Source organism: Fistularia commersonii, chromosome 4 (genome assembly GCF_037954325.1).
Source record: "Fistularia commersonii isolate RoL2024-O1a breed Wild chromosome 4, RoL_Fcom_v1.0, whole genome shotgun sequence".
Classification (NCBI taxonomy): domain Eukaryota; kingdom Metazoa; phylum Chordata; class Actinopteri; order Syngnathiformes; family Fistulariidae; genus Fistularia; species Fistularia commersonii.
The window spans coordinates 11,880,972-11,952,780 of record NC_141287.1 but is presented as its reverse complement, the minus strand read 5'-3'; the positions used below and the strand labels follow the sequence as shown (position 1 = coordinate 11,952,780).

At 44.5% G+C, this 71,809-nt stretch overlaps 3 protein-coding genes across 3 annotated transcripts in view; 2 read left to right on the top strand and 1 right to left on the bottom strand.

Moving 5' to 3' along the window:
- The window catches only part of LOC147234698 (transmembrane protein 163a-like), a 32,938-nt gene extending 31,055 nt beyond the window's left edge, over positions 1 to 1,883 (top strand). Inside the window, exon 8 of the mRNA XM_086145318.1 lies at positions 1 to 1,883. This exon is cut by the window's left edge and continues 505 nt beyond it. The gene's annotated coding sequence lies outside the window, so the exon portion shown is untranslated.
- A 15,116-nt stretch (positions 1,884 to 16,999) lies between these two features.
- On the top strand, positions 17,000 to 37,269 carry LOC147234697 (polycystin-1-like protein 2). Its single transcript, XM_086145310.1, has 27 exons — positions 17,000 to 17,135; positions 17,338 to 17,484; positions 19,387 to 19,507; positions 20,344 to 20,475; positions 20,587 to 20,700; positions 21,156 to 21,270; positions 22,243 to 22,433; positions 22,518 to 22,748; positions 23,123 to 23,224; positions 23,310 to 23,488; positions 23,898 to 24,044; positions 25,176 to 25,375; positions 25,945 to 26,153; positions 26,293 to 26,461; positions 29,516 to 29,771; positions 31,007 to 31,250; positions 31,317 to 31,413; positions 31,483 to 31,617; positions 32,029 to 32,214; positions 33,545 to 33,866; positions 34,260 to 34,393; positions 34,507 to 34,634; positions 35,172 to 35,332; positions 35,417 to 35,627; positions 35,726 to 35,827; positions 35,909 to 36,040; positions 37,154 to 37,269. Coding segments are annotated over exons 2-27 (4,104 nt in total). The 5' UTR covers positions 17,000 to 17,135; positions 17,338 to 17,482; the 3' UTR covers positions 37,238 to 37,269.
- Positions 37,261 to 62,065, bottom strand: pth2ra (parathyroid hormone 2 receptor a). The gene is made up of 13 exons (XM_086145309.1): positions 61,871 to 62,065; positions 56,334 to 56,439; positions 54,839 to 54,949; positions 52,406 to 52,527; positions 51,702 to 51,799; positions 45,607 to 45,793; positions 44,449 to 44,602; positions 44,284 to 44,344; positions 43,012 to 43,078; positions 40,513 to 40,607; positions 39,641 to 39,779; positions 39,340 to 39,381; positions 37,261 to 38,415 (listed from the first exon to the last, which is right to left on the bottom strand). The coding sequence occupies exons 1-13, from the start codon at positions 61,949 to 61,951 to the stop codon at positions 38,044 to 38,046; spliced, it is 1,635 nt and encodes a 544-aa protein (XP_086001435.1). The 5' UTR covers positions 61,952 to 62,065; the 3' UTR covers positions 37,261 to 38,043.
- Between the last annotated feature and the right edge of the window lie 9,744 nt (positions 62,066 to 71,809).

Sequence of the window (71,809 nt, the reverse complement as noted above, 5' to 3'; positions counted from 1 at the left end):
AAAAATATATTAAAAATGCTGAGTCAGAAACAGCTGGTACTAAAATTATATTATATTATTTAAGATGATATTAGTTTTTATTTCAATTGCTTCCTGGATCAATAAATGAAATACCATATTTCTCTTTTTAGTTTCAACGGGTACTTTTTTATTTTGAAGAGCAACCTTAAAGTTGCATATATATACATACATATATATATATATATATATATATATGTATATCTATGTATATATATTTATACATCTACACACGTGAATATTTTTATGTGTGTGTGTGTATATATACACATATTTGCATACATATACATCCATATATATATAATATTGAATAATGTAATAGTAGGTCATAGTAATAGTATAATTGTAGGCATAGTTTGTTCCCATTATTTCTAGAATTAGATAATTAAAAATGAAGACAAAAAAGGATTTCAGGTTTTTTTATTTATTTTTTTTCCTTCTTATTCTATTTATTTATTTATTGACTACCCCAACACACACTCCTTTACAAGCTTCTACTCCCTCTGATTCTTCATATATATATATATATATATATATATATATAAATAAATAAAATTGTGTTATTTTTACTTGAAAGTTGTTAAAGTGCGGTGAAAGTATTTCATGCCGTCATACACACACACAGAAGCACACACACCTCCAGCCTGAGATGAATGCATTTAAAAAAAATATATATAAATATAGTTTCTGACTGTTAATTCTCCGTTCAGTATTTTTTTTAGGGATGTTGGGAAAAGGAAGCACAATAATAACCCCCCAACACGCACACACACACACACACACACACACACACGGAGAGGGGGGGGCTGTGGATAGCACACATGATGTACCGTGTTTTCTGATTGGTCTGCATGTTCCCATCGTCCGCAATGAAAACCTGTAAATACCAAACACTGGGTTTGTTAATACCTTTATTACATTGTTATTACAAATACGGCCGAAACAAATCGGGCTTCCTTTTATTTTTCCAGAATATAAAGCTTGAAGTCCGAGTACCGGATGATCGTTGTCGCTTGTACAAAATGTTTACTATCTAGCACTTATACGCCTGTAAATACAGATACCGCACTGTTTACTGGCTGTTCAATGAAATTTGCAGTTGTGCTGCGACGTTTTGGCACAGGAGGATTGATCATCGCCAAGCTTGGGTCGACTTTTGGCTCGTCCACATAAAAAAAAAATTGCCAATAACCTGTGAGGATTTCAACATGAAACTGTGTTGACTGTGTTATTAAGCTGTTATTACCCTGTTATTACTCTGTAGTTATTTATTCTCAGTGAGACTAGGAGTGAATTCAGCGTGAAGTAACAATGTTTAATGAACTGTTTGAAACAAGGTGTTGACTTTTTGTCGAGAGCAACATTTCTGATTGTTGGTTTTTTTTTTCTCATTCAATTAAATCTCCCTCCCATCAGCTGTTTTTAATTTTTTGTCATAGCACGATACTATTCATGTATTTTTTTTTTAAAGACAGTTATTTATTTTATCAAAATATTTTGGATTAATCATCTGCTTGATTTATTTTCAATTTGAGTTCCAGAGTGTAATTCTGCTGACGACAAATGGGGCCAGAGATCTTCGCGACCTCTTGAACATTACTTTCTTTCTGATTTTATAAAATCATTTCCTGCCATTTTTCCCATTGTTAGGCATTTTAACTTTGTTTCTTACCATTCAAAAGTCATATTTTTGTTAAGTTACTGGGAATTTTGAAAATATTTTTCTTGGATTTCTGTATATGAATTAATGTTGTTGTCGACCGTTGCGATTCCTGCTCTGGCCACCAGGAGGCCGCAGACATTGCAAAATATTATAGCGATAAACATATTCCTGTCTAAAATCAATAAATTGACTGAATCAATCAGTTTTCAAGATATTTGTCCCTCCTTCACCTCCTTCCCTGTTTCATTTTTTACATTTTTGAATAAAATTATTTGTTTACATTTAAAAGACATTTTTGAGCATCAATCAGTCATATGTTTTCCTAAAATAAATGTGCAAGAAGTCTGAGTGAAAAAAAGTTTTTCTAAAGGATCATCTGACCTTTAGAATGACCAATCTGCAAGGATTTAAAATCAATCGACCCACCTGCTGCAGCCTCATTTCAATCCTCACAGACTAAACATTTTAAAAACCTCTGACGTGGATTTAAATTATTCTGTCATGAAAACGCAATAAATCAATTGATTTTTGTTTTCGAGCCTACAAACATACAGGGTGAATCCTGAGTGCTTGTGCGCCCTCTAGTGGTGATAGAGAGTATTGCAAGTGGAGTACTCAGTGAACCTGGGGAGGGCGAGTGGGAGTGGAAGGCTGGGGGTCTAAATTTAGCCCCGGTGAGGAAGAGTGCAAAGCCTCAGACTGTAATTTCGGCGGTAATTATTTCACCCTTTCGTCGCCGCAATGGACCAAATTAGCACGTTAGCATCTGAAAGTTCTAATCTGGTGGCGCGAAGGGGCCGACAGCACACTGGTTTGTGCAGTAGCCCTTACCGACCCGGACCTGATTACCCCCCCAATCCCTCCCCCCGATGTTTGGACAACAATCATCGAAGAAAACAACGTCCTTTTCTTTCTACCTCTCGCCATGGGTTTGCCCAGCCCCTTGCTGTTTGCCTCACGCCCAAACAAATCAATACAGGGTTGGACTTTCCGGTAATCCTGCGACGGCCCTGAGATGACAGGGGTTGTGTAGCCCGAACTGTGTGTGTGTGTCCGTGTGTGTGTGTGTGTGTTTGGCAAAGTGCCTGGTTTGTTCTGTTTTTTCGGTGATGAATTCAGTTGAAGTGTCTCTTGATTGGCCCTCGTTGCCATGGTAACGATCCTCATTGTACTTAAAGTTAATTTTTTTGTACGCTAAATCTGAAATTCAGATAAATCTGAAGTACAATCTTGTGAAGGCCAGTTGACTCTTCCTTCGTTTTCCTCAAATCATCCAAACCAATTTAACCTCCACCAGTCAAAATATTTACACTCGAAAAAAGCTGAAATATCAAACATGTCCGGATCAATTGTCCTGGAAATTAGACTCAAATAGAAAATATCTATATTCTAGATTGAATCATATTATTATTACTATTGTACTTTTTCTCTCAGTTTTGTTTCGTTTATTTGGAATTGATCCTTCTGATCTGAAAAATAAATCAAATTAAATTGTTGGGTTAAAATATTCTGGTTGAAATTCAAGAGAAATAAGTTTGAAGTGACCAGGATGCTGCTTTTTACAGGAATATTCATAATACATTATTTGACAGTTGGCAGTTCTCAATTTTGACCACACAGTGGCATCAAAAAACCATTGGGAAAAAGGAGGCTCCTTCACTCATTTTTAATTTAATTTATTTTCATTGATTTTTACGTTTTCATGTCATTTAGTTTACTATTTCTTTACATCCATATGATTCATTCATTCAATCATTAATATTATTCTTTTTTATTCTGTACTATTCTGTTTTTTATCATCTGCAATTATTTTTCATTTGACATGTGTAGTTTTACCATACTTTTACCACAGTTTGCCAACAGTTTGTAATGAGACAAAAGAAATGGACGCGAAATTATTGTAATAAAACAAATAAAAGGAATTTACATATGTATAGATAATTTCTTTCTCGTGGACAGTGTATGTGTGTTCATTGCAGGTCTGTCATAATAATAATAATAATAATAATAATAATACAATAACAATAACAATTCTTGCAAGAGTGACAGCGTATTCTTCTTCTTCTTATAATATTATTATTGATCTGTTATTTCCAAAACTTGAGATGATTTAAACATCTTATTGGAATGAATAGAAAAGATAAATCAACCTTTTCAATTTTGACTTAATGTTCTTTATTTTGTTTATTTTCCTTTTATTTCTTTATCACCTTTATTTATTTATTCATCTTTATTTATTGCATTTTAGTTTTAAAAGTTGGATGATTCCCGCTCGGCTATTTTTCTTGATTTACTTTGTTCGCAGAGAATGACAACCGGTTTTAAAATATGTTATCATTAGATATTTATTTGTCACACAAACCGACTCGTGTTAAAGGGGTTAAGATTTATTTAATTCATGAAAATAGTGAAAAAATCCAAATTTCACCCCTCTCCCATTTCTACTTGGCGAGTGGCGTCCTGGTGTGACGGAGGTGATTCCCCGTGGAGTTTCCGGAAGGAGGGACCTCTGACCAACCCTGGGTGAGTGGCAGAAAGATGGATGGAAAGATAGACTCATGTACAGACGGAAGAATGGATGGATGGATGGACTGATGAACGGAAGAATAGATGCATGGATGGACGGATGGACGGACTGAAATTAACGGATGGATAGAAAGATGAGCCGATGGCTCGACGGAAAGACGGACGGATATCCCCCCGGCCACTTTGACAACTTGCATTTCCGATTTTGTGTTGGGTGAGTGAAGGCACCGTCACAATAATAATCCGATAATAACAGTAATAACAGCATTTGCACTGTGTGACCATGGTTATGGAGGATTTCCTTTTTTCATTATGATCAGATGCAAATGTGACACTGATCATGTTTCCCCTTTTGATGTGCACACGAATTCTTGGATGTATTTTCATCAGTTATTTTGGTCTGCTGAGGCACTATGGAGTTGAGGAGGGGGAAGAAACAGGTCTTTCCAAAGCCCGTTGGCTGGGTTGTGGCACCGGCAGACAAAGCGGCAGGCGGCTCTTTCGTGCAGCATCTGAATGGATAAAATCCATTAAAACCCAACTCGGTGCAGGAAGAGGAGCGGCCGAGTTTTTGTGTGGCAGAGAAACAGAAGAGGAGGACAAAGGAGACCATGGAGGCCAGGGAAGGCCGAGGAAAAACAAATAGAGATTTATTCTAGGTTTACACAGGGTCATTACCCTTTGCGTGCAGCCTTTTGTGATAAGTCACTGGATTGATCCCAATCACCATCCATTGATTTTTTTTTTTACACTTTATTTTGGTGACTTTTTTTTTCCCCCCATGACAAATTTTTACACAACTTCTCTTATTTCCTTTTTTCTATTTTTTAGCTTTGATTTTCTTTTCCAGAAAGTCTGACAGAGAGATTTTTCCCCATGAGAGAATATAGCAAAATATATATATTTAATTCTCAGTATTTATTTATTTTTTTTGTATGACTTTTTATTCTTTATTTCTTATTATTTATTCTATTTTTATTGTTGATTCTTATTCTTGTCATTTACTTTTTTATTTATGTTCTACTTAACTTTTAATGCATAAATTCAATTTTTTTTCCTCAAGACAGATTTTAAGGTTATTTGGCACGTTGTACACTCTATATGTATTTCATTTTCAGTTATTTTTTTATTTTTTATCCATGGCTTGTTATTTTTTATTTCTTACTACTTATTCTATTTTTATTGTTGATTTCTTAGTTTTTTTTATTTACTTTTCTATTTATCTTTTATATTACTTTTAATGCATACATTTTTTTTTCTCAAGACAGATTAAAGGTCTTTTGACAGATATAAAAATATAATTTTTCTTCATTTTTTGTACCAGGATGACCAAAAGAATCAGAGGCTAATTTCATGCGTCCTCATTGGCTGGTTCCAGTGGCGGGGGCGGGGCTTAAGAAGGGCCGGGCCGTGTCAGAGATGGTATATAAAAACCCGCCAGTTGCTGCGAAGTCCCTGTGACCTTGCCGTCTGGAGGTCGAAGGAGGGAAGGATGCTTCTGGCCGCTCTAGCCCTGCTGGTCCTGAGCCCCGACCCAGGGGCCGCCCCGGACCGGGGGCCGCCCGCCACATCCTGTCCAGGAAATGGGACCGTTGGGGGGCTCCCGGTCCTCGTCGCCGTCGGGAACCCTCCACGCATCCTGCCAGGACGCCTCTGCCCAGGGGCGCCCATTGCTGGTGGAGCTCAACAGCGCGACATGAAGGCGCCAGGCAAGTGGAAGCGTGATCACACACAGATATTTAATCAATGAAATGGAGTTATTATCAATTCATGAATGAATTAATCGATATATGATATATCGCGGTAGATTGGCAGGTGAGTCAGGGACGTTTAATTTTGGACTCCTTTATGTGTGTGTGTGTGTGTGTTTGAATGTGTGAGTGTGTCCAAGTGTGAGAGTGAATAATCTTGTTCTACTGTCCCCATATAGGAAGAGTGTGTGTGTGTGTGTGTGTGTGTGCGTGTGTGAGTGTGTGCATTGAAAAGGGGCCATTAATAGACAGTAAATATTGACAGTGTGTGTTGGGCGTGTATCAAATTTTGCTGTTCTCGTGATGCAAGTGTGTGTCTTTGTGTCCGTCCTGATCATCCTTCAGTAAACGGTACTGAATATTTTCAGGATGTGTGTGTGTGTGTGACTGTATGTGTGTATTGAAAAGATTTTTGTCAGAAGCCCTTAGTAGACGGTAAATATTGACAGTGTGTGTTGGTTGTGTATAATATATTGCTGTTCTCGTGCACGAGTGTGTTCGTCTGTGTGCATGTGCCTGTGCATGAGTGCATTGAAAAGGTTTCTGTGAGTGACCCTCAATAGACAGTAAATATTGACTGTGTGTGCCGGGGAAGTCATCAAATACTGTTTGCCTCGTGCATGAGTATTTGTGTGTGTCTGTGTGTGTGTGTGTGTGTGTGTGTGTGTGTGCACTAGTGGCAGCAAAGCAAAAATACAACTAGCATTTAGTCAGCTAAATGCATAATGCATAGTTACCAGTTGAAGTCTTACGAGAAAGGTGTGTGTGTGTGTGTGTGTGTGTGTGTGTGTGTGTGTGTGTGTGCACTAGTGGTAGCAAAGTGAATATCAACTAGTTAGCTAAATGTCTAAAACTCAGTCATTAAGTTATCAATTCAATTGTTATGAGAAGTGTGTGTGTGTGTGTGTGTGTGTGTGTGTGTGTGTGTGTGTGTGTTTTGCAGATTCAATCCAAGGCCAAGTGTGTTTTTGTTCTGCCTGATGATTGACTGGCAGGTCAAGTGTGTTTAAGTATACTTCTGACAACATGCTAACGCTCGCCTCCCTTCCTCTGTCTGCAAGCGCCGTCTCCGCCAATGAGCATGGCGGCGATGGCGGCCATCTTTGATGACATCATCATCGCTGTCGAGCGGCTTTCCCATTGGCCCGAAGGAAAGGTCTGCTTCAGGCTGACCAACGGCGGCCCCCCTCAGCACCTCAGCCTGCTGGGGTAAACACTGGGTTCAGCAGCCCCTCCTACCACACACACACACACACACACACACACACACACACACACACTCACACACATATTGGCCGTGGAGCATCAATTCCTGCATTACTACGGTAATCGGAGGACCTGCGGAAATGACTCATCCTCCACTTGGTAATAACACATTCATTTTTGAGTCAGCCTCCAATAAGTCAAAATTAAAATTAAATACTGTCATATAAATGTAAGAAAGCTGAGAGTGTTATTTGTAGTTGTAATTAAAATCCCTGAAATCCAACAATTCTCCATTGGCAAAACGGTCACTCTCAATCTCATGAAAAAGAACCAACACAAAACTGCGATAATTGTAGTTTTTTTATCTTAAGACTACAATGAAGCTTTGTGTTTCGTTTTTTTTAATACAGCTATTACACAGTTACTACTATGTAATGCTTTCCACAGCCACGGTCTTGTTAGCTGGTTTGAGTGGCTGTTGCCGTGGTGATGGCCCATGACCGACGCTGACCCATAGTCTTAAAGAGACCAGTTGGCCCTGTTTATTGCAACGTCTGTATTGTAACCGTGACAACCGCCTGCAAAGCGATTCGGCGAGAACTCGAGTGGGAGTGCTGGAGCAGTGGTGGAAACATTGGGCGTGAGGAGGTGATGAAGATTGAGCTTCAAAAACAAACCAAATTAAAGAAATAAATTTTAAAAAATTAAACAGATTGCATCGGGGTCACTACGGTGATACAGAAATTGGTTGCATAATGAGTTGCCCATGTAAGTAAATGAATGAATGCATGAATGAAGGAAGGAATTATTGGATCATTATGTGAAGAAATATCTTGCTTTGAATCTGTGCTCGTTGCAGTTTGGAGGTCAGGGTGGCGGTCCGATGCCCCGGCAGCGACCTTGAGCCCCCCGCTGGGACCGTCGACGAGCCCGTCGATCGTCCATGTTGGATTCAACTCGAGGTCAAAGCTGGTGTGTGCGAAAGAAAAAAAATCAAACAATAAAAAACGAATAGGTTATGTAGTTTTCCTACATCACGGGTGAAGTAGAAACAGAATACATCGGCGTGTATCCGGTGTTTTAATTTGACTTTCAGGTCGGGTAATATTTCTCCGCAGGATTTCCCGTGACATCCGGGATGCTGCTGCTGCTCAGACGGCGGCGGCTTGTCCTGTTAGCATCCGGCGGGACGACGTTCCCCGACACGTGGAAAAGAGCTGAAGTAAAAATCGTCCTCAATCATGGGGTGGATTTTGATGATGCGTCGCTCTCCGTTTTGTTGTTTTTGTTATTCTCTAGCTGATTTTTGAATTTTAACATCTATGATCACCTAATGAAGAAGCTGATTCAAGCCTTCCAGTGATTGGCAAAATTAAATCTGACCTTCAACAAAAGCGCTGCGTGGCTTGACTGGCGCAATTAGTCGGACGCATCAATGTGCTGAATATCACCCGAATCAGCGTCCTGCCCTCAGGTCACAGCTTCATGCTCATTTTTTCGGTGGTTGTGTATACTTGCATTGCAGCTTTTATTATTATTTTCTATTTGTTTATTTTAAAATACAAATAAGCTCATGGGTTCAGGGTAATTTTTTTGTGTGCACTAGCATTCAATCATTTATTTATGTATTTATTTACACAAGTTTCGCGTGAGGCAGAACAAATCTGGTGGTTGGGGTCAGCGTTCCCAACAAAGAGTAGCCGATATTGTGAAAATACGCTTATATGCAGACGACACTGATATTGACCATGTGGTAAAGCTGGCTTCTGATCTCACTGCTGATGTTCGAATCGTGTGTATCTGGAAAACATCTCAGACCGAAGAGTTTCTGTTAATGCTGGAACTCTTTTATTTTTCTTCTTCTTCTCCCAAAACTTCCACTAGGAAAACTACCAAAGTGCATTTTTGGCTTTTGTTGCAAAAATCGCCTAGGCAGCCATAGCACCATCACTGCAGACAAACCTTGTTTTAACAAATGTTGGCGTAGTTATCGCCAATATTTAATGTTAAATTATGGGGGATTTTGTGGCAGACAAAAGGGGCAGAGGATCTATGAAAACAGTAGTCACAGAAATGGAAATGCCATTCTTTTTTTCTTTTTCCAAGCTGTAATTACAGATAAAAAAATTTGACCTCGTTCCTCGTGGTACTGCAGGTGTGTGTGCTGGAGAAGGTGGCGGACTTGCAGGCGTTGCCGGTGGTGGTGGACTTGGTCGACTCCCGGCACGTCGCCTACTGCGTTCCCCTCCAGCGAGGAGCGCTCTGGAGTTCCTCCCAGACTGGAGTCAGTGGTTTCTCCGCCCAGATCGGAGAAATGGCTGCCCGAAGGAAAACTTTCCAAATGGAGAATCCAGCCGGAGGTACGTATGCTCAGGTGGCTTCGCTAAGCAGACCAATCTGAGCCTATCCATTGCAACATGACATCCCGTCTAGCATTTGGACTTCTTTTCCACCCCATTTCCTGTTGGTACTGTCCATTTCATTCCAAAGAAACAGCTGACCACTGACCACAGCAGTGTTTAAAATGGCGCTCTGCTGTCTGCAAGTCGTATCGGGTGATGGGCGTAGCTTATTAGATCTACTAATCACATTAAGGACCTACAGTACATAATATGGGCCCAGGTTTGAGTCCCGGTCAGGGAACCACAACTTTCGGGCTTTCCCTCATTAAATTGAAAATATGAGTTCCTATGGTACCGTAAAAAGGCCCTGGCTCAGAGTGGGAGCTGAAATGGTTCTAGGAACTGGGTCCATGGTTCCTATGGTGCCCTAATGCATCAGAGACCAGACTAATTCCTGGAAAGGTTCCAGGAACTCCAAAAAGTGCTACCATGAACACAAAGATGAACCATTAAAATACAACCGTCACAGATCTTCGTGATATCTTACAACTCCAATGAACTTCTTGCTCTGGTCAAAGGGTGCAGGTCCTGAGATTTCTCTCTGGAATCTCTCCCTTCAGAATTTTTCCATTAGTTTCTTGGACACATCCAGGGGTTCAGCTGTGGCGTCATGAATATAAGCATCTGCTGGTTGGATGCTCTGGAGCTCCTGATTTATTTAAGAAAAAAAGGATGAAAGAAATCACTTGATTGCAATTAACCTTTCCAAACAACCTCAAGACAATCCCTTGAGTTTTAAAAACACTTTTTTTGATGCATCGGTATGCTTGCATCGGCATGCTTGAGGGGTCACCTTGCCCCCGCAGACCTTCTGTAACATGGACGAGGAGATAATTTTGGTTGTCGCTGCAGGTTCTTTGCGTCTCCAGGCATGGAACGCTTCCTCCGCCTCTTTGAAGGTGGATGTGATTAATAACGCCTGTCCTCCCGTCCTGGAACCAAGACCTCCCGATGACCGGTCTTCCAAGAAACAGGTCGATCATTGGAGTTGAGCTCCGGGGTTCCTCCGAGATCTTAAAAATCTTTTTGAGTATTGTCATAATTTTTGAACATAAAATTATCATCCTTTTTTTTTCTCTATCCAAGAGTGGGAAACGGGTTCGAGTCAAAAGATCTCCAATTAGCGTCAAAGCTGTTCCTTCGGCTTTTGCAACTTCCGGAGATGGAAGCATCACCCTTGTGGCGGAATACACAGTGACAGCCTCCAGCCCAGAGTTCCATTGGGACTGCTGTAAGGAACTCTTCTCCTCCTTTCTTTTTATTTCTAATCCCTTCGTTAAAGCCTTCGAAGAAAGTGTCCCCCAGGCTATGATCCCAGGATCCCAGCACTGATGCTAGGTGGGTCGCTATGAGTGAATTGCTGCCGTAGCGTCAGAATTACACCTTGCAACTTCCATGAATCAGACGAAATCTGGCCCGTTCCCGACCAATCCTCAATCTGGGTCAGGATCATCGATTTAAACATAGCAGAATATCTGGGGAAACAAAGTGAACAGGATTTGGGCCCTGATGCCATCTTCTCATCTGCCCGTCAATATGAAGTGTGAATGTGTGAGTGAGTCGCTGGTCATAATGGCTTGCATTATTTGACAGGTGGATGGAATGTTCATCTGAATATAAACAACAAAGATGAACATAGCACAGTAGGATCACAGCTCACCGATTTAATTTGTTCTTTGACTCGCAAACCGAATCCATTTTTCCCATTGAAGTATTTATAGATTGAATCGGGGTTGTTCGTAAGCCCAGGTTCTACTGAACGTTGGCTTTTTCCAAAACATGAATGAAACATGAGTCTGTAAATTATCGTTCAACATCAGAGCTGTGGCCGCCCATTCTTGCGTTGACTGCTCACTAGCATAGTTAGCATGCTTCATGGCAGAGCGACGGCTAACACTGTATTCTTTTAAAACCACAACAGTTTCTTGGTACATCAGGTATACAGCCAATGATGGAACTTCAGTGAAAAGATATTTCACTGTCCATTCCTTATTAAATGCTCAGCACTAACTGTCCACTTTTCTTGTCCGAGATCAACTAATTTTTACAGAAGGGTTCAAAGGCCAAAGCAAAAAGGTGACCTAGAGAGTAGTGCGCCACACTCCAGTGGGCCATCTATTGGGGGAACGTGGGTATTTCACGGAAAAGTGAAAATAAATCCGGTCTAATAATGAAATTTCAAGTTCAACAGGCCGGATCCAATAGCCCAACGGGCTGTTTTTGGCCCGCAGGCCGCAGTTTGCCTATGACTTTCACATAATGTACAGAAAAATGCAGCTATAGAATCTTTATCACGTGTAAATGAATGGTTGTAAATCTATATGTGTGGCTGTGCGATAGACTGGCAAGTGGTCCAGGGTGAACCCCTCTCACTGACTGCAGCTCTACTTAATGAATACATGGATAATTAACATTTAATCTTTCAACGGATAAAAAAAAAAATCCAATGAGGGATAACACGTCTTAACTTTCATTTTCATTTGCAGCGACGCCGTGCGACTGCCGAGGCCCTTGGAGGACTCTGAGCCATACGGTCAGCGGACACTGCCTGCCAGACCCGCTGCACTTCCACAAGTATACATTCAGCGTGGGGCAGGGCGAGGGGGCCGCCACGGCGTCCCAGTGCATCACCCTCAGCCCCGACAACAGCGACCCGCACTGGTTCAGGTACCGGGCCTTTATCTGAGAAGGACCAACGTCTAGAAGGTGTGAGGTCTATTTGGGAATGTAAGCATGTTTTTAGTAGCGACTGCACGTCAGGAAACCCTGAACCGCTTCTTGTTTTTGGCCGGAAAAGTCACGTCCCCTTTTTTGCCAAAACACAAGTCCAGTTTACAGAAGGGCGTCAAATTCTCAAAGATCGTGGCGGTTTCCTTGGAACAGTCCTGCAGCTGTTCTTAAATACAACAGGAATTCTGTTCCCACGGTGCAACACAACTTTTTTGCTGTAAGTCAGAACTGACATATTGTGTACTGGTACGTATGTAAATCACTTGTACTAGCCCAGTAGTAAACTCATAATTTAGGACATAAAAATATCGTGCAGTAAAAATAAAACCGAGATTGAAAAAGGACTGATGCTCGAGAACCTCATTGTAGAGCAAATAGTTTATAAGATCAAAAGTTGTTGTAGCAAAATCCAATACGAGGTAAAGCCACCGCCTGACGGTGTTTTCATGGCTCCGCTCACCAACTCGTTACTATTTGAAATTTGCGAAACATCGCTAACAGTGTACATTGGAATAATTGATCCGGATGTCTATGGAGGTTCCCTGTCATCCCCGTCATGGTGAATTCTTGTGGAAATCTTCTTGTTGCGGCAACTTGAATTTCCTCACTTGGAGACGTTTCACCTCTCATCATGAAATTCTACTTCCTGTTTGTGTTGAAGCCTCACCTGCATGGAAGGCTGCGACCTGAGCAGATGGCGGAACAAGGTGAGGATAAAGCTGCTGTGTCAAACATCCCGGTGTCCGGAGGTAGTGTGGTACATTGAGGACATCCGAAACCAGCGCTTCTGGGACGTGAGTCTCGAAGCCCCGCCTTTTTTTCCATCCAGGATGTAAATTACAGGTATTAATCGTACTTCCGTTGTGAACTGGTCTCCTCTGAGGCAGTGGAAGACGAGGAGCTGCTACCTGGAGACTGGGAAAAAGCCGCTGACGCAGAAGCAGAACGGTGGCGGTGAATATTTTGTTGGGAATCAGTATCTGCTCATCGCCAGAATGAAACGCACAAACATCACGGTGGTCGTGACCTCTGCTGCGCAAGCCGGTAAGTGGGCTGAAGTTTCAGTCCAACTGGTAAATGCTAGCTTAGTGCAAATGGCACAGTCATGTTGTCGTATTTTCTCTCATCCGCTTCTGACGGAAGGCTCATTTATGCTAATGATACGTATGTAAAGATGTTGCAATACATCCCCTCGATGGCAGTGCAGAGCTCAGTTCACTTCCAAGTTTGAAGTGGTGGCAGGAGTGGGGCAGCTGGTGATTATATGGCTTCCAAGTCAGAGGCAACAGAATCGTACTTGAGCATACTTGGCCCCACTGCCCCCCCATTATTTCGGGAGGTACTGCTCCGGGTTGCCATGTTTGGCCACAAATCCGCGAGCTCCCTGAAAATGTTAAGAAGGAAATGAAGATGGAGGAGTGACAGAAAGTTATGGATTTAACGTTGAGCACGAATGAGCCTCAAGGTGCTCCAGTCACACGGTTTCATCGAAAAATGTACCCTAGAGGGGTTTTTCTGAAGAATATATACTTGACTTTTGGTGTAGCTAAGATGCCGATTCCATGAGCTACAATACAAGCTAGCAAGAAGTGAAGAGTGAAGTTCTCTAATGCGCCTACAAAAACACGGAGGGCAACTGAAGTCTGGTCTTACCAGAGATGTGACAACGCTGGTGTTGTTTTCTCCCGTACCCTAGCTGCCGAGATGCCCTTTTACAAAACGTACAACATAGAAGTGACACCGTATCAAGAAGACACAGGTCCACCAACAGAGAGGACAGCAACTGCAGCAGAATCTGATGAGAACCAAGGGGATGTGATGACTGCATCACCTGTCACCTCGGCAACAGCAGTCATGACCTACCCGGCGTCCCTGAGGACCACCGACAGCTTTAATAGCTTCTCCTGCTCTATCTCACCAGCAAGTGGCACGGTACTTCAGGCTTTCAGTATCTCCTGTCGCACTGCCCTTCCCTGTCCTGATTGCCTGTACTGCTTTAAGACTGAGGGTAAGTTCTCATATAACGAGTATATGCTAGCATATTCTGGTAGCTCCAGAAGGGCTAACCTGACCCGCCTTGTTGTGTGAGCAGGTAAACACTTGCGTTTCAGTTCCAGCACTGACACAAAGTATTTGTACCTTCCCGGTGGTCGAAGAGGCTCTGACTATAACTTGGTCATCGTGGCGACGGCGCAAGCTAGCAGCTTTCGAGCTAGCACTACTGTATCGGCACAGGTGCGTCAGGCTAACAGATGTTTGAAAAGAAGAGAAACAAGGGGTAGAGGGCTATTTTCTTCCTCTCCATTGGTGCTGAGACACTTCTCTTCGTCTTTTTTCCCCTACAGGTGCTTGATTCTGATGGCAGCTCTAACTATTCTGTCGATGAACTTTTGGCAGCAGTACGAGAAGCCGCTGCTCAATTGAAGAGAGAAGGCCTTTTTTCAGGGGAAATTTTGGGGCAGCTCCTCAGCTCTGTTGCTGACAAACTCAAGTACCAAACCGATGAGGCGGAGAAAACGGCGAGGCAAGAGGTAAAGGCCCGCCTATCTGCCGGTAGAACAGAGAGGAAGAAAGACAAACCGGATATCAATGGATGTTGAGAAAGAGTCTGAAAAATTAGCCCCAACAAAGATGCAAACTTAAGACAGTTATGAATGTAGTGACCATGAGACAAAAATCATCATCAACACTTTCAATCATTCTGTTGTGGAATATTTTGGAGTCTTCTTTAACAAAGTTGGTGAATATCAAAGAATGGTCAGAATGGTCTTTGGATGTTTACTTTGAGGTCTCAAAAGGTACAAGTCATGCAGATCACAGAGTCGTCTGCAGGAGAGTACAAAAAACAAACGGCAGGGCTGGGTTTTTATAGAGAGGAGTTTCCATGTAGAAGGACAACATTCCATCAGTTAGGAGGCATGCTTGTGTGACTACCTGGTGTCTGTATGAGATGGAGAAAGACATGTTTTTTAGACAAGGACATATTATTTGGAAGGGAGACAGTTGATTACCCAAGGGCATCTTTGTTTCCGAGAGAACAGTAAAGTTACAATATAAAATAATTTCACAACACTCCCCCCTTTTGACACATTTGGCAAGGAGGGGGGGGGGGGATACCCCTCAAATAGGTTAATTAATAGCTGACTAAACAATTGTCAAAATCTACATAGTAGGTGTGTAGATGTGAGCAATGGGCGTCAAGATAAATGCAAAGATGTTAGCTACAGAAGGTACACGAGTGTTCACGAGTGAAACTCTCGACATGAGCCGTTCATTCACAGAAGAATGGGCAGTTTACTTTTAAATATCTCTGAATACAAGGAGAGAAATCTGTTTGTCCATTGATCACATGACGAAAGCACATATGTGCAAGCCTGTATGTATGTAATGACAAAAGAGAGTGTGTGTAAGGCCTCCAAGAATCCAACGCATTGAACTGCCTGTTTTTGATTGAGGATGAGAGAACTCAAGGTGATTTCAACTTGCCCGCTAATTGGATGTTACATTCAGAGGCAGCTAAAATGATCAGAACTGCTGTAACAGTGGTAGAATTCGATCTTCGAATTTCCTTTTCCCTCCCGGGACTGAAAGCATAGCATACTGTCGAGGATGACACACAAACTTTTAACCTTGGGCGGCGGAGCGGGAACAGAGGAGTTAGCGATAGCGAGAGAGAGGCTGTCATCTTTTGATAAAGTGGATTCAGTGCCAATGAGGAGAACCTTGGTTTTATTACCGCCAGGAGAGTGGTCAAGGTTTTATTGGTGAGGTAGAGCTAGGTGTTATCCACATAGCAGTGGAGTTGACTGTCGAATTTAATATTGCAGAGGAGGAAGGAGGTAGATAATGAAGAGAAGGGGCCCCAGGACAGAGCCTTGGGGTACACCTTTAGTGACGAGGGGGAAGGGATGGATTTAAAGCAGCGGTCTCCAATCTTTTTTGTACTAGGAACCATTTTTATGCATGAAAATGTTCCCACAGACCGGTTGGAGGCGGGGGGGCTTCCAATAATAAACAAACTTTTTCAGTTCACAGTATTTAATCTGAATACAAAAATTACACTCTCTCCTTGATCTTGCCCCCCCCCCGAGAAACCAAATGCATTTCACAATGAGACCCCAAATCTGTTTTTTTTACTGTCTTCCTTTGCTTATTCTTCTTCTTCTTTTCGACAATATCCTGTGCTTCGGTTTTGCCGTCACCATAGGGAGCATCAGCCAGCTCTAAAGTGTCCAGGGGCTTATTTTCCTCAGCGTGGTCGATCAATAACCTCCTCAAGAAATCAAAACCCAACTTCTTATCGCGGCGGCTCTTTTGAAACACCTACACACAAACACACATGTGTGGGGGATCCCCCCCTCCGCCCCTCCCCGTGGCTGCAGAGCTGTGTAATTGCATGGATAAAAAACAATGTTGGTGGTGGGCCAAGTATCGAGCAGTTGAAATCTGTGAAGATCTCACTCTGGGCTTAGAGAGCAGGAGAACACGTCAGGGGACTGACTGTAACTGCAGGCCTCCGGCTTATAGCGTGCACCCCTGTTCGTCAAAACAAAAAGGGAATTTATGTCCTAAAAGCAAAGTAGCGGGTATGACTCGGACCAGACAGAAGGCACTGCGAGCGATTCTGCATCTGCTTAGGGATGTTGCAGTACCCTACAGACATCAGAGATACTAAACAATGTATGTTTTGTTTTTTTTGAGCTTCGGGAGGAGATGCTGGATATATTGATCGAAGCGGCAGGAGCAGCGCCGGCGCAAACTCCGGAGGGTGTTCAGGTCTTAGCGAGGGGTCTCTGCTCGCTCATCCGGGACGGCTCCGAGCTCAGTGCCTCTGCTCAGGTACCATGAAGTACTCGCACGAGAACGTATGCGATGGGCAGTAAATATGACATTGTAGTACTTTCTCACTTTGACTGATCAGCCTTTTAGTATCTGAACGAAAATACAAACAAGATAAGCAATGCTATGCTAACGGGAATCAAATAAATTGGAATTCTGTGTGTGTGTGTGTGTGTGTGTGTGGCATTGATTCTCACCCCAGGAAGGCGCCTCCCTGTTGCTCGCCAACCTCAGTCAGACTCTCCTCCACATGATAGGGGACCAAAGCGCCGAGGCTTGGAGGCAAGTGAGGACTGCGGCGGGCTACGTGGTGGAGGGAGCGAGCAGCATCCTGGGTTTCTCCACCAATGTGAGTCCTCTCACCCCCAACAGGTGAAGTCACCTGACACCAGGAGCGCGTCAGCTAGCTTCTAACTTGGAGCGTTCCATTAGTTAGCATGAGAGGGTGAATGGTTGGATTTTTCTACATGTAGCCCTGTGACTGACAGGTGACTACTCATGGTTAAAACCCGCCTCTCGTGTAGTGACTGCTATGATTGGCTTCAGCTCATTTGGAGCAATGTTAGCATGATAAGCAACATTATAGATGAATGAATGAATTATATCCAGGATTTGTAGAAGTACGCCTACTGAGGACTCCATAGAGGTCTGGTCACAACAGCGTGACTGTTGGGTGTCCTCCCAAAACGGTACGCTCCTTCCTGTGACTGTAACGGCACCATCTGGCTAGTTGGGCCGGCCAAGAGCCCTCCATCGCAGAGACTGCCATCTCTCCAAAAGAGCAAATGGATATTTTGCCTCATCCTCGAGAACAGGCTTAGCAGTGTTATGTTTTGTACGGACCCAAATGCAACACAGGGAACCACACCAATGGACCAGGTTTGAAAAAGTTTACTGGTGGTCCAGCAGCAGAAGCAGAAGGCCAGGTAGGGGAGCATGGGCACCTGGAAGCGGGCGGGTGGCTCATCACTATGATGGAACGAGTCCGTCTCCTCTACCTCAAGGGACCGGCTTCAGCACGAGAGTCAGGTTCTTGATATCTGGACAGCACGACGGGAATGACCCAGACTGCGGTTCAAACTTGGGTGTCCGGTCACCGATTTCTGGTCTCCAGCATTTAGTTTCTGGCCTCTGGTCCGGTCGAAGGGCGTGGTGACGTTTCGCGTGCTAGCGAGCTGTCCGGTCAGTCGTTTGCAACGTTTACCTAAATTTCACACGGGAAATAGTCGGTGAGTGGAGAAGACGAAAACACCCTCGGGCGCTTTTGACAAGAACCTAATAAAAAACTACCCCTTTGAAAAAAGCGTCAAGACAGAAGGGCGCCCTTCATTGAGCGGAGATTTGTTCTGGGTTCCTGTCTGGTAAAAGATAGTGTTTCCATATTGTCTTTGCCAAGTGCTTGCCCGTGGGGGAAAGTTGGGTTTCTGTAATTCATTTTAATGAGTGCTGGCAAGACAGAAGTCTCATCATCTTAAAGCGTGTGGTCCAGACGTGGCTTCCATGGAAAGTGTCACGATTCGTGGTTCGTGATTTGGCGCGATATAGATAAAATCCGACTTGACTTGCTACCATCGTTTACAGAGGGACGTCTCAGAGTCCGTCCTCATCGCCCTGGGCAACACGCAGAGAGCGCTGCTGATGTTTCACCGAACCAACGACGATCCGACGATTATCCAAAGAGCGGATGTGTCTGTGTTTGTCAGACGGTGGGTCTCACAGCCACGAGGTGTCCCGAGAGGACTTGCTTATCTTAGCTTAGCATATCCCAGATAAAGCCCGTCATGGGCACAGCTGAAAGAGGCAGTCTTTTGCCAACTTATTTGAAGATTTTCTGACAACATAAGCAGCTGGTCCTGTGGGAAACACTTTCAGTAATTCCTCAGTAATTACAACTGTTCTATTTTCTTTTTAAATGGCTCAGAAAATGAGACATTTCAGCACCTAGACATATAAATTACAAATCATTCGTTCTATTTTTTCATTTCTCGGTCGTCAGTCAGTGACAGATTGGTGTGTTTACAAACGCTTTCAGATTTCACTAAAGGACAAAGTTGTGCACACATACACACACACACACACACACTCATTGGTGTACCCTGAAAAATGTGTCAACACAGTTTGATGTTTAACAGTATTTTGACATTTCTTGTTAGCCTTGTCGTCAGCCAGCATTTACCACAGACTTTTCATATTTTGTTTATCTTTTTTGTGGTTTGATAACATCGCTGGCATCTTGAATTTCATACCTCAGGGTGACACCACAAAACTTGCACTTGGAGCCCATCACCATCCCCAATTGCACCTGTGCTGCCTTTGGCTTCCCGCCCCTGCCCCTGAGCAAGAGTCACCCAGAGGCACCTGTGGACGTAAGGGTAGGTCATGCAATAAATAGATACATAAATAAATCTTTTTTTCTTTTCTCTTGCTCCATTTGGGGATCTCCACAGACAATCAACTGCTTCTCTCTAAAGCTTACACCAACTAATTTCGTGTCCAAAACTCCTCTCTGGTCCACCTCTCCTGGCTGATCCAACCTCAGCATCCTTCTACCATTCCTCCTCAGCAAAAGTTTAAACCATCTTTTTACCTCCAGAACCTCTAACGTGCTATCCTTCTGATGGATTCATTCCTGATCCTGCCCATCCTCCTCACTCCCAAAGAGACCCTCAACATTGTGACCTTTGTTACTTCTCAGTGTCTTGAAACTAAATTACATGGCTGCACTCGCCACCTTCTTCACTTTCCTCCACTCATTCCAATAACCTGACACTTGTTTCTTCACCTCTTCTCCACCCTCTCCATTGACCCTTGGTACCTAAAGTCCTCCAACTTCTCTATCTCTGCTTCACTGTCCAACTTGGGTCTTGCTATGGCTAACCTTCATCCCTCTACTTTCCTGGGTGTACCTCTGCCCCTCTAGATGTTCCTCCACTTGTGACCTGCATTCACTACAGATGACAATGTCACAGGCAAACATCATAATCCATGGCGATTCGTACCTAACCTCATCTATCAGCCTCTCTGTCACCATAGTGAACAGGAATGGGCTCAGAGCTGAACTCGGATGTAGTCCCACCTCTACCTATGTCTCACATTTCTCATACATGTCTTGCACCCCCTCCAACACCTCTCAGTCACACATATGTCTTGTGTCTTGCAGCCAAACATTAAACTCCATGGTAATGTAATACAATCAATAAATTCACAGATGCTGAGTTTAGGCACCAATCCGTTTTCCTGGAGCGGGAAGGGCAACATCAGCGGGCTGATCGGAGCCCTGTCCCTTGCGGCAGAAAACGGCTCTGCCATCCCTCTGCAGAACCTCAGCAAGGATATCGAGGTGTGCGAAGTGTCAAACCACCCTGCTCCAAAACCGGGAACATGTACTACCACAGATTATCTAGTTCTACTAACCCCCGTTACCTTTTTCTTGCAATGATCCTTCCTGTAGGTTCGGCTGCCGAGGCCAGGGAGCCAGCAGGTGAACATTTCTGTGCTGGACCTGAGGAACTTCAGCACCACTGTTCTGGACATTTCCTCGGCCGAAGACACGTTGGTTCTGAAGGTCCGCTTCCTCTGGGGGAAATGAAGATATACTGTCACCTCTACTTTCATAACAAAAAAACTACTGCTCAGTATATATCCATGTCACCATTAACGTTGAAGCAAAGTTAGTGGTGTGAGAGGTCTTTTAGAAGATGGAACAATTTTTGATGTCTTCAGGCTCACAGTATCAAATGTATGCCATTGTAGTCATTTAATCCCAAAATATTCATTCAAATCCTAAATGTACTGCTAAAGGATACTTCAAGACGTTAATAAGTCAAGTATTCTGTCATCCAGGAGGTATTTCCCCTGCTTGATTGCAAGAATTTTGACCAGATAGGAGGAAATGTTATGGCCTTTCCATCCGAAAATTCAGCCTTCCGGACTTAAGGGGCTGTTCTTTACTTTTGCCAAAGATTTCAAAGCATTCCAAGTGTGTAAAAAAGTGATACATGACATTCTTTTTCTCCAAAGATGATGCCCTCAGAGGACGGTCTCCCTTTCAAAGTGTTGCTGGGCCATCAGAGCTACCCGACCCAAGCACATCATGTCGCTGTGACCCAGATGCCTCACGAGGGAAACACGCTCGGTACAACATTCCTTTTAAATTTGAAATGCTATTTATTTAATTCTTAACTTAGAATACCAGGAGTGTGTACTAAAGGTAAAATATTTCCTCAAAGAATGTCGATAGAGAAGTAGGAGAATGTCAGAGGGAGCTTACAGGGCAGGACCAAAAACTATGATCATATGAGAAAGTCATGCCAGAGAAGTATGTTAGAATGGTGCAGGACATGTATGCTAACTGTGAGATAGTGGTGAGGTGTGCTACAGGTGTGATAGAGAAGTTCAAGGTGGAGTTGGGACTACATCAGGGATCAGCTCTGATCCCCTTCTTGTTTGCAGTGGTGATGGTCAGGCTGACAAATGAGGTTAGACAGGAATCTTCATGGATTATGATGTTTTTAGAGGACAATGTGAATCTGCAATGAGATCAGGGAGCAGGTAAAGGAAGATCTAGGGAGGTGGAGGTATGCTCTGGAAAGGACGGGGGTGAAGGTTGATCACAACAAGACAGAATACGTGTGAATGAGAGGGACCCAAGTTGAAGCATTGAGCCAAGGGGAGTGGAGATAAAGAAAGAAGAGGATTTTAAGTACCTAGGATCACCAGTCCAGAGTGGTGGAAAAGAGGGGAAGAAAAGTGATCAAGCAGGTTGGAATAGGTTGAGCAAAGTGTCCGGGACGATGTCAACGGATCAGGCAGAATGAAAGGAAAGATAAAGTGGATTGAGGTGAGACCAGCCATGTTGTCTGGTTCAGAGGTCCTCTTTGGGAGCGAGGAGAATGGATAGTATCAGAAATTAGTCCATCTGGGGACAGTGTATGTTACATGTTATAGAGATAATGTCAGACAGAGATGGTTTGGACATGTACATAGTGGGGCAAATGATCTGCAATTGCAACTCCTCAAGGGATAGGTCCAAAGGAAAAGAAGATTTTACCTTAAAAGGGTTGAAAGTGAGGCCTTCTCAGGGTTTGTATATTTGTGTGTGATGCAGATGAGCGGTACACATGGCTGCTAGACCCCAAGACTTTGAAAGGGAACACAGGGGTGCACTACCTTGTGGTGAGACCCATCCTGGGCCCGGGTGTCAAAGAGGTCAACGCCACTTTATCCATAAGATCATTCGCCACATCATGTCGCTTCTGGGACAAATTAGAATCAGAATGGAGGGACCGCGGATGCAGAGTAAGTACGGTACCTTAACCCACCTGTCCCTCACGCCCTGATATCCAAACCTTTAGTAGTCAGGTGGCCTTTCTGACCCCCAAGGTTGGAGCCAGGTCCTCGCCTTTGGTCGCCAGCTGCCTTTGCAACCACCTGACCTTCTTCGGCAGCTCCTTCTTTGTCACGCCCCATCTAGTGGACCCATCACGCAGCGCAGAGCTGTTCAGGACCTTCACCACGAATCCTGTGGTCGTTTGCTTCATTGGGAGCCTGTTCGCCGCCTACCTGCTGGTTGTGGTGTGGGCACGGCGAAGGGACGCCCAAGACACTGCCAAGGTGCGCGATGTCCACCAGGGTGGCATCTTTCATATCCAACCCTTCCTGTTGTTTCACTCAAAAAGGCCTCATTCACGGCATGTGCTTCAGGAGAGGTTTGCGCCACTGGCTTTGTAGCTGGACGTATGTGCACATTCGGGGGTGCCAGGGGTTTTTGTGGGCAAGCACGTGCACCGGCTGTCCTTCAAAGTAATGTATCCAGGGGCTTTGCTGGTTTTTCCATTACACAAAAATGCAAATGGTTTGATGTCTCCATAGGTGGCCCCTGTGAGTGTAAAGTCACCAGTCCAGGTTATGCCCTGCCTCTTGCCCAATGAAAGCTGGGATTGGCTACATTTGTTTAATCTTTTAGTTTTGTATTGGTGAATTATCAGGTGAAGGTGACTGTGCTGGAAGACAACGATCCCAGGGACGAGTACCGCTACCTGCTGAGCGTGAGCACCGGGTTTCGGAGGGGCGCTGCCACTTCCTCCCGGGTCGGTTTATAATCTTCTCTTCCGCTTTTAAATCCTTTTTATCTGTGTACCTCGGGCCTCCAATCCATGCAATTTTTTTTTTTAGGTAACCATCATTTTGCTGGGCGCGGAGGGGAGCAGCGAGCCGCATCACCTGATAGACAAGAAGAAGCGTCTGTTTGAGAGGGGGGCGGTGGATATATTCCTGCTGACCACCCCTTTCTCCCTGGGAGACCTACACAGTGTCAGACTGTGGCACAACAACGCTGGGAGCCACAGCGCCTGGTAGGCCTATGGGGGCAGTTGCACGTCTTGGATACCTTGTTGATCTTTTGGCCCGTTCTGATCTGAATCAGCTGAGGAGGCACACAATGTTGGCCTTGTAGCGATTAGCGATTGAATTAGCGATTAGCGATTGAATCTGAAACCTGGAACTTCATCCACAACCTGCGCCCCCTCCAACCAATGCTCATCCCACGAAAGGAGATTTGAATAAAACATATTTCATCCCTGGAAGTCAGTCAGCTCAGATTATGCATTAGTAGCGGTTAGCTTGACTGAGTTAGTTTAACCTCTGGGTTTCACAACAGACCTGAACACTGAATGTAGGCAGGCTATTTATCTTTTTTTTTCAAGCAGCAGATGCTTTTTTTTAACTTAACAAGATTTAACTTGTCTGTATTTTCCCCTCCAGGTATGTCAGTAGAGTTTTGGTCTGTGACCTGCAGACCAAGCAGAGGTGGCACTTCCTTTGCAACTCCTGGCTGGCCATCGACACGGACGACTGTTCCCTAGACAAAGTTTTCCCCGTATCCACGGAGGCGGACCTGAAAAAGTTCAGGTAAAGTGTCTGGGTTGTGAGTGGATGAAACAAGGCAGCTGAGCAATGTTTGTCCAAAAAAAACTAGCAGGCAGGTTTACTGAGAAATCTATTTCAAGTTTGGAAGCGGAGCTGGAACCACTGCTGGCCTTGTCATGGCTGGCAACATTTGAAATGACTTGGTGTCACATGTATTCATGGGATCTACAATAAAGATTTGCTGGATTCCAGGGAGAAGGGAATGACACAATTGAGTTTGGAACTGGAAGGGGGTCAACAACAAATAGTCAGGATCTTCCGGGATCTTTTAGTGTAAACTAGGTGATGAATTAAAGCGTGTACCAGTCAGGCAAGGGATGGTTGGAGGAAGCTGGGGTATTCCTGTATAAGGCCTCTGGAGACATGTTCTACCAACTGTCCAGGTCGAATTTGGTTCCAGGAACTACCCTCCTCCAGGGGTACCTTTTAGTTCTGCATCTGCAAAGTGCACCTCAAGAGGGAGAAGAGGGAAAAACAACAACATGGAGGTGTTCTGCAAGGCAAGAATAAGAACCATGGACCATCAGATGGGTTGAAGCAGGCCTGGCCAGCCTGTGGCTCCCGAGCTGCATGCGGCTCCTATGCTGGAGCATGGAGAAACGGCTAACTTCCGTAAAGGCTTTCAGAGCCACAAAAAGTTTCTACAATGTGAAAATGTCAGCAGCACACCTGTTCAACCTTCAAGGGTAGGAGAACATATCAATAGAACCCCTCCTCTCTCATTCAAAAGCCCAGAATCATTTACAAATATTCATTCCCCCAAAAAAACGTCCCTTTTGTCATTAATAATGTTGCTTCTATTGGCGCCAAAGGCTTCAAGGTGTCACTCCAGGCAAAATTTTGGACTACTGAAATTATTTAAAATGGTGATTCACCGGGTGTCACCATGTACTCCCCACTCCTGCCTGGGTTTTTGCCAGGTTCTCCGTTTAATTTCCATCATCCCAAAAAAAATCAGCAGGGTCATTGAAGACCATCTTAAACTATCTGTAGGTGTTAGAGGGTGAGTAGTTGGATTTCAGGATGTGCGACCCTGTGATTGACCTGTGAGCCGTTCATAAAGTTTCATTCATTCACTTCCCATTTTTCTCGCCACTTTTCTTTCTCTTCCAGCAATTTGTTCCTGGCCAAGACGACGAAGGACTTCAGTGACGGACACCTCTGGTACTCTGTAGTCGGTCGGCCGCCAAACAGCAACTTCACCCGCGTTCAGCGGGTGTCCTGCTGCTTCTCCCTGCTACTGTGCACCATGCTAACCGGCATCATGTTCTACGGCATCCCGGAGGACCCGTCGGAGCAGACCATGGACCTAGGTACCGCGCCCGAAGAGTTGGAGGATAGCGCCTTTCCGCTCATCTACTTCTTTGTACAAGCACACTGTGTTCAGTTGCATTGGATTATTCAAGTGACCCAAAGCAATCTGTGTTGACCGAGAGGGGCGATGTGGGCGAATACTGCCATTTTACATGAGTCAAACTAGCTCCATTTACTTGAAATAAACCCAGCAGGCACCTGTCTGTCTGCTATATTTGATTAAGGCCATGATGCAAAGCAACCCAAATTCCACAGAGTCCATTTATCAACCACCCTCCTTTCCATTCCCCGTCAGAGATAAGAGGTTGTGATACGCTCACGCTGGGGCAAATTTGATAGGGACCAGACTTAATGTGGTCGGGGGATCGGTTGGCGCCTGATGCGTCCGTGGGGTGAAATTAAACCGACCCCGGCTGCTTTCCACGGTTGTCACACCAGCCCATTATTTCTCCGATAATAAATTGAGGTCAGGGTTTATGAATCCCGGACCTTAAAAGCGGGTAAAAGATGACGCCGATCGGTCCAGTCCTTGATATACCCCCCCCCCCCCCCTCTTTCAATCCTCCAGGGCATTTCGAGTTCACCTGGCAACAGTTCATGATCGGGGTTCAGAGTTCGCTCATGATGTTTCCCATCAACATTCTCATTGTGGGAGTCTTCAGAAACGCCCGTCCGTGGGCGGCGTCGTGTTGCACACGCCGGACAGAGGGCGGGTCTGAAGAGGCGAATCCATCCAAAGACACCGTGGACAGCCTGACTTTAGATGGCGTCATCCAGGTAGGTGTCCTTCTACCGTCACATTAGCACTCACAGCCAAAAAAAGCTATCAACGCGGATCTCGTTCCTGTTTCCTCAAACGAATCAAGTTCCATTTTTTTTTTAAACGAGATAAATTCACGTGAATCCCCCCTCCCAGGACATCATGAGAATGGTGCGGTCGCTCTCTGGGACTGTAAGAAGCACCGCAGCGGATGCCAATGGTAAACTGGGACTTGCGCCACAGGTGGACATCGACGCCGCGCTCTCCGCATTGGACGATGTTGTCAGACAGAGCGAGGATACCTTCTCCCTGGCTCCGCCCCCAGGTTTGTCCTTCAGCAGATTCTGACTCACAGGTGCGAGAGCCAGGCTAACATTAAGTCAACAACAGGAAGCTGTATTGGGTCTAACACATGCTAGCGGCTACTCTGCTAATAGCAACCAGTGGAGACTATTAGCATTCGTATGGTATTTGAGGATCCCTGTTGGGGGCGGGGCTTGTTTTATGTTCTACCCTGTTACGCCATGACATCATAGGGGAAAAAGAGATACCATTGGTGCAAAATCCAGCAGAACTCAGTAGGTTAAACTCCTGTCTCCTAATTTGTCTCTTCTGGTTCTAAGATACAGAGCATCCCCAGCAGAACCCATTTAGCAGATCCCATTTAATTTTCCGAGAGTCTGTTCTCAGAGAGTGCAAGGGTTCTAAACCATGACAGACTGGATGTGCTGAAGAAGTTCACACTTTGTAAAGGTGCATGGCAGCGCGAGCCATTCTAATCTTTCAGGTAACTCATTATTATTAGTTTGATGTGTCGCAGGTGGGGACGGATTTCAACGCTGACAGCCATGCTAATGCTAATGAAGCCGGAAATATAAGGGTGTTGAAGACTGGGAGTCTTCTGTGCTATTTTGACGTGAAGGAAATTGGATTAGCCCCTAATGACCTCATTTCCCGAGACCAATGAGCCTGCGGGAGTTGGGTTTGAGAAAAGAAGTTCAACCTCGTTTTAGAGGTGGTGAGGAAACTCCGCCTTCACTGCTCAGCATGCAGAAGGCTGCTACGCTGCTCATTAAGGAGTATCGTATCATATTTTGTGTGCGTAGCGAGTGTGAGGCGCGGACCCGCTGAGACCAGAGTAGCGCAATCAGCTGCCAATGAAGCTCCATGCAAAGAAGAACTTGGAAAACTAACTTAGCAGTTAGTAATTCCCATTCCCAGTAGCGCTTCCAGCACCGTTGTTTACAGGAGACACTTATTTACTCTTAAACAACCTGCTTTTGCGCTCGTGATCGCCCCCTCCTGGTCGCTTGTTGCCGTTGGCGTTATTCCACTTTGCCCGAAACCCCGGTTTGTGCTATTTGACCCCGAATCACTTTTGTTTTTGTTCTAAATAAAACCAGGACGTCTGACCCTGACTGAGCACTTCCAAGCTCTCGTAGCAGTACATTTTGCTCTGTGCAGGAACTCTGGCCCTGAAACTGCTGTTCTGAAATGGATGAACCCAACACAAGATGACAATTTTTATCATGAATAGTCTAGATTATTATTAGTACTATAACTAGTAATTGCCAAGATACTTCAAGGATGCAAGAGCACAACCTTGTAGTACAACAGATGGTAGTACAACGTACACAATACCTGTACTCGGCGCAGTAGAGCAGTCGGAGCTGAAGGAAAGGGGGTATTTGGCAGTGCCATGTCACTGACAGTGAAGAAGAAGAAGAACTTTTAGAGTTTTAGAGTTTAAAAAATGCCCAACACAGGGATTTGACAGGAATACATTCAACAAGAACATGTAAAGATATAGTATAGCTCAGTGGCAGGGGGTCAACATAGAAAGACGACATCAACTCGCCACGGTTGTTCACAGAGCATAAAACGCTTCCTCCAAAAAAAAAATCCCCCAAGTTACGAGTTAAAGAAAAGAAATTAAATTCCACTTTTAGATAAGTCTTAATCAGTGCTTTTGAGAGCATTAGTGGATTCTCGTTCCCTTGATTGTGGGGTATCTTTTTCCGCGTCAGCCAGATGGCAATACTTTGGACCCAAAATAAATGAATGGAAAGTAAAGATAACCCTCCAACCATGGAATAAACCATTTAAGAAACAAAACAGTGGAAGTATCCTGTGCATTCAATAAACTAATGAGGCAATGCTTCAGAGGGTGAACAAAACAAACCGTCTCCGTGGCGCCGTGCACAAACGTCCACTGGAGGTCACCTGCCCGCTTTTTGAGAGGCGGCTCGTACCAGGCTCGCCAGCTCCTCTTCGGAGAGGTGTCTGGTCCGAAGAAATTTCGCCGCTTGGATTCTTTCACTTGTGATCGGGGGCACGGATTACATAGAGGGCTTTTTTTTGTCTGTAGCCTTAAACGCCTTCGAGCTTCGAAGGTCAGTAACGGGTCATCTTTGTCCAACCCGCTCTCCAACCCGCGTCAGGATGGTCAGCGAGGGGAACCTGTGGTCAATGTTCACGTTCCATAACTCGTGGCGGGAGTGATCCGGCACAAAGCACTTCAGGCGGGGAGGGAGAGCATCACAGATTTCCATAGTAACGCCGGTGATCTGCCTGGCAGAGGTGGTGCATTTAGAATCCGTCAGATTCCCCAATTGGTACGCAAATCCCCTGATTTATACACATAAATACAACATGTAATCCTATCCATGTACTTGTCAAAACACATGTATGTACGTTACATATATTTTTACATACCTTTAACTTTATCTTTATTATTTCTTTTTTTATCTTTATTGTTTTTTATTTTATTTTCATTATTCTTGATTTATTCTTTATTTTTTAGATACTTCTATTTTGAACTGTACTTTATTCTTTGAGCCGGAGCCGTTTTGAACAAAAAAGCAATTTCCCCTTTGGGAATCAATAAAGAATTCTGATTATGGGTATCCGTACTCCGTGCCGGAGAGACGGAGGGGGAACGCCGTGTCTCCGGTAAGCAGGCACCGCCGGGAAGGCACGTGGGCGCATCTCCTTGCCAAAACAATCAAAAACAGCAATCAAAAAATTACAAGTGTGAACAGAAAAAAAGAAACCAAAAAAAAAAAAAAAAAAGTACATCTACGGGAAAAGGCGAGTGGAAAAGTGGCCCAAATGGTACAAAAAGACATATTCGATCTCCGCCTCCCTTTCGCGCTTGAAGAAGAACAAGAAAAAGAAGAAGTAGAAGCACGCATCCTCTGGATCCTTGCCCACTGTGACAATGTATACATGCCTGATGGTTTTCACTTTTTGTCTTGGAATATAGAGAAACAGAAGCTGGGAAAATATGGAAACTAATGTGTGTGTGTGTGTAGGATTGCACCCAGTCCTGCAGTCAAGCCACGTGCACCTTATTATACTGAAATTCTGATGTTCCCAGGGAGCGGTCGCGGTGGCACGGCCCTGGGGAGCGATGGCGGCGCAGAAACCCAGGCGACGAGAAGCAGCAAAGCCTGGCGCCTCCTCCGTCGGCTGCACCTCCTGGAGAAGGACCTGGGACTCCTGGAGGCCTCCGCGTTCCCCGAGCCAGACGCCCACAGCCGGGCTCTGCTGCAGCTCCGGGCCACGATGGGCCTGGTGGAGGGTCGGCTCCGGGTGTCCCGCGGCGACGACCTCCGGGGACCCGCCCAGGCAAGGTGAGGGGGGAACTTACCCCGAGACAGGGAGTAGAAAAACATGGAGGAGGTTCACTGGAGACAATAAACTTCCCAGGCATGTGAATGAAAGGGTGAATCGGTCTCTACATGATGTGCATGAGAGGGTGAATGTTGTATTTCTCCATCTGGTGAATTGTTGTATGTCTTAACGTGATGTATGCATGGTGAGTGAATGGTTGTCTATGTGATGTGAATGATTGGGTGAATGGATTAATGTCTTGATAATATTTGATGAGAGGGTGAATGTTTGTATGTCTCCATTTGACATATGAATGAGAGGGTAAATGTTGTATTTATCCATCTGACGTGGAAATGAATGAGTGAATTCTTGGATGAGAGGGTGAGTGCTTGCACGTCCCGATGATATTTGACGAGTGGGCGAATGTCATATTTCTCCATCTGATGAATGACCAAGTGAATAGTTGGATGTCACTATATGACGTGAATGAGAGGGTGAAAGTCGTATTTCCCCATCTGATGTATGAATGAGGGAGTGAATCGTTGTCTATATGGCATGACTGACTGAGTGAATGGTTGCCTGTCTCTATGTGACGTGAATAGGAGGGTGAATGGACGTATGTCTTGATGATATTTAATGAATGGGTGAATGACTGAGTGAATGGTTGCATGTTTCTACATGACATGAATGAGAGGGTGAATGTTGTATTTCTCCAGCTGAGTCATGAATGAGTGAGTGAATTGTTCTACGTCTCAATGGGATGTATGGATGAGTGAGTGAATCGTTGTCAACATGACATGAATGACAGGGTGAATTGTTGTTCGTCTGTATATGTGGCCTTGCGATCGGTCCAGAGTGAGGCTCCCCCAGGCCTAGTCAGCTCTACATGGAGTAAGGCTAATGAGTGAATGAATGAATGAATGGATGAATGGCTGAATAAATTCAGATGTTGCATTTTCATACAGCATGTCTGTCATCAGTCTGTATCTGCATGCACTTTATACCTCATAGTGTAATGTTCACAGTTTAAGGTAACCGTGCACTTTCCATTGCTAATTTGCACTCTATAATTATTATTGTTTTGATCATTTCACAACATCGTGGGATTGTGAGAAACGTCTTCTCCATCCCTCTGGATGTCCAGGACATGCTAATTTTGATATTTGCCTTTGTAATATTAAAAAAAATAAATAAAATGACTGGGTGGACAACAAAGATGGGCGGCAGGTGTGATATCCATGACAACGCATTGCAGGTCGAGCCACGGCGGCGGCAAAGAAAGCGGGGATGCTTGGTTGCCGTGGCGACAGTGTCGCTCTGCCCTCCTCCCCTGGTGGTTCGTCTTCGTCGGTTGGGTGCTGGTGGCGGCCACCGCCGGCGCGTCGGCGTACTTCACCATGCTCTACGGCCTCAAGTTCGGGAAGGAGCGCTCGGTGAGCTGGCTGGTTTCCATGGCGATCTCCTTCCTCCAGAGCCTGGTCATCATCCAGCCGTTAAAGGTGAGGCCGCACGGCTGACGACGCCCGCGAAACGGCGTCCACCGTCACTCATTCTGTTCACCGCAGGTGCTGCTCCTCGCCACTTTCTTCGCATTGGTGGTCAAAAAGGTCGAGGGCGAAGATTTTGAGAATGCCGCGCTCACGGGAAGTCACGGAAAAACGGGTGAGGGTTCAAATACGGAGTCTTTTAACGCTTTTTTTAAACTTTCATTCATCTAATCTGCATCCGCAGATGAAGTCGGCGGGCGTGCGGCGGCGCCGAGGGATTGCAGCCAGTACGAGCCTCCGCGCGCCGCCGACGTGGAAGAGATGAGGAGGAGGAAGAGGAAAGAGGAAAAAGCCTTTGCCTTCATCGTAGAGATTCTGAGTATGCTTTCAAAACTAATCCTCTTCTCCCTTTTAATTCATCATTTGCACTCTATTCATGTGTGAAAGTTAAGTTCTGACAAAATCAGATTAAAAAAGAAGACGAAGGCGAACGGCCGCCGGAGACACCTCGGGCAAAGACGGGCCACGAGATAAAGATCAGAATTTATCAGAAAAGTGAAATCCAATCTGAGTTGTCAAAATTGAACATCAGCAGATGAAATCGCTCTTAATTGGAAGCGCCTGAAGACAAACCTTTGATATTACAGGGTAATACTGTGTTATTACATGTAATGGATTGTGTTATTACACAGTAATAAAAGTGGCGACTGTCACCATGACAGCGGTTGATGATATTTCTAGGTGTATTAATTCTTAGAACTGTGCACGTGTGTGTGTGTGTGTTATGCAGTCTACGGGGGGTTCATGTGGACGCTGCTGCTGGTGGCGCACGGCCAGAGGGACCAGAACGCCTTCCTCCTCCACCGCCACCTGCAGCGCAGCTTCGTCGACGCGATGCCGGACAGCATGAGCCTGGACGGCGTGCTGGCCTGGGCCAACGCCACGTTGCTCGGCAACCTCTTCGGCGCGTATCCAGGTAAAATCACCCCTCAGACGTCGTCGCTGTGATTGACAGGTCACCGGGGGGAGGGTTATTCTGTTCATTTCATGACCTTTGACCTTCAGAGGTCGTTGAGGATGCTCGAGCTCTCCTCCCCGCTGCATTATTAAACCACCTCCGGCTCAGTGCCGTCGGGATCAAGGATGTGATTTCTGTAAGTCTGCCGCGTTTAAGGGTTTAATTGGATTTTTGAAAAGTTAGCGAGGTAATCTGCGATGAGCATAATCAGGAAGCTGAATTTTAATTGAAATGAATGAGCTTGTGTGTGTGTGTGTGTGTGTGTGTGTGTGTGTTTTTTAAGTGTCATCGCTCAGTTCACCTACACACCCAAAGGTCAAACTAGCATCTTCTGCTCACACTAAAAGTACCCACTCCTGCACCTCCCTGCTTATTATTGTGTAATATCATGGAATAGCTCCAGCGGTGGTTCACATGCTCGTGAGAGTTGAACTATCACATTCCTCCTCCCTTGAATGTTCTTGCAGCGGCCGCGTCTCAATCCCATGTTAACTACTTTTACCCTCCTGAGAACCTCACCATGTTCATCTCTGCGACCTCTCGTCTCCTCTTCAACTCCACTTTCTCCGAACCATTCAGCGTCGCTGGTCTCACCAGCGTTTTCTACACCGTTCCTTTCATTCTTGCTGATACTCTTTAATCAAACATCACCCCTGACACTTTTCTCCACCTGTTCCAACCTGCTTGAACCTGTTTCTTTACCTCTTTTCCGCACTCTCCATTGCTCTGGACTATACCACCTTCTTTATCTCCACTCCCTGTAGCCTCACCGCTCTTCTTGTTTACCTCTCATTCACACACATATATTCTGTCTTGCTGTTGCTGACCTTCATGTCTCTCCTTTCCACAGCATACCTCCACCTCTTTAAATGTTTCTCCACCGGTTCCCTCCTCTCACTACAGATCACAATGTCATCTGCAAACATCATGGTCCATGCAGATTCCTGTTTAACCTCGTTTGTTATCATTAGCAAACAACAGAGCTGATCCCTGATGTGTTCCCACCTCCACCTTGAACTTCTCTGCTACCCCAACAGCACACCTCACACCCGTCTCACAGCTAGCATACATGTCCTGCACCAGTCTAACATACTTCTCTGCCACTCCATACTTTCTCATACAATACCATAGTTCTTCCCTCTGCACCCCGTCATATGCTCTTTCTAGGTCGACAAAGCCACAATACAGCTCCCACTCCCAATATTCTCAAAGCAAATACTGCATCTGTAGTACTCTTTCTAGGCATGAAGCCATACTGCTGTTCACAAATGCTTACGTCCGCTCTTAGGGTTCATCACAGACGGGAACTCCAAATTGGTGGGCGCTGCCCGCCTCCGTCAGGTTAGGGTGAGGACCAACTCGTGTCAGATCGCCGCCTCGATGTTGGGCTCGGTACCGGCGTGCAATGCACCGTACTCATGGGAGGCAGAGGACACGGGTTCCTACTGGCCCGGCTGGGATGGCCCCGCGAGCAGCCTGCAAGCAGTTGACCCCTGGAGGTACCGGACGGGGGCCCAAATCCGAGCACGACCCTTCTGGGGAAAGATAGCGCTCTACAGGGGCGGGGGCTTTGTCGCAGAGCTCGGGCCAGACCTGCAAAACGCAAGCAGGTGAGAACAGGAGGTTGGTGTTCCAGGATCTCCATCTGCCTGGGTCCTTTCGGGGTTCTCCATTTGCCCAGGTCCTCTCCAAGTTCTCCATCTTCCAGCTTGCTCTCCTGGTTCTCCTTCTGCCTTGGTCTATTTTAGTTCCTTCATCTACCTGGGTTCTCAACCTGCATGGGTTCTTTCTGGGTTAAACGTCTCCCTCTATTGGTCCATTGAAGACAAAATTGTCCACGAATGGTTGGATGTCCATTTGTGGCCCTGTGATTGACAGGTGATCCATTCAGATCAAACTCCTGCCCCCTGTCCAATCACAGCTGTGATTGGCTACAACCCGTCAGCCTGTACTTCCCGTTTTACCCATTTTACGTATGCTTGATCTGTGTGCTTCGCTGGCAGCACCCTGGAGTATCTGTCCAGCAGAGGGTGGTTGGACGCCAACACCAGGGCGGTCTTTGCGGAGTTCACCATCTACAACGCCAACGTCAACCTGTTCTGCGCCGTCACACTCTCCCTGGAGACCACCGGTGTCGGTATGTCCTTGCCCGTTGGCGCCGTCTTTCTTTTTTCACTTTTTTTGGTGACAGTTTGAACTGGTTAGCATGCAGTGCGCTAACTCAAAACATGGGATTGTTCCTTGCCAAAGGAACCTTTCAGCTCCATAATGAGCTATGGACGGTCCGCCTCTACCAGAGCCCAGGTGGCTTCCACATTTTCGTCATGGCGGCGGAAATCGTGTACCTGCTCTTCATCCTCTACTACATGTTTCTCCAGGTCAGTAAGGGGCGCTCTATTCTGGCCGCTGGACTTTTAGCTTTAGCCAAAATGCCGACGTCAAGTCAAGTCAAACTGCTGAAGTCAAGCCGTCCAATGTCCCGAACGGCCTGATTTCGGCTTTTTTTTTTTTTTTTTTTTGCAAACCAAACCCAATCCTCTGACTGTAATGGTTTTACCCAACGCCCCCCCGCTCCTCACATTTTAATGATCTTTTGTGAAACCCTTCTCCTCCACCTTCTTTTTTTCTACTCTCTCTAATTAGAGGTAATTACAGCCTCTCCTCAGTTGCTATGGGGATGAGCTCCCCCCCCCCCCCCCCCCCCCAAGTCCTGAGGGAAAATAAAATAATCCCAGATCTAGTCAGGATCTGGGATTACTTCCTAGGCTGCGGTCGTGTACCACTGATTTTGCCTAAGCTGCGCTATTACTGCATTGCTACCGTTTTATTAATGTGTAATTACATCATGGATCCCACGGCACTAACAAATCACATCGAAGGAGTCTTAACAGTCCTTTCTAAATGTCCCGATACAGGGGAAGTTGATGAAGCGACAGCGGTGGATGTACTTCAGGAGCACGTGGAACCTCTTGGAGCTGAGCGTCATCCTGCTAAGCTGGGCCGCCGTGGGGGTCTTCATCCTGAGGAGCCTCCTCGGGAACCGCGACGTTGCCAACTTAAAAGAAAGCGGTGGCCAGTGAGAGCAAGTTCCTCAAAAGATCTTCAAGAATAACGCACCCCATTACCCACTGAGCTCCTTCTCTCTTGTTAAACTTGATAGAATCGCGAGTTTCCAGGAGACGGCGGCGGCGGATTCGGCGCTGGGGTACCTGACGGCGTTCCTGGTGTTCCTCGCCACCGTCAAACTGTGGCGCCTGCTGAGGCTGCATCCCACCGTCAGCACCATCGCAGCCGCTCTGCACCGCGGCTGGAGCGACATGACAGGGTTCCTCGTGGTCATCGGCGTCCTACTGCTGGCATACTCCACCCTGGTGGGACACTTACTCCAAGTTCATCATTATATTTTAATATTTCACTTTGCCCTCTGCTTCCTGTGCAGCTTCAGTGCTTTTCTTTTCTGAACCCTCAGTGCAACCTGGCCTACGGCTGGAAGCTGTCGTCCTACAGGACGCTGGCCGACGCCTTGCTGACCATCATCAGCATGCAGGTGGGCATCTTTAACTACCAAGAGGTGAGTCCACACACACACACACACACACACACACACACATGTTTACACACTGGTAGTATTTGAAGAAGTGTCGGTCACCAGGTCCTGGATCAGAGCCCTCTGTTAGGACCTCTGCTCCTCGGCTCCTGCATTGTGGTCCTGACTTTTGTGATCCTCAACCTCTTCATCTCCGTCATCCTCTCCGCCTTCAGCCAGGAGCAGATGCACCATGCGGTAATATTTGAAGTGTGTGTGTGTGTGTGTTTGTGGAAAGGAAACCAGACCACCAGAAGAGCCGATGCCCCAGGTCAACTCTGGACTGGGAACACAACAGCGTCATTTGGAAAAATTGACACCAATGGCACCTACATATATATAATATAATATATAAAAATAGATTAAATTAATACTAGTGGTATATATGTATATGTATAGATAGATAGATAGATAGATAGATAGATAGATAGATAGATAGATAACATATTTTTATATTTCATAACAGCTTCATGTACAATATTTTTTCATACTCTTGTGCACTCCTTATCTTTCACTTGTTACTTTATAGTGTTCTTTAGAGTGTTCTATTTATGGTGTTTATATTGTTCACTTGTTACTCAAGACACTTTATAGTTTATTTGTATTTGTGTGTATTTGTATGTGTATTTGTATTTGTACTTTTTTTTTTCTTTTTTTTTACTGTTTATACAATTTTCTACTATTATTTATTATTGTTATATTTTTCTTGTAGTTCTGGCACAACAATTTCCTTCGGGAAAAAAAAAGTTGTTCTTATTCTTAGATAGATAGATAGATAGATAGATAGATAGATAGATAGATAGATAGATAGATAGATAGATAGATTACATATTTTTATTTTATGATTTAATATGTAAAGCTTTACGACCCTGCCCACAATCTCCTTAATCTTTCTTATCTTCTTGTAAACACTTGCTATATAATTCGCACAAACACAACAGCACACTACGGTCGCTGAGCCAATCATAGCACAGGATACAGAACACCATGCTCTCATTGGTCGTCTCCCATCCACCAGCCAATAGAGTGTCACATTCAATCTTGCGTGGGTAAAATGGTGCAAGTGTAAATGGGCCGCATCTGTGTTTTCTACGCACAACCGTATATGTGCAGCATTTTATTTTTGGCCCAATGCTTACATTTTCCTTTTTTTTTCACATTTTTGATTTGATTTTTGTCTAGATAATGCATATTTAACCATTTCAATAATTTAAATGAAAAACATGTACAAATACGTTTATTCATTCAAAGTTTTTTGCTCCCGATTCAAAGTTGATTTAATTTAATTTTTTTTTTTTTCCTTTCGTCCAGCCATCAGAGGAAGAGGAGATCCTCGACCTGCTGTGGGAGAAGACCTGTGGCCTTTTCGGCGTTGGACGCAAGGAAACGCCGTGACGGCAAAGGGGAACATTTTGTATATTTGGTGACACTGTTTACTTTGCAAGACGGCACTTATCATCTCCGTGAAGTTCCTTCCACTGAAAAGAAAAATCAGTTTCCCCTGTTACTGGGTTATCACTTTCAAATAACCGTGTTATTATTCAGGCACGACGTGACACACAGATAATAACAAGTATCACCTGTTCTGGAAACCGTATTTTTCCGAAAGGGGATGAGCCGCCGCCGGCTCAGCTCGACCCCCGTGCTACGTAACCAAGGCAACATATTATAAACCCGCGCCGTCTTCGGAGGAACGGACAATGGAGAAACAAGAGCGAATTTTGTTTTTTAATGATGTCATAAAGTGTTGAGTTGAGTTGAGTTTCTAAGTAAACAAGCTGAAAAAAACGAGCAAGGACACAGGGAGTACCGACAAGAACGGATAGCACAGAACACTTTTTCGGGTTTGTTTTTTTTTTCTTTTAAAGTTCCTGCCTTTTTTTTTTTTTGTTCACGAGCGGGGAACAGCAAAAACACGATCATGGATGGGAGGATCCTGAAGGATCTCTGGGGGGGAGCCGCCGTGTAGCTTCATCTATCCTCCCTTGTAATGTAACGGCGGCCATCTTTCTTTGGGGCAATGAAGCCGCGCCCATTAGGAGAGGATTCGTTTTTATTTCAAAAACATGCGCTGAAGTTTCTCCACGTTCTCCCGTCTTGGTTCTCCGTCAGCCTCGGTTCTCCGCCCCCCAACTCCGCTAAATGTCCGTGAGTGGTTGCGCGTCTCAACGCGTAGCTCCGGCGATCGACAGGGCTAAACCCTACATTGCTTCGTCTTCGTCCTCCGCTGTCGCGCTGGTGTTGAGCACCGGCACGTTCTCCTTCAGCGAGATGCTGTCCACCCGCTTGGGCCCGGCGTCGTCCAGCTCCTCGGGGAGGGACGGCTCCGAGCCGCTGATGACGTAGCCGGGGAGGGAGGCGTGGGTGATCATGGCCGTGCCGGTGCTGTGATACACCCGGCTGGACACCAGCGTGGTGGAACGGGTGGACGGGCCGCCCCCGGCCAGGTGGGACTGGCTGCCGCTGTTGTTGTTCAGGCTCACCACCACTGAGCCGTATCCGTAGCGACCGCAGAGCGCTGGCCCGTCCCACTCGTTCCAGCGCGTCCAGGTTTTCTTGATCTCTGCCTGAACCTGCAGGAAGGGGACGGGGGGGTATTATTATTTGAGAGGGTGGCATTTCTAAAACACATGATGGCCAGCTAAAGACATGGCACAGCAATATGAGAACGTCAATAACGATGTAATAATCATGCCACAAAAATCACGTCACTGTCACATAACAAATCACATAACACAATTGTGTAATAACACAGTTATTACACAATTGCGTTAAAACAGTTATAAACATCCTAAATTCAAAGGAGGCAAAATCTCGGAATACGGTGTCCTGTTCTTGTGCGTCTCACAATGTGCTGAGAGCACAGACAAAGGCAAAGTAAAAATAATGTCCTTTTTTGATTACAGGTGAAGGTTGGCTGAAGATCGGGAAAAAAAAATCGGAGGCAGAAATTGAAATATGGACATGCAAATTAATAACCAGGTCAAGAAAATTGCAAATCATGCTAAAAGGGAATGACTGTGTAATAATAATGTGTAATAACACTGTTATAAACATGTAATCTAAATTATGTAAAAAAAAAAAAAAAACTAGAGTTGCAGTTTTTTCTCATTGTGCACATGGATGTTCTCATACATGCTGAGCAAATTGAAAGAGTCTGAATAAAAATCAAGTGATGGACAGTGATAGGTGTGATACAGCCGAAAAAAAAAAAAATTGAAATGAGGAACGCAATGAAAAAAATCACCATCAAGAAAAATGTGCACCATGCTATGAGCATATGACTGCGTAATAACAATGTGTAATAAGGTGTAATAACACTATTATAAACATGAAATTGTCTAAATTAAGAAAAAAAAATCTGGAATGCAATCCCTGGAAAACATCTCTGTGAAAGGGTGATCTTGTGTCATCAGTTTCGCTTCCCGGAATCCGGCATGCTTTCTGATGATGGACGGAGGCATGTAAAAAAAAACAAAAAAAAACATCTCCCTCACCTCTCCATTGCAGTAGCAGTAGATAATGGAAACAAAGAAACCCTGCAATGAGAGATACATGCATATTTATGGATTTTTTATTTTTTTTTTATTTTTACGTTGTTAAATGTTCCAATAACGCGTCATTACTCCAACGTTGCTCTTTCATTGCATACGGGAAAAACCTTTTATTTTTTGTCACGCCCGCCAACGCAAGCCGATTAGCAAGCGAGGGCAAAGGCGTCTTTAATTTAGCGAAACGGGATTTGGCGACGACGAACCCGCGCCAGGATCTCGGCGGGCCTGGACGTCCAGGAGATACCTGGAAGGAGTTGAAGAACAGCTCGCAGTACATGCGGACCTCCCAGCTCAGGCCATCGAAGGTGTGAGGAATACCCACAAACACGATGTACTGCACGCCGAAGACCAGCACCAGCACCAGGGTGGACTTGGCAAGTTTCCTGCGCCGTAACACACACACACCAACACACACACACACACACACTTTCGTGTTTATTAGGTTGTAATAAAATGTGCAACAGCACGGTGGAATATCAATGGGAAATAGCCCGCGGGGAAGGTCGTCCGTGGGTGTTTTTTCTTTTCGAATGTGAGACGGAGAGGAAGCTCCGTGCAAGAGAAATATAAACACACGTACGGAAAGTAAGTGCAAACATCTATAACGAGGTAATTACATATGAATAAATACTCTTCCCACCGAGGGCAGGGTTTTTTTTTTTGTGTGTGTGTTTCTTCCTGCCCTTGGGCGTTTTTTTGTGAATGATGGCTCAGGGTTCTGATGACAATGGTCTGTATACACACACACACACACACACACACACCTCCGCTCACTGGTCTATGTGTGTGTGTGAATGCACAGGCAAAAAGGCTCATTGCCACGTCAATATGATAATGACATGGGATTTTTATTTACCCCGATTTTATGCGTGTGTGTGTGTGTTTGTCAGTGTGTGTGTGTGTGTGTGTGTGTGTGTGAGAGAGGTGGGGTTCACTCTTAACCAATCACAGTGCCACATATAGAGAAGTGCAATTATTCACCCTCTCATTAATATTTCTGGGCATATTTGAATCTGCTTTTGGAAAGTAGATGGAACCTGCAGAATCTAAAGGAATCCCACATAGACATGGAGAAAATGAAGAAGAAGATGAAGGAGAGAGAAACGGCGAGCGCACCTGTACTGCTTCCTGGTGTCGTACCTCCCGGCGTTCGTTTCCCGAATCTTGGTGGCCAGAACCCGCACGATGTTGACGAACAGCACGAAGTTGAGCTGAAACAGAACGGAGGGAGGAGAGGAGTCCACGGTGGGAACCGTTAGCACTTAGCCCTTAGCGTTGGAATCACAGTTTTCATTAGTTTCTGTCTTATATTGCCAATTTCACAGCGATGGTTCTTGAATATTTTGCATCGATGGCTCGTCGGAGAGTTGAGAAAAAGTAACGGCGTAAAATTAAAGCATTTCGGGGCATGTTCTAGGAGATGTATTTTGAAATTTTGGTTATGAGGATGCTCAAGAAAGGTTTGGTTTCCAAATACATATAAATCAGTGACGTGCGGTGAGGTTCATGGCTGGTGAGGCACTGACTTCATCACGATCAGATTTACAAACAAATGAACCCTACAGAGTAGCTCAGTCACCATCTGTTTGGCAGACGTTAACAGGTTATGTTTGAAATCCAATATCAGCTTTCCACACACACACAAACTCGGGCGCACATAAAAGCATATTCAATAAAAAAAAAAAAAATGTTATTATGTTCTTACCTTTACTTATAAATGAAGTCCACACGCTGCTCCTTCTGAGAAAACGCATTAATAACTTATATCATAGGAGCTGTCCTCCAGTTAAAGAAAGATACCTTTATCAGTGTAAATCACTGATAAATATAACCAGTTAATTTTCCTTTATTTTTCTTTCCAAGATTGGCAAGTGAGGCACGGCCTCTTCTGCCTCCCCTGACTGCACGTCACTGACATATATATATATTAAAATATGTAAAAATAGTTATACGTATGTAAATATACGTGTGTGCATATGTACACATTTATGTTTACATACACTCACTGGCCACTTTATTAGGTACACCATGCTAGTAACGGGTTGGACCCCCTTTTGCCTTCAGAGATGCCTCAATTCTTCGTGGTATAGATGCAACAAGGTGCTGGAAGCATTCCTCAGAGAGTTTGGTCCATATTGACATGATGGCATCACACAGTTGGCGCAGATTTGTCGGCTGCACATCCATGATGCCAATCTCCCGTTCCACCACATCCCAAAGATGCTCTATTGGATTGAGATCTGGTGACCGTGGAGGCCATTTGAGTCCAGTGAATTCATTGTCATGTTCAAGAAACCAGTCTGAGATGATTCCAGCTTTATGACATGGAGCATTATCCTGCTGAAAGTAGCCATCAGAAGTTGGGTACATTGTGGTCATAAAGGGATGGACAGTCAGCAACAATACTCAGGTAGGCTGTGGAGTTGCAACGATGCTCAATTGGTACCAAGGGGCCCAAAGAGTGCCAAGAAAATATTCCCCACAAAATTACACCACCACCAGCAGCCTGAACCGTTGATACAAGGCAGGATGGATCCATGCTTTCATGTTGTTGACGCCAAATTCTGACCCTAACATCCGAATGTCGCAGCAGAAATCGAGACTCATCAGACCAGGCGACGTTTTTCCAATCTTCTACTGTCCAATTTCGATGAGCTTGTGCAAATTGTAGCCTCAGTTTCCTGTTCTTAGCTGAAAGGAGTGGCACCCGGCGTGGTCTTCTGCTGCTGCAGCCCATCTGCCTGAAAGTTGGACGTACTGTGCGTTCAGAGATGCTCTTCTGCCCACCTTGGTTGTGACGGGTGGTTATTTGAGTCACTGTTGCCTTTCTATCAGCTTGAACCAGTCTGGCCATTCTCCTCTGACCTCTGGCATCAACAAGGCATTTCCGCCCACAGAACTGCCGCTCACTGGATATTTTTTCTTTTTCGGACCATTCTCTGTAAACCCTAGAGATGGTTGTGCGTGAAAATCCCAGTAGATCAGCAGTTTCTGAAATACTCAGACCAGCCCTTCTGGCACCAACAACCATGCCACGTTCAAAGTCACTCAAATCACCTTTCTTCCCCATACTGATGCTCGGTTTGAACTGCAGGAGATTGTCTTGACCATGTCTACATGCCTAAATGCACTGAGTTGCCGCCATGTGATTGGCTGATTGGAAATTAAGTGTTAACGAGCAGTTGGACCGGTGTACCTAATAAAGTGTCCGGTGAGTGTATATATATAGGCCTATGTGTGAGTGTGTGTGTGTGTGTGGTGGCGACATTTCAAGAAACCCAGAGATTCATCCATCTTGGGTTTCACAGTCTCCCTTGGCAACAGATGCTATTGCTTGAGGCCCCCCGCTCCAGGCGCCTTACAAGGCTGCACACATGTGTGATAACACTATAGAAGACCATGAAAGCCCCATCAAGGTGACAAATACGCCCCCCCCCCGAGCGCGCACGCCCGTCACCCTACGACACCGGCGCAAAAAATTGTGGCGACCGATGAAAGGATGACGGATGAAAGATGAACATTTCATATTATAAGGGCTAGTTTAGATTTGGGGGGGGGGATTATTGTGACTTTTGGAGGCGTGGCCAGAGCCGGGGTCGACATTCACGCTCTTACCCCGATGGCGGTCAGGATTGGAACCTGGTAGATCCACCTGATGTTCCCGGCGTTTAGTTCCCAGCACCTGCAGGAGGTCGGAGAGGAAGAGTTGGGGTTCTAGAAGCGGGCGGGGGAAGAAGCCTGAGTTTGCTTCGACGGTGTATTTTCTATTGCCATGCCGACCATCGCTCGGGGACAGAGGCCGTCTGATGCGGCGGCAACGGAGAAGGAAAACAACTGCATTATCTGATCCGGTTAAAGCAAACCTGAATTGATGAACAATCCCGAATTATGCGCTCTTGATTTTATAATCCGTCTTAATTTGCCGATGGCCATGAATTGAAGTAAAGTCGACGGCGGGTGGTTGTCATGGCAACCTTCACAATCCGCTAACCGGATTATGGGATGCGTATCCATATGTGGTGAAATGTTATCTTCCCGTTCAATGCATAGACGCATCCCCGCTGAGATCAAAGATTGTCACACAACCAATCAGGAAGCTGCAGGAAGTGGGAGTCGGGGGGGAGGTTCCACTTCCTGCGGGGTAGAGCTTCTTCAACTCCGTCCAGCTGGGACCTCTACATTCATCTACTCCGCTTCTTATATCCTTTAAGGCCTTTGTGTTCAAGGATCGCAGATTGCCTGCTTCCGTGCAGTGCTAAGCTAACTGGCATTAGCCTCATTAGGGCCGGATAGAGAGACAGAAAGAAAGAAAGAAAGAAAGAAAGAAAGAAAGAAAGAAAGAAAGAAAGAAAGAAAGAAAGAAAGAAAGATAATTATTGAATGAATGAATATATAGTTAAATGGATGAATGATTACATACAGTAGATGATCATAGATTTTATAGATGAATTAATAAATACATGGAAAGAAAAAAAAATAGATTGATAGATAGATAGATACATAGAATGGATGAATGGAAATTGAATGACTTAATGAATATATTAAATAATGACGATATTGCTAAATATATACACGAATTGATGGATGGATGGATGGATGGATGGATGGATGGATGGATAGGTAGGTAGGTAGGTAGGTAGGTAGGTAGGTAGGTAGGTAGGTAGGTAGGTAGGTAGGTAGGTAGGTAGGTAGATAGATAGATAGATAGATAGATAGTTAGATAGATAGATAGCTAGATAGATAGATAGATAGATAGATAGATAGATAGATAGATAGATAGATAGATAGATAGATAGATAGATAGGTTGCACCCCAGATAGCAATTATACCTGCGACACACTTTCCCCTCTGCTGGGCAAACAACAAGATGGCAGTGTAACTGCTCACCTGGCGTCGGCCAGCGTGGCCCTGGCGATCCCCCACACGGCCACGAAGAGAGCGGGAACGCCTGCAGATCACACAGGATGCACATGTCGCTAGATCGCCTGCGTGTTCGATTTTTTTTTCCCGTGATGAATTCTTAAAAGCATGGAGGCGCTCGGCCTCGCTCACCCCAGCCAATGAGCGTGAGGCCCCACAGGTATTTGGAGTCGGACCGGAAGGCCATGAAGATGAGGCTGTGCAGGTAGAGCCCTTCCACCAGGATCCAGTAGTAGTTGGTGGACAGGAAGTAGATGAAGAGCAGCACCGTCACCTTGCAGCCGACCTGTCGAGAACGCAATAATGACTCTTAACCGCTCAGGCTTGGAGGCACCAAATGGACGAGCGCTCCGAGCCTGGCCTTTGTATTTTTATGTCTTTTAAAATCACGTCTCTACTGTTTCTTCAGAAAAAAAACATCCATTCACCCTCTTATTCAATCATCTTATAGAGACATCCAATCATTCATCCTCTCATCCATTATCATATAGCAGGGGTGTCATTTTGGTCCGGGGGCCACATATAATTTGATGTCAAGGGGGCCGGACCAGTAAAATCATTACCTAGAAGTAACACTAAGTCCAAATTTTTCCTTTGTTTTAGTGTAAAGGAGGTAAACAAGTAAATTATGAAAATCTTTATATGTAATGAACTGTTCCTCCAAAAAATAAAACACAATAACAAATTAATATTAAAACTAAACTCCAAAAAGGAATTGATAAAATGACACCCTGAAAATATTGTTGAATTAAGAGAAAATCTTGTCATTGTGGGAAAATTTGCCACTAGAATTTATTAGAAGATGGATTGGTAGCATGCAAAAAAGGGTATAATGTTTACAAATCAATGTTTTTAATTTTGCCTATTTTTTTGTGGTTTTTATAGAAATAAGAAAAGAAAACAATATGACTAGACTTTTTTTCATCAATAAACCATTTTTTTTTTTCAAATTTTGAATCAAGAAGTACATTGCAAAGTTGCTTTTTCATTTTTTCCTTACACGTTTATTTTTTCCAAAAACCCCCAAATGCATGTGAGAAAAAAACTCGCAGGCCACACTAACACAAAATTTTGATTTCAGGCTCCCATATGGAGACAGACAACCATTCACCCTCTCATTTAAGAAGCAAATAACTACTTATAAAACTTTTAAAACACAGCTCCTAACAGCTGAAACTTGGAATTGGACGCTCAAATGGTTGATCGTTGTATTTTTCTTCAGAATACGTTTCCTTTGGAAAGTGGGAGGCGGCACCTTCGAACATCTGGGGAATTTTAAACGGTACTCACATATTGGGAGCTGTCCAACGGTGCCGCCGACACACTCTTCAGGTTGTCCAGCAAGCTGGCGTCGAAATCCTGCAGCTGGCCGACGTTGGCGTGGACCACCTTGTCCTTGACGAAGATACTGACGGCGCGCAGCATGAAGGAGACGAAGAGGTGCATGTGGATGTAGTTCCTGGTGCAGTGAAGACGCCTGGAGGGCGAGGATGGAGGCTCCGATCGGCTGTTTTTTTTTATTTTTACACCCCTTACATTTGTTTCTGTCCGTTCGTCACATCTTATTAAGTCTTTCTCTGGACCGTTCGAGAGATAGATCGGTGTTTCCTGACCACTGTGCCGTGGAAAAATGCCCACTTTCACCGGATCGGTCCGAAAATATTCATTCAACGCAAATGTGTCTTTGTACGTCTATCTATGTGGGCAGCATGCAGTGACAGAAGAGCAATAACCATATAATCCAGCATATAAGCAATACAGCTAATTTATGGGGTTTTTATAGGGTAATTACAGTAACACCGTCACAGTGGACAGTGAAGTTGTTTCGGCAAACCCGCTCGTATTTATGATGATTCTTCAAATCAGCCATTTAGTTCAGCATCTGTTCTGGAAAAAAAGCATTTGCGTTATGTGCCGGTCGTTGTTACCGTCATTTATTTAATTATTTTTTCCCAAAAAATCATTCGTGTAACATCTTGCTGCGTTATATATGCGCAATTTATATCTCTTAGAAAAATTTGTGTGGAATTTATGGTAAATGTTCTTCACGGTTCAAAGCAAATTTAAACGCCATTTCCAAACTAAACATCCTTCACTTCGAGATAAGAAATCGGACTATTTGGTTCATCTGTATTACCGGACTGAGAAACAGTGCTGTTTGAGAAATAGTCCCACATTAAGTAAATTGAGACAACAGTTTCATTCTCTTTCATTGAAAACATATTTGACATGTTTATTTAGGTGATGTGCCGTGTGATTTTCTAACGTAAAATACATGCAGTGGCTAAAAAAAGGTTGGGAAACACTGGTATAGATATACAACCATTCACTCTCACCCATTCATCCTCTCATTCAAACATCATATATATATATATTCACTCTGTAATATATATATAGATATATATTCACTGTGTTATATATAAATTCACTCTATTCACTCTGTGGTCCCTCTAATTTCTACATCATATAGCTGTACAACCTATATAACTCACTCTAACCAGTTACGGTGCTACTTCAGTTTGTGACTTTGCTCATTATTTATTCTTGTTCATTCGTAAATATGGAGAGACTTTTTTTTTAGGTTATACTTTACACTTTTACACTTCGGAGTTTATTCATTTTTATGTGTATTTCCCACACATGGGGATGATAAAAATACATCTCATCTCAACCACTCAACACCTCACACCCGGTGAAGAGAGCCCAGCGACGGATCTGGACGCAGAAAAAGGCCATAAACATTTTAACGGATGCCACCCACCCAGGCAACAGTCTGTGCCGCTCACATCAGGAAGGCAATACAGGACAATCGAAAAACCCCACACCTCTCGGCTGAAAAGCAACTTCTATCCAAGAGCTGTAAAAGCAAACTCTCGCCCCCTTGCAAGCTACCGCACACCCCATCCTCTGGCAGAGCGCTCACACACACACACACACACACACACACACACACACACACAGACGCACTAACACAAGGCCCCCCCCTGCTGACAACCACTCCATCCTCCACCCCCACAGAGACAATCTCACACATAACACCTGCTTGCACTAAGCTGCACTTTAAACCATAGTTCATATCACCCATCTTGCTGCTAAATGTATTTACCATGTCCTTCTTTACATACAAGGGGTGTCAAATTCATTTTCACCGAGATCCACATGCAACGGTAAGAGTATAAATGTAACTAAAAGTAACCAAATGTAATGTAAAATAAATGTAACTACTCCTTCATGTTAAATAACTAATAATTTATGACTCATTCAAATTCAAAATGTGGCATATGCATTTGCATTGATGTAAAAAAAAAATTACCAGTTTACTTGTTGCTCTGTTACAACAAAAATCCTTTTATATTGTCAGGTTATGAAACCCACATTACTCCATCAATCAATGATCAATCTATCCAAGTGATTAAAGAAAAATATTATTTTATATCAATATCAATTTGTTGTTTTTCTGGAGGGGTGACCGACACTGCTTCATAACGCAAAAGGCATGTTTGTTTGTTTTTTCTCCTTGAAGCACAAACAATTATTGGCCTTCCCATCTTTCTTAAAACTTCCATCTGCATCAACATTTCTCTTCTTGGACATTTGGGAATCGTTATATTTATTAATTCCACTTGTTGAAAATCGCATTGATGTGGATGCACTGCAATCTAATGGCAGGATGCCATCACTTTAGCATGTAGCATGATCGGGGAGCATTGTGGGAAATGTAGTTTATGCTCAATGCATGCATTTATTTTAAGATGTTGTCGCGGACCGCTTAAAAGGACGTGGCGGGCCACATTTGGCCTGCGGGCCTTGAGTTTGACACTTATGGTCTAAACTATTCTCACGCCCTCGCACTATGTATATATCAAGCCTGTCTATTCTGAATCCTGCCGGAAGCTCTCACTGCAAAATTTCACTGTGCCTGCACAATGATGATTAAAAATCTTGAATTCACTCTCACTCAATCATCAAAATACAAGCATTCACTCTTTTATTCACATGTCATTTTGGAGACAGACAATCATTTTCCCTCTCATTCACACATCATATAGATATGAAACCATTCACCCTGTCTTTGACACAGAATATGGAGAAAAACAATCATTCACATGTCCAAAGAAGCCATTGTATGTTTTTGGACGGTGGGAGGAAATCTAGGAACCCATGGATCCCATACAGGAAGGCTCCCCGAGCCATTTCCTGCATGCCTTCACACACACACACACACACAAACGCACAGACACATGTGCACGGGTCCCGCCTGAATTCTGATTTACGAAAAAAAATTGAAAGAAAACCGAGCGGGAAATGAAATCAATGAGCGTACGTCTCAGTCAGTTCCACCGAGACCCACTGATTCATTCATTCACTCATTCATTCACTCGACTGAACTCTCCTCCTAATAGTTTGGGAGATTTAATTACTTAAACAGGCCGACTACGATTACACGGAGCAGCGAAGGCCTTCTATTACAGTCAACGTCCAAATGCCGCGCAGGACTTAGCAGAACATCGCTTCAAATTAAAGGATTTCTTGAGCCGCGTTGCATAATACAAACAAGCGGAGGGGGGAATTATCGACTAATCACCGAAAGATTTCAGTCTCTGGGGGGGCAGAGATCGACCTTTAGCGTTTCCATGCTAACTAATCACCCCGGTTTGAATTATGCGGTAAAATGCATTCGTAAGACAAATGTTTAATCAGATCGGGAGGACGGGGGGGTTCTTTCACAACTTTTACACAAGCAGTGACGTTCTGTGAGGTTCATGGCTGGTGAGGCTCTGACTTCATCACAATCAGATTCGCAAACATATGAACCCTACAGAGTAGCTTATTCATCCATTTGATTGGCAGCAGATGATGGATAATGTTTAAAATGTCATATCAGCTTCACTGCTACAAACCGTAGCATACAAAAAAAGCGCATTTAATTTAAAAATCAAAGTTTTTATGATCTAACCTTTACTTATATATCACATCCATGCGCTACTACTTCTGAACAAAAGCAGCGATGACTAGTCTTTGACAAAGTTGTCTTTGACGTCTTTCAATTAAAAAATACCTTTATGGTGCAAATCACTGATAAAAATAACAATTTAATTTTTTTTTTCATTATACATTTTTTTTCATTTTTCACAGCCTCTCCTGCCTCCCATGACTGCACGTCACTGATCTATATATGTTAAAATATGTAAATATGCATATGTATGTAAATATACAGTATGTGTGTGTACATATGTATGTATGTATGTATGTATATATGCATATACATATATGTATACACACCTTGGCCTTCACACATACAAACTGTGGCACACAAAAAAAAAAACACATTTATGTAACCAGGTGGTAAATAGTAAAAATGCAATTAACAAAAAAAAACACTGAACTGTCTTAGAATCCCTATTTTTGTTGCGCCTGCTGCATTTATTTTATGTTGGACAGCGGGGGGGGGGGGTATTAGCGATGGTGTGATCATGCAGTTACAGTATTTCATGGTTAGCGTGAAAAGTCAAGAAGATCTGGCAAGCCTTGCTCAGACGATAGCGAAGAACAGAGATGGATTGCTGAGGGTTAAAAACTGCCTGTATGTCACCAGAGCTAAGCGTCCATATGCTAAGTGCACCGCCGTATGGTTCTTTTTTTGTTTCGTTGTTCCACATTGTTTCATTTCGGGACATAAAGAACGCCCAAAATTGAAGTTTTGGTGTATGCTTTTCCCCGGCTTTATTTAATTAAAAAAAAAGTAACTATGGTCTTATGTTTACTTACAAATTAAGTCTTTGCAGTCCAATTTCGAAAATTGGCGAAGTTGGGATATGTAATCCTCCATTTTGATAGTGAGAAGAGGAAATAATAAATGGATGGCTGCAGTTGATTTCTTAACTCTCGCTTGCTGTCTCTGTATTCTGCAGGTGAGGAGTCGCAAGAAGAATTCCTAGAATCACGAGCGCCCCCTAACATGAGGCAGGAGAACTGCGTGCCTCACTCAGTGGCTCCTGCCAGACGTTCTCTGATTGCTCAGTACAAGAATCTTGTAACGCATATACAGTTGTTGACTGTATATGCCGTAAAAAACACTGTACATTGGAAATGTAGTTCATGTAGCAAAATTGTTTAAACATTGTAATAGCGACATGCAGGGACAGCAATACAGCCAGCAGTAAGCCGTCACTGCAATCTACGATGAGGCTCAATAGTCTGCAGCCTCACCGCATGTCTCTTTCTCTGTTGTTGAACAGCAAATGTTAAAATCCAGCAGTTTTGAATAAAAAACAATCTAGAACTGGTGAAGTTAAATGAAAATAACCTTTATAGTGCAAATCACATCTATAATTTATTTTTTTCATTAAAATTTTTTTCTTTCCAAGATTGCCTCCCCTGACTGCACGTCACTGGGTAGAAAGCCTCCCCCCTTCGCTCAAACGCTGAGCTGCCGTGCAACTAGCCAACTGGGGCAACTGGGAGCAATAGGAGGAGGTCCAGTGTCTTGCCTACGAAGATACAGGCATCGGACAGGGTCCTGGTTCAACCCAGCGGCTTGGCAGCATTAGCTAGACAGTCTGGTAAAAATGCAAAAAAATGCTTCTAAGAACTTTCTGTTCAAGAGGAACAAGCCTTCTCCTCCTCCTGAGGTAACCTTTTAGCTTTGCATTTAGGCAGGTTGCAAGGGACCCAAAAGGGACTCAGGGACACTCATAGACAGACTGCCATGAAGAAGAAGAGGAAGGTGACACGGACAACATGTAGAGCGAAATTGCTGTGGTATTCATGCTCTGCATGGCAGGAGAATAATCGAAGAAATCTGCTGTTAGCTAACCGCGTACATAGCAGGCCAGAGGAGCTCGGACCTCTTCCTTGGTCCATTCCTTGCCGACTCTGACCTTTTCGTCAGTAGTGATCACAATCGGTTTTAAAATGGCGGCCCGTAGTCCACAAGAGGTATTTGGGAAATTTGGCGGGGCTTTTGAGTTCCACATGGAGGTTTAGAACCTGAGATATAGGTCATGTGAAGAGGGGAAAGAATCATCCATGAGGAACAGGTGGAGACAATCCATGCAACGAACATTCAGCAGGAGGAGGTGAAGGATTGAACAACCAACCATACAACTGGGGGCGATAAACTCAAGGGCTTTACCTTCCTGGGTATTTTCAAATTCTAAAGATATTCCAAGGACTTCAGTGGTTAGTGCTTCTATTTCATAGTTAAAAGGTCCCTGGTTTGATTCTGACAGGAAGCCTTTTTGTGTGGCGCTTCCACGTCCTGAAATTACCTCCCTGGCCTGCAAGAGGCCCAAAGATGCCACGGAACAGCCACGTTACCCGGACCACCGACACCAACTTGCCAATCGGTGATCAATTGCAAATATTGCTGGGTCAGCTCTCACCTGAAGTATGCGATGATGAGGATGGCCACCAGCAGAGAGCCAAAGGACATGGAGTAGCCCACAGTGTACATGAGGTACAGCCGCTCGAAGAAGTCTTGCTGTCAACACAAACACAGACAATTTGAACACACACACAGCTAAGGTTGCTTTTTGTTCCAATATTCGGCCGCCACGAGAACAAGTTGTTGTTGTCATAGAGGTCTAATTATTTTGCATTGCAATGGCGCAGATGGAAAAATGGGCACCTTGAAGCTTACAGTGGGGAAGTGTCCGGGAGGCATCCTTGCCAGATGCCCGAGGCCACCTCATCAGGGCGCTCTTGATGCGGAGGAGCTGCAGCTCTACTCTGAGCACCTCCTGGGTGCCCGAGGAGGGTCCAGTCAACCCTGAGGACAAAACCTCGGCCGTTTGTATCCATGATCTCCTTCTTTGGGTCGCCACCCACGGCTCTTGTCCAGAGGTGAGTATGGGAACGTGGATCCACTTGTAGATCAATGACCTTCGCCTTTTGGCTTGAACTCCACACCCAAGTGGAGGAGTTCAAGACCCTTCAGTACTTCAAGTCCTCCACTTGAGGCGGGATCCTATCCCCGATGCCGGAGGGGGCACTCCGGCTTTACCCAACACAACCACATCATCTGGCAACATCATCTGGTGACATCATCTGGCAACAGGCGGAGAGCCAATCCAAAGGCTGTACTCACCCTCCCCTCCTCATCGCTGGGATGAAGGAAGCGCAGGCAATCAGAGTAGTTGCTCCACGTCCTGTTTAGGTGCTCCTGTGTCACCCAGGAGCCGTTAGCGTCGCAGTTCCTGTAAGCGTGTCCTGTAAACAAAGATTCCTTTTTAGATTTTTGACTCGAAAGCATCCCCAAAAATCGGCGGTTGCCATCCACGTTGTGTCGAGAACGAGCTCCTGGAACAGAACGACACAATTTTTCTGGTATGAATATGCAGAAATCTTTTTGGTTTCCTAACAAAGTGTCCATTCTCAACCCAAACTTTTTTTTTCTTTTTGCACATTTAGAAAAATTTACTTGAGAGTTTGGGGACCAAAAAAAGCCTGCAGCTTTGTAGCACCGTCCCAACATGCAAGAGTTACTTGAAAGACAGTAACTTGAAGCTAAATTGCTTCTCGCAAATTAAACCAAGCAGCTTCCCAGCTTGATGGTTTTCAAATTCAGACCCCGACCATCAAAAAAGGAGAAAACATCACGCACTGAACCAATAATTGCGTTCCACTCTACCTAAGCCCCCAGTCCCTTCTTATTCTGCGCACATCTTACGATGAGATGGCAGAGCAAAACATCAAAATGATTCCATATTTTTGACTTAAGTATCACCCAGTGGATGAGAATCCAATAATATTGAGGCTTTTCTGACGCCCGATTTAATGGAGGCAAAATAGCTTCCTGTTCGGGAGGAAGGGGATGCGTGAGCAAGAAGTATCGGCAAGAGAATGCAGTACACAATTGCTCCCAGCATTAGATGTGCATGCTGTGACCACACACGAGTATCACACCTGGGATCATAGCTTACATTCAGTCCATATTTTTCCATCGGAAAACTCGCTTACTACTTTAGCTTCGCTGCATGTTTTGCAGAGCAGACCTTTCTCACTCGAAATAGAAAAAAATCGCACCGCTTGTTCTTCTATTTGCACATACTCCGACAGCCATTCCAACTTAAAAGATCTGCATTTCTTTATTACTTTGGTTTGGTGAGTGGACGTATCACATTCGCTGCCCGCTCATTTCCCCATGAGAAGGGGTTAGCAGTTAGCATTAGCGTCACTTAACGCCGCCACACTGTTATTATTGTTATATAGCGTGTATGGGCAGAGCAAGTGCGCAAGTACTGTCGATGCCGTGACTGGCTGCGTCGTGTAATTGCATCGTATAGTGTGATTGGCTGGACCCCTGTCACGCAAAGAGTTACACAGCAAAATGATACGAAAAAATATTAAATGTAATGTATCTAAAAAATGTATGTATCTATTAATTTGCAGTACGCTCACTGCGCTGGATATGTTTTCTTGTGTGCTGAGGGTGTGTGAGCAATACCCAATTGTGCAGTTGCGCAGCTGAGAGGGAACATTGCCGTGCACAAATGTAATTTTTGGCCAAACTTGGCGCTCGCCATGATGGCCAGCCCCTTTCCATCATCAAACTCGATAGAGTGTGAATACACCATGTTGAACACCATCATGTTGACTCGTCATGGCCCCCCAGAAGGTGGGGCCGGAGTCGTCACAATGTAAACAAAAGCAGGCTCCAGATGGCAAATGAGTCAGAGCACATGAACGGGCTGAGCATGCCTGTACTTTGAATACAGAACGAGTCAGGAATTTGCAAAACACTGGAGACGTTGCGTGCAGCATCACTCCGATATACTCCGATGAGCCTCACCCTGCAAAAAAACAGTGGTTCTGAGCCAGGGATGTGTAAATCGTAGATTCCCTTCCTGTTCTCACTTGCTGAATGGCACATTTGATGGGATTTCTTGTCCACAGGCTTCCCTGACACCTCTATATTTAGAAACTGACGGTTCTCTCCAAGATGTTTGGTCCAAGGTTCCCCCCGTTACGCACCTCTCGGTGTCCGAGAAGGTCACCCTGCCCGTAAACACGAGTGCCGACTGAGATCCTGGGAGCTAATCCCTTGTTCACTATGGAGCACTGCTTCCTAAAGAGGATGCATCTGAACCTGCAACGTCCCTAAGAACATCCTTGAGTCACCCCAATGCTCCAGCGTACCCTGTGTCACTCCACAGGGGGCCATGAGGATCCCTTGAGGGTATCCTTCGAGGTCGAGAATCTGGGCCATCAGGAAGGGGCTCAGAGTACAACTGCTGCACCTCCGCCTCCAGATGAGGTGGCTCGGGCATCTGGTAAGGACACCTCGGTGAGGTTTACTGGCCTCGTCCCATCAGGATGAGGCTTGAGACCCGAGCCTGGATGGAAGTCCATCCAAAAACACAGCACAGACTAAAAATAGCTTTTTCTATCTCCGCCCTGTCATGTTTTTCTCCGGTATTTCAGATACGCGAGTTCGACACTTGAACCGTCAGACAACCTGAGGCCCGATTCTTCTTCCTCCTTCGGCGGCGGAACATCTGAAGGGAAGGAAGCTATTAACCTTTGTGATTGAAGTCGTAGATATAAGTCGGGCAGGGAACCTTGGCAACCAGTCCTGGGGAACCACCGGGCCAGCAGATAAGTCCATCCCACTCCGGAGGGCAAACCTCATCTGTGGAGAGCAGGAGAGGACATCAACACATGCACTCCTAACATCTCCTCCTCGCCGGAGAACTCCTTTGTCAACAAAGTGACCACTGAGTCCCTCCGATGTGAAACTTTCTGGGAGGATGCAGAGGAGACGCAGGATGTAAATCCCATTTCCTGTCGCTTCGTTAATAAGCGCTAGGTCTCCAGATTTTCCGGCAAATTACCCGCACTGCAGAGGGCTGACAATTTTTTTTTTTTTTTTGTGTTTTCCTTTGCTGAATGCATAAAAAAACACTAATTTCAAACAGCAGCGGTTAAATCTCTCTTAATTTTACAGTTTACAGCATCTGAAATGAGCTTTCGCTACGAAGCGCTTCCTGCTTCCTATTTTCCAAATCACCTCACTGGCTTTTGCCGCCTTCGATGTCTCACTCAGACAGACGGGGTGCGTGGCAGGAATTGCATTTAAAAGTCAGGCGGCTGTTGTGGATATTACATGTTACTAATACATTAACAATGTAGTAATAACACATGTTGAATACTAATGTAATTTTTTTCACAGAAATCAATTTTTGGTGGTAAATCTCACTCTTGAGAGTCAAGTTTTGCACATGTCGGACGCCCCATCAAGTCCTGTCAGCCGGACGGCGAAGCAGATAATGGGCTGAAATTACTGTGACGTCTCAAGGCCGCTGAGGAAAAGCACATTTGATTCTTTCTGAATCTGAATGGGTTTCGGTCGAATGAAAAGAAGCAGCAGGCTAGACGACCGGGATTTCTGTGGATGCTTCCAGAAGGGGTTGGGGGAGGGGGGGGGGGGGCATTAATTAAATCAGTCGTGTCAGTCAAAGTCTTTGCCGCTTGAAAGTTCACAGAAACACAAGCTTTGAAAGTACAAATCCCCCAAACCTGCATCAGTGGCTTGAAACCACTTCGCTGAAAACTCGACGCCGGCGAGGTTTGTCAGAGCCGCTATCAATTTCTAATCACACTCAGGGAGGCGTTCGATGAGTCGCAGCTCCCAATGAACGGGATCGTCGAGGCCATGGAATCCCCATCTTTCGGTCCGACGGGTTTCATTTTTTTTTTTTTTAAAGTCAAAGTCATGAGGATCAAATGGAGTTATTTCCCCGCTTAATGCTAATTTTCAGACGGACGCACCTGGAACTTTCATTAAAAAGGAATTACTTGAATGAAAAAAAATAAATAAATCATGACTAATTGGTATTTTCCTCTCACTTCAATTCATTTTATCCTTTCTTCCTTTTTTTTTTCATTTGTCGCCTTCGGTTGATAACGGGAACTCTCAGACCTGCCTCGGACTTATCTCCGGTTCAGAGGCAGAAAAATTTACGTGCCGAAATTAAAAAACTCTGGCCGAGTTGGAATCCGAACCCCTTCGGTACCTGCCGTTGCCGGGTCGGCGCTGGAGAGGTTTCGGTTGCACTGCAGTTTGACCTGGTACAGGATGAACATCTGCTCCTGGGCCGAGAGGGGGCCGTCGAACTCCATCTGGAGGGGGCACAACACCAGAGACCCCCAGGAAGCGGGAAAAGTCATGAAGTTAGTCAAGCTCTGATTAGAGAAGTCCAGAATGAGCACGGCTTAAAAGTAGCCGCGCCGCTAACACTACCTATGAGCTTTCCTAAAAAGGAAAGGCTTCAACCTCCAGCGCCCTTTGCGTCTGTTTCAGTAAAGCTAAGTAAGATTAACCTGACTTGGTTGACCTCCGAAGCCAATCGGGTGATTGATAACGGTTCTGGCGTCGGCAGGCGGCTCCACCCCTTCGCCTCTCGGATGTACAAGTCTTGCTCTGGATGTCAAACTAAGCTTATGGCATTGCATGTTGGATCGAAGGGACTGATGAGGAGGATGAAGAGGAGGGGGGCGGGGAGGCATCTCTGTCTCATCGAGATGAACGAACTGTGTGTGTGTGTGTGCGTGCTCGTGTGTGTGTGTGTGTGTGTGTGTTGGGGGCAACTCAGGGCATGACCCTAGAACCCAACTGCCCCTTTCATTTCCCATTGTTACACATATGGGCATTTTTTTGGGCATCTGTTGCATGAATCACACAGATGCCACTATTGATTCTCACACACACACACACACACACACACACACACGCAGGCATACTGCAAGCCCCCCGTGGAATATTCAGCTCTGCCTGCTTTGTTAATAGACCGGCTAACGACCGCTTAATTACGAATCTGAATCACCCCCAAATGCGCCCGACGCAGGAAAACAATCCTGTGATGTTCAGGGGTCGGCAGCGCGTCTGTGGGGGCGGCGCTTCGTTTTTTGTTCGGCTAAAGCTGAACCGCAGATGGAGAAATTAACGCCTGGTTTCAGGGCTCGCCACGGCTATTACACATTACTTAAACATGAATAACCGTCACGTCACTTTGAACGACGTTAATAGCTGTGTACCGCCACCGCCATGACAACGGCACGCTGAGCAAGCGGCTCGGCCAAATTTTTTTTTTTGGCGGGAAAAAATAGGGTTTGTTTGTTAGTTGCCTTTCCTGCAAAAGGAGGGTTTAATAGTCTGCACCGTCCTGAAAATTAATTAATTCATTCTTGTATCATAAAGAGATAAAAGTCAGTCAGACATGTTTTGATTAAAGCAGCAGAGATAAAATCACCTCCTTAGAGGTGAAAAATAGGGGAAGAAAAAAATAGGGATGTTAATTTAGCGTACTGTAAACTGCACACTTCTATTAACATGTAATATTGCTATTACAATAGCCTGATGCCAAGTCCGGGCATATTAGTCAGAGAGCAAAGTGTACAATTTACAGATTACATTGAAGGAAAAAAAAGAAAACACACCAGGTTGTTTTTTTTATTCTCACTTGGTATTCGGGGCTGAAAATAAGGCAGTCACGACTCACTTCCTGTAGTTCTTTTCTTCGAAAAGGTCACATGACCACATCGGCCAGCCACTTTCTCCAGCGGGTAGCCGGGTATGTTTTCATTCAGATATTCCACTTATTCTTCTCTAGCAAGCTCGGTCTCGCCATTGGGGTTCAGAAAAAGCATGCTTCTCATGACCGTTTGTTTGTTTAAGCGCCGGAAACCCAGGGAGGAACCGAGGACTGAGACGAAAGCACAAAGAGAGTGTCAAGGTGGCCCACTGTGGTGGTAGCGTCCATTTGTTTCCAGTACTACCTAATATTTTACAGTACTTTACAACCTTTCCAGGAATTAGACCGGTCCTTCCTGCATTCAAACTGAGTAGGAACCAGGAACTTGGTCCTCAGTTCCTATGACAATGTCCTCTCATACTCTAGGGATAGGTCTTGTTTACAGTTCCATAGGAACTCCTGTGACATGGGAATACCAGATACTTCTTGGGAACCGGCATTTTTAAAAGTTATTGCAGTCGCATGTCAGCTATTGGCCTGTGACAAAATGTCCAGAACCAACAAGAAATGGGGTGACAAAGGTGTCCGGGCTCTTTTGGTGTTCGGGGCTCGCAGAGCAATGTCAACATTTTAGCCCAAAATAAGTAGGGAAATAGCTAACAGCAAGGTTCTTCATGCGGTGAAGCAGTGCAGAGAGATGATAAAAAACCTTCAACCCACGTGATACTCCGTAGTTGCTTTTCCCAGCATGAGGAACATGGTTGAACGTCATGGGGCACCAAAAAATCAGGGAAAAAAAATCCTCTTCATTATGATTATATTACAACTAGTTATTGCTATTAACTCTTTAAATGGAAAAACTCACATTAATACAAATGATAATACCAAATAAGCTCTGTGGGGGAAGAAGACAATTTATTGATTTGACTCCCTGTTGCATGTATGATTTCTAATCAATATAATTATTATGTATTCATTTGTTCACAGGACTTTTATCTAAGAGTATTACAGATGCAGTATTTGCTTTGAGAATGTTGGCAGAGAAGTACAGAAAAGATCAGAGGGAGCTGTATTGTGCTTTTGTGGACCTAGAAAAAGCATACGATAAGGTGCAGAGGGAGGAACTATGGTGTTGTATGAGGAAGTGGCAGAGAAGAATATTCAACTGGCGCAGGACATGTATGCCAGCTGTGAGGCAGAGATGAGGTGTGACAGAGAAGTTCAAGGTGGAGGTGGGACAATATCAGGGGTCAGCTGAGCCCCTTTTTGTTTGGAGTGGTGACTGATGAGTTTAGACAGGAATCTGCATGGACCATGATGTTTGCAGATGGCACTAAGATCCTTAGTGAGACCAGAATGGCGAGGTGGAGGTATGCTCTGGTAAGGAGAGGAATGAAGTCCAGCCTCAGCAAGACAGAATATATGTGTGTGAATGAGAGGAACCCAAGAGGAATGATGAGGCTATTGGGAGATAAAGAAGGTGGAGACTTTCATTGCTCTGAAAGTCCAGAGCAATGGAGAGTGTGAAAAAAGAGGTGAAGAAACCCGTTCAAGCAGCTCAGACCCAGACTAAGATGGTTTGGCCACAGGTTACAGAGATCAGGGTTAGAGGAGGAGGTGGCGTCCCTGAAGGGAGCAGCCAAAAGCACAAGACGATTTACAGGACTTTTGCTCCTTACAGTTATTTAAATTGTATTTTCGCATTTTTTGTGCTTATTTACCTACTTATAGCCTTCCTTTTAGCAACACCTCAGGGAAGGAGAAGCCAGATAATAGCATATGCATGTATATTTTAAAAGAAACTAACAAATTTTTACTTGCTACAATAAAATGTTTTGGGCTCAGGATTAAATAAGCAGTGCCGTTCTGCAACACGACAGGATTTAGAAAGATTCTCTTCTTTAAATGAATATTTCGAATTCAAATGCATCACTGGGAGCCGATAGAATGGAGGTAAATGAGAAAATGGAAGGTATTAGATACTTTACAAGTTATATGAAATATATCTTATTGTTGTTGTTTTTTTCTTGTGTGACCGTGGACATGGTTTACGGAAAGCGTTTTTTTTTTTTCGTTCGGTTTGGGTTATTTTTTTGTTTTTTTGTGACATCAAGGCCGCTGCAGCACATCAACCTTCTCAGCTGCATCCAACACAACCTTCACAACACTACCTGGTCAGACACAAATACTACTAATCGATTAAAAAGCACTGCTTTCAAACACTTCCAGATGACGCGTTGACGCGAGGTCATAGGAAACACAAGAAATGCTGCAGTTCACACTTCGGGCCACTAGGTGGCGTTGTGATCGGAAACAGTTCAAAAGCATGGCGGAGGCTCATGGGGATCCTCCTCTATGTGACCTGGAAATATATGTCTCTTTATGTGAATGATTCACATGATGAGGTCTTTTTTTTTTTTTTAATGCCGCTCGCAATGTGCGAACCCGGGTGTTAGATCGAGAAAGTCGATTTGCTGTCGCGACCCCTGAAGGAAAAGAAGAAAATGCCATATCCAATCGGTCGGCCATTCTTTCGTCATTTTCGTCACAAAAAAAGCTTTTTTCGTATCGCGATCACAGCAAAATAACCATCCGGCGGTTTCCCTCCACATTTAAGAACGCCGTTATGGCTGAACAGCGACATCTCATTTGCAGGGAAACAAAGACGACGCCGTTCAAACTGAAAACTATGAAAAGCCTTTTCCTTTTTATCCTCTAAATGTAAGAAGCACTTTGAGAAGAAGGAAGCGCACTCGAGAAAAGTTGATGACGACGGGGCAGGAAACCTTTCCACCGACACACCGAAAATGCCGGATAGAAAGGCTCATATTTTGAAAAAGAAAAATGCGGCGGCGGCGGCGGCTGGGTCTTTCATTTCCAGAGAAAGGAAGGCTACCAAAGGGCTGCAAGAAGGTGGTGTATTTACATTTTTTGGTTCCATGTGGTTGTTTACTCAAGAACCATCCCGGAGCCATTAGAGACAGATAGAAGACAGGTAGGTGAGGAAGAAGCATCTCCCCCTCTGGGTTTGAAAACTTTGCTTTGTCCGCCGTCTTTACTTTGGGGAACTCGAGGAAATCAACCATCAAGACGCCCAATGAGTCTGAAGGACATTTTCGGCACCAAGAGAGATCCTGCAGCAATGCAGATCTTCAAGAAGCATCTGAGGAATAAAAGTGGAAGCCCAAAGATGGACTTTCCTCCTCGGGGTGTCCGGATTCTCGACGAGTCAGAAGACGGGCCGTCGTGAAGGGGGTTCGGAGTAGATCCACTGAGTTTGGGCTTTTAGATTCCTGCGTTCCATCCCATTTCCGCGCCGCTGTCGCCACCGGAGCAACGAGTCAACAAGTCAACAATCGCAGGACGTGCTACCAAAAGAATCCAAAGTGTTTAACCGCAAAGAAACAAACGCCCAATGAACTGCCGGGCCGTTTAGCGTCATCGCTACCGATCAGAGACAAAATAGCAATAAGGTAAACGAGAATACAAAACTAACATCGGTTCATTATTATCATTATCCGAAAATTGAGTTTGTGTCTCTTAAAGCCGCATTGAATCTCCATCCGTTCGTCTGCTTTCACAATCTAAGTGACGTATAAAGACTTTGACCATTCGCTCATTCATTCACATAAATAGAGACGTGCAAGCATTCATTCACAAATTAATATTCATGCAGACGTTCACTCATTCATGCCTGTCAGGTTTCCCGCCAGTGTGGAATCCAACCTGGGACAGCTTTTCCGAGTCCAGCTGCTGATGTTCCCGCAGGGTTTTGGGACCGGAAGTGAGGACTTTGGCAGCTTTCAAGCAAAAACACCTGTTGCTCCAAAAAAAGATCTTCCTTTTCCACGCGTGTTCATTGATGGGTGAGTGGAGGTTTCCCCTCCACGGTTCCTCTTCCTGCGAGGGAACCCAGCGGATTCCTCCGCAATAACACACGGATTTGTTACGTCATCCAATCCTGCACGTACGCACGCAAACGCCGTGGGTAATAACGACTTTATAACTGTGTAATAAGCGGTGTGTGTGTGTGTGTGTGTGTGTGTGTGTGTGTGTGTGTGTGTGCGTGTGTGTTTTACCTGGGCGCCGGCCAGGGTGCAGAATAGGAGAAAGTTCAGAATCCACGCGGACGCGCAAGCGCGCCCCGCCGGCGTGGGCATGACCCAGGCGTGGAAGATGAGGGGGGGTCGGAGGGGATCACGCGGGGAGGGATCCTCGTTGCGTGCTCCTCCACGCGTGGATGGGGAAGGATAGACGGCGAGCGTGCACTGGAAGACTACAACCTCCGCCCCCCTCACACACACACACACACACACACACACACACACACACACACACACACACACGCCCGTGCAACACACAGGACACACAGCAGGCAGCTTTGACAAAGGGGGTGGAGGTGTGTGCGTGTGAGTGTGTGTGCGTGAGCGTGTGACGAGCTCCCCGTCCGTCCTACCGCTCCTCCGACTTTTTTTTTTTCACCATCCCATTCTTTTTGCGTGCGGATGCTTAGCCATAAACTTAAACAAAAGAAAAAAATATCTATGAAAAAAACAAAAAAAAAAAGAAAAAATGTATATAACCTGTGAATGAGAGGATAAATAGTCGAATGATGTGTGAATGAGTGAATGATTGGATGCCTGTATATGAAATGTGAATGAGTGCCTGAATGTTTATATATATGTAAATGAAAGAGTTACTGGTTGTTTGTTTCCATAACGTGTGAACGAGTGAATTCGTTTATATGATGTGTATTTGCAGTCCCTATGTCCTCTATTGTAAGTCGCTTTTGATAAAAGCGTCTGCCAAATGCAATGTAATGTAATGTGTGAATGAATGAATGATTGAATGCCTCCACATGATTTATGAATGAGTGAATAAGATGTTGAATGTCTGCATGATGAGTGAATGAGTGAATGCTCGAAAGCCTCGATGATCTGCGAATGAGTGAGTGAATCTGTGAACGTCTCGATATGATCGTGATGGAAGAGTCGCTGGCTGTTTGTCTCCGTGATGTGTGAATGAGTGAATTTCTCCGTATAATATGTGAATGAGTGAATGCTTGAATATCTCCATGATTTGTGAATGAACTGTTGAATATTTATACGATGTGTGAATGGTCAAATGTCTCTACGTGACATGAGCATGAGAGGGTGAATGATTGTTTTTATGGAAATGATGTGTAAATGAATGAATGAATGAAACTTTGAATGTTTATATGACTTGTGTATAAATTCATGGTTTAATGTCTCTAAATAATGTGTGAATGAATGAATGAATGAATGAACTGTTGAATATTTATATGACTTGTGGATAAATTCATGGTTTCATGTCTATAAATGATGTGTGAATGAATGAATGAACTTTTGAATGAATGAATGAATGAACTGTTGCTTATTTATAGGACTTGTGAATAAATTCATGGTTTAATGTCTCTAAATGAGGTGTGAATGAATGAATGAATGAATGAATGAATGAATGAATGAATGAACTGTTGAATATTTATATGACTTGTGGATAAATTTATGGTTTAATGTCTATAAATGATGTGTGAATGAATGAATGAACTTTTGAGTGAATTAACTTTTGAATGAATGAATGAATGAATGAACTGTTGCCTATTTATATGACTTGTGAATAAATTCATGGTTTAATGTCTCTAAATGAGGTGTGAATGAATGAATGAGTTTTGGATGCCTGAGACTCCCGACTCCCTCCGGCCGACGAACTACCAGGAGCCAATAATGCAGAAAATTAAAACCGAATAAAATCCCACTTAAATAATGAGCATCTGTTATACTTTTGATGCTAAAATATCCGCACGCTAACACCCATGGCGAGTGGTGTTAATTAATTATAATCCGCAACGTGGCTCGCCGGATCATCAGAACGTTGCCAGAACGTCATTAACATTCAAGTACGGAGTAGAGAATGAGCCATGATTTTAAAAACGCAAAATTATTGACGCACGGTTACTTATATATATATAAATCTGCACATTTTTTAGCATCGAACTTCACCTCTGCCGCTACAATCATTGTCCTGCAAAGTAGCGAGCGGGAAATCGAAACAATCTTTGCCGTGCGTTGCGTGTAATTAAACATTTATTACTGTTATTGCTGGTTATCGGCACTGTCTTTTTTTTTTCCCATATGTTGAGGATTTGTTTTCCATCATGGAGCACGAGCTGTTGTTCCGTGCCATCTCAAAGGCTCGGATCAGAGAGGGAAGAATAGAGGTAGCTCCCGCTGGATCTATTAGCGGGCGTTCGTGTTCGGCCTTAAACCGGCAAATAATCAACCCAGATATCGATCTGAGAGGCGCGGGCCGAGAGCTACACACCCGCCACGTAAAAATCGGCGCCTTTTCTTCTTGCCGATGCCCGATCATTTCTGCTGATCACCGCTTACGAGTCATGACCCGCTCTTTTCCCATTTCCCGACTTTTCCGAAAATTTCACCTGTTTCAGAATCGATGTTATCTGCTGCCGTTCGCACATTTTTTTTGCAGCCCTCTTGCACCCTCTCATTAATATGGCATTCATGCAGTCATTCACTCACTCATTCACACATAATATAGAGACGTTCACCCTCTCATTCACCACCATTTAGAGGCAAACAACTATTCACCCTCTCATTTGCAAGTTGCATAAAGATGTAGCGCATTCACTCTCTCATTTGTACCTCACAAAGACACGTGCAGTCATTCACGCGACATGCAACCATTCATTCTGTTATTCACTAACATATAGAGACATACAAGTATTCACTATATCATTCCCACATTTCATCAGTTTTGGGTGTTTTTGGATCGTGGGAGGAACCCGGTGATGGCGGGATCCCGCACAGGAAGGCCTGCTGTCGGGTACCTTCTTGCTGTGAGGCTTGACACGGATTCACATATGTCGAATAAAAAAAAAAAAATCGTCAAATTGATTTCAAAGCTTCAAGTTTAAAACCACTGAGAATGAAAAAAAATGATACTAATATTGTCATTTGCCCTGCCTTCTGCTTCTGTGGTGCAGCTGGAGGTTCCTGGTGCTGAAATGCCACCCTGTTGTTACATCACCCGCTGCTCAGGTGTTGTTTCCATGCTGGCAGTGAACCAACCTTCCCCCTCCTCCTCTTCATTGTCACCATCAAGTGTCCTTCTGCGGCCGCTGACCATCCCTCTTGACACTCAACAGATGATTACGGCCTGAGCGAGGTGCCCACGCCAGACACTGCGCTTTGATTTAAATCAAGCTAGCAGGCGCTATATTGGCGCTTCTGCCTTAAATAGTTGGTTTCCACCTCCTGTTTGGAGTCTCCACGTTCTCCACCCTTTCTGCATGGGGTTCCCGCTGCAGCCCGTGGTTGTATGTCTCTATGACGTGTGAATGAGAGGGTGAATGGTCGCTAGCAGAATTAGCTTCTGTCAGAATTAAATGTGAATAAAACAGCATTGCGCAGATGTTGAGTAGCGGAGGATATGAAATGCGACGTTGAGCGAGGACGAGGGGGTAAAAGACTTCACATTCGGACACAACGGGTCTGAATGGACACCTCTGTGGCCCTTTTGAGGCCCTTTTCTCATCAAAAAGTGAAGCGCCATGTGACCGGCCCACCCTCTTCTGATTGGCAGACCACCGATCTCTCTCTCTCCCTTATGTTAGCTGGTTCGTATGTGCATACATATCCCGTGATTGTGCACATCCCTGCGAAATTAAGATGTCGTCCCGCCCACACTTATTGCCATCCGTTCCTTCGGCCCCAGTGGTAAGGCCAAATATGATGTCAGCTGGTAACCACGGTGACCTCCTGAACAATTAGTAGAAGGGCCGGAAACCCGTCAGGTCTGATCTGGCACAGTTGTATGCAGGTAGCAGCTTAGCAAGGGATCCGTCTCTTTCAGTGAACGTCCTTAGCATTTGCAGAAGCCGTTGGAGAGTCCCACCTGTCTATTTCTTTGGGTTTGTGCGGTTCTGAAACTCGCGGCCGCGGGGTTGGAAGTCCAAACTTTAAAACGGACACTGAAAATCCGGTCTGCCACAGTTTTTCACAGAGTCTGTGGTTTGCGGGATAAGACTTGACAAATCGGGTCAACGATGACCAGTACGTACTGCTGCTCACCTGGACACTTATCCAGTCAACTGACACCAGTTCAAAAGGCTGGGTAGTGACAATATTGACCAGCTGTGCTCTCATTTCTCTGGAGGGTTCCCTTTTGCTTCAGGCAAGTGATGACTCATCTCATCATGCAAGTCCTTCACAGCTTTGGCCTCATATCACTCTGGCAACCCCTTACGATACAAGACAACATCCACATCCAAATGAAGCCTCAGCCAGTTCCGTACAAACCACCTACTCTGATTGCTCGGGACACTGGGTTCATGTGCCGGTCGCCCTGCTGTGCTTTCCTGATACCTGCTATTGAAAGTGGTTTCAAGCTGTTTCCACGGTCGCAGGTGCAAAACAAAGATGGCGTGATCATCGCTCAGGCCCAAGAAGAGGAGTTCTGGGTCTGCACAGCTTGCGTTGCACTTCTTTACATGTTTCTATATCAGCGGGGATTCTGGACAGGCTGTCCACATCCACAGTCACTCTACCCGGGCGATATTGAATGGTGGAGTGAAAGTCTGCGAGTTCCGCCGCCCTCCTGCGCTCAGTGGCATTGAGCTTGGCACCGGAAAGCAGATATTATCCCAGAATACAGTAGATAGAGAGACGGTAATTTGTCTGAGTGCAGATGGTAGTTCTGTTCTGCCACAAGTAAGTGTCCTTGAACCAAAGGCTGTCGCACCAAGATTTCCTTCTTTATGCAGAATGGCCCCAAGCTCCTGATTCGAAGCATCGGAATGGGGAATAAATCTGTAAATCCCTTCACTGGTGGCTCCAGCAGGCAGCCTTAACTGTTCAAGTGCGGTTTGATGTCTATCAGAGCATACAAGTGTTGATTGCGAGGGCACATCTTGGTCGTTCACTTTTGCCTGTCTCGTGTTTGTATTTGCCCTGTTCTGTGCCTCTTTGGGGTCTCTTCAGTAAATCTGGTTGGCTTGGAGAGTCTCTGTTTGAATGTTTGGTTTTCCTGTTTATGGCCTCATGTACAGTGGCCGGCCGTTGCTGTATTTCCTGCCTTCTTTTCTTGGCAGTGTTCAGCTTTTCAGTCAGGGGTTGGGTGTCATGGCTGATGCCCTCATTCTGTAGACCGGTGAGGGCAGTATGAAGGAACAGGAATGTGTTTTAAGGCCAATTCGGCCTCTTGGTCAGAAAACAGAATCTTTTTTCTCAAGTTGAGGGCTCTGACAGCAAAATTTTGTGGGCTTTCCTTGCTCCTCTGAGGTACAACTCTGTTGCCCCATTCTTGTGGTAGTGAAAACAATGAATTCCAATAAGATTGGGCGATGTCAGATTCGCTTTCCCCTCCAGATGGCTATGAAGCCGTAAACCTGGTGCAATGGCCCCGATGACTACATCGACTTCCCCCCTGAGAATATCCCTTACTTAGCCCTCGCTCAATTTGGTGAACTAGGCTGGAAAAAGTTCATCTCTCTGACCCGACTCATGAATCTTTTCTCCATTGTATTGGAAGTACAGGAAGGCTAGTACAGTCTCCACCCCCATTTTCCTGTAACACTAATTTTAAGGCAAAGGTTGCATGAGCTGTTTGCCCCTGTGCCTCCAATATCGACACTGTACCCAACCCTGTGTTTTTTTTGTATGCTAGCCTGGGTAGCCTGCAATTCCCTTACTTTATCCCTTCTCATTAAAGCTCGACAGCGCCCTTGTCCTACAGTTCATCAAGGTATCGCCCAATATTTGCAATGACAACGGAGCAGCTCTTGTTAGACAAACTTAGCTGTCTCACTTCTTTTCTGTCAACTTCTTTTCGTTAAAGCGAGTGTACACCTTTCTGGTCGCTTCGGTGCGGCGTACGCTGTCGGAATATTGTACGCCGCTGCCATCCTCGGTCATCGCTAATGTAAACGGTGTGAAAAGTGCGATGGTCGTTAGCGTCTGGGAAGCTATCCCCTGTCACTTTCGATCCCAGCGGTGCATACAAATGTTTTATGCCAGCCTCTGCCAAGAGCAGGCTGAGAAGGGGAGGATGTACACAAACAAACAAATACAGGTTTGAGTCGCTTTTCACTTCCTCCAGTCTGCTTCCCTGGCAGACTTGTAGTATCTCTCCCTCCCATTGGCTGGGCTGTACTCACATATGCATTGCATTTCCATACAAACCCAACGTTATGCCTTTTCCAAAAAACTTGGAAACTCCAGGAAGGGATGGACACCAAAAGTCGACAGGATTACCGGTATGTTTGCCCATCACTGGTTGCGAACCAGCAGTCACGTTGAGTGACCGTGGATATCGCAGTGCATGAGGGGTCGCCAGCTGTGTCCAGGGGTTCGGGGGTGCACGGCGGCCCGGCTCTGGGGTCAGACAGGGAGGCGGTGACTGGCGACAGATGGACTGTGACAGACGGTCATTACCGCTATCTGAGCAGCGAACGCCTCCCCATGTCCATTATCCCTGTCGCCGTGCTATTACCGCCTGCTGATTGGCTGAGACAACACATGCAACACTATATTGTGTGTGTGTTTTGGATCCACAGTTTATCCAGTGAAGCCGCTCTCGGTGTCATTGCACTATAATTTATAGGTGTAAAAACAAACACACACGCAAAGATTGAAATGCTGGGAAAGCTTGTTTAAAATATTGTTTTTTTTTCTCTCTCATCCTTTCCACCTGCTCGGGAATAAAGTAGAATTAGATAAAATGATAAAAATAAAAAGATTCGAAAATAAATTCAAAATAAATAGAATAGGATAAAGCATAAGACACAACAATGAAATAAAGCAAATCAAAATAAACCCCCCAAAAAAACACAAAAAGGATATAAAATAATAAACTTAAAGAATGTTAAAACCCCCCAAAAAATTAAATCAAATAAAAACAGAATCAAATTACGTTAAAATTAAATCAAAACAAATAAAAAATAAAATCAAAATAATTGGAATTTGATAAAAAGTAGGACATGAAAGTGAAATAAAACAAATCAAAACAAAACCCAATAAAAGGAAATAAATTTAAAACAAAATAAAACAAAAAAAAAATAGAATTAAATTGGATTAAACTGAAATCAAAATAAATAGAATAAAAACATTCATGAAAGTGATTTTAAATGAAATGGATAACAAAATAAAACAAAACAAAAGCCCACAATGACAAATAAAAACGAAATTGGATCAGAAAAAAGAAAAAAGTATATTAAAATGAATCAAAATAAATCTATCAAAAGAAAACAAAATAAAATAAAAAGAAATTAAATCAAAAAGAATAAAATAAAAAAAGGAAATGACTGTGAATAAAAACTAAATAAATAAATAAATTCAAATAGAGCAACTAAATAACAGAGTAATTAGGCAATGATAAAATTAAAACAAATAGAAACCAGAGAAGAACAAATTGATTCAAACAAAAAAGCAAAGTAACATGATGAAATCGAAATATTGCAGTAAAATAAAGAAGAAAGTGAAATTAAATGGAAAAAAAAAACAAAAGGAAATAAAATAGTCACACAAAAACAAAAAATCGAATACAATTCTAATTAATAAAAACCAAACTAATTCAAACAAAACAACACAAAACCAAAATTAATATAGATTAAAATAAAACTCACATTCCTCCTTCCATGCCGTTTTGTATTATTGGATTTGAAAAGTCGACAGGAAACTGCACCTCCGTCCCTCCATGTTTAACTCCAAGTGTCAGCTGTTGAAAACACTTGTGAAAGCGCGGCTGAGTAGCATGCAGTGACCACACTGGATACGGTCGAGTCTGGACAACGCAGATTGTGAATGGTTTATTGTCAGAACCCGCTAACAAATGGGATATCGCAGAATAGATCCGTCCCAAAAAAATCTCCATCCTCCAGGGGTAAAGATATTCTCTGAACTTACTGATCCCGGCACGGAGATTTCTTCCTACCTCGGGGTTTCCGCAATAACTCACCGCCTGTGACGTTTCCTTACAAACAATAACTTTGACAACAAACAGGAATATCGTGAATTGTTATATTGACATAAAAAAATCGAAATGGAAAATAGTTCTCGTTTCCGAAAGAGTTGCCGAGGGTCGGAAGAGAGATTTGTCTTGGACAGAGAAACACGCCAGAGTTTTGAGAGTTGTACATCGGTATATGTGGCGACCCCGTCCGGGACGGCAGCCCGAAGACCCCAAACCCCCCCTAGCGAGGAGCGGAGCGCACGATGAATGACAATGTACCAATAACTGATCCATTGAACTTCAGGGAAGCGGGACGACAGCAGAAGCATTCACGTCTGGGAATCTCCATCATCCACCACAAAGAAGTCAAGACGACAAGCCGCGTTTTCGCCCTCAGATAGAAATAACTCATTTCTAAAGCAAAAAAAACAAAACAAAACAACAACTTCTTCAATCTTGAATTTTTCCATCTTGACGATCTTGAATCGGTGGCGGTGGGGAGGGTGAAGGGCAAAAGCGGGAGCTTCCTGGACAATCTTTCCCGCTCCCTTGCATGAGGAGCTGTGGCTGAAGACCAGCTCATTCAACCAAAAGCTCATCTCGCCCCGGTGCAGAACCCAACGCTTCAGATTCGTCTTTGTGTCCACGACCATCAGATTGTACAACATGAGTCTGGACGGCACACATCCTCTGTTTTCATCCTTGTTGTTGTCTCCTTCCTTTTAATTGTCTCTTTTATTTTCTCACCCTGTTTATCTATTTTTATCTGTGTTGTCATTCTGTTTTTTTTTTTATCGTTCTCATTCTGTTGTCTATTTTTATCCATTTTGTTATCTTCATCCTTTTAATTTTCTCTTTTATTTATATTTAAATTCATATTTATTGTTATTGTTGCACTGCTATAATGTGATAGAAGACTATCAGCCAGAATAAGAGGAAAGGTGTACAAGACGGTGGTGAGACCGGCGATGCTGTACGTTGTGTCCAGCTGGACGCGCAAATTACACACATAGATGGAGGCAGAAGTAGAAGTGCTGAACTGAAAACTGTAACTTTATTTTGTACTACTGCATTATTACACGAACTTTCTGCGATGTCCTTGCAGCACAGCAGAGAGAAAGAATCACGGGAGCTCGGAGCTCTAACCATATAAAGCTCCCTCCTATGGGAGCGCAGTTTTTTTTTTTTAATATTCATACACAGCGCTGTATGGTGTAGAACAGGAGTGGGCAAACTTTTTGGTTCAGGGACCGCATTGACTTTTGAAATTTGACAGATGGGCCGGGTCAGCGCAAGGTACGATACATATAAAAAAAAACACGCATTTGTTAACAGTACATTCGTCCGAACATTGTCTGACATTTGCTTTGAAAATAAAACCAGATGGTTCTGACGTTTGCTTGCATTAAATGCACAAACCAGTTTTTCCCTTGTAGCTTCACATCCAGCTCATTCATGTGTGTCAGTATGTCCACGGTAAAGGCTGAATCACAAAGCCAATCTGTGTCATTCAGCTCAGGAAAATTCTCAAGTAGCTCCAAAAATGAAATAATCTCCTGTCCAATCATTTAATCATTCACATCAAGTACGAATTCCAATCTTTGGCGGGCCGGATGTGGCCCGCGGGCCGTAGTTTTCCCACCCCTGGTCTAGAAGCAGTGACAATAACGAAAAGACAGGAGGCAAAGCTAGAGGTCGCTGAGATGAAGATGTTGAGGTTCTCTTTGGGAGTGAGCAGGATGGATAGGATCAGGAATGAGTCTATCAGAGGGACGGCACATGTTCGATGTTTTGGAAAGAAGGTCAGAGAAGCCAGACTGAGATGGTTAGGTCATGTACAGAGGAGGGATAGTGAATATATTGGTAGACGGATGCTGGAATTGGAGCTGCCAGGCAAGAGTTCTCGAGGGAGACCAAAGAGAAGATTTATGGACGTAGTGAGAGAGGATATGAAGTGAGTTGGTGTGAGAGAGGAAGATACAGAGAACAGGGTTAGATGGAGAAGGTTGATTCACTGTGGTAACCCCTGA

Bases quoted from the DNA above. Each gene is read 5' to 3' on its own strand.
- pth2ra (XM_086145309.1), bottom strand. From the start codon at position 61,951: ATGCCCACGCCGGCGGGGCGCGCTTGCGCGTCCGCGTGGATTCTGAAC. The intron at 56,440-61,870 runs GTAAAACACACA...TGCCCCCTCCAG, and splicing joins GCACCCTGGCCGGCGCCCAG to ATGGAGTTCGACGGCCCCCT. The intron at 43,079-44,283 runs GTGAGCAGTTAC...GACCTCCTGCAG, and splicing joins GCCACGCTGGCCGACGCCAG to GTGCTGGGAACTAAACGCCG.
- LOC147234697 (XM_086145310.1), top strand. The intron at 21,271-22,242 runs GTACAACATTCC...TGTGTGATGCAG, and splicing joins TCACGAGGGAAACACGCTCG to ATGAGCGGTACACATGGCTG. The intron at 23,225-23,309 runs GTCGGTTTATAA...TTTTTTTTTTAG, and splicing joins GCGCTGCCACTTCCTCCCGG to GTAACCATCATTTTGCTGGG.